At 38.4% G+C, this 72,089-nt stretch overlaps 2 protein-coding genes across 4 annotated transcripts in view; one reads left to right on the top strand and one right to left on the bottom strand.

Moving 5' to 3' along the window:
* Positions 1–11,852: 11,852 nt before the first annotated feature.
* On the bottom strand, positions 11,853–54,594 carry LRCH2 (leucine rich repeats and calponin homology domain containing 2; the record flags this gene model as incomplete). 2 transcript variants are annotated; one of them, XM_084294061.1, is made up of 22 exons in its annotated part: positions 11,853–19,031; positions 20,252–20,329; positions 20,622–20,759; positions 21,914–22,026; positions 23,755–23,812; positions 24,925–24,975; positions 25,418–25,462; positions 27,745–27,861; positions 28,425–28,473; positions 30,262–30,330; positions 32,853–32,930; positions 34,775–34,879; positions 35,079–35,146; positions 35,252–35,349; positions 35,659–35,770; positions 36,834–36,921; positions 38,395–38,528; positions 38,738–38,874; positions 38,964–39,069; positions 40,365–40,491; positions 41,326–41,470; positions 54,321–54,594. In XM_084294061.1, 22 exons carry the CDS (start codon positions 54,592–54,594, stop codon positions 18,912–18,914), a joined length of 2,310 nt encoding a protein of 769 aa, XP_084150187.1. In that variant the 3' UTR covers positions 11,853–18,911. The 2 variants fall into 2 exon arrangements, with proteins under 2 accessions (XP_084150187.1, XP_084150188.1); XM_084294062.1 differs by lacking the exon at positions 32,853–32,930.
* Positions 54,595–63,162: 8,568 nt separating this feature from the next.
* Positions 63,163–72,089, top strand: part of LOC311213706 (UAP56-interacting factor-like) — a 13,177-nt gene continuing 4,250 nt past the window's right edge. For both annotated transcript variants that reach the window (XM_084293898.1, XM_084293899.1), the window contains exons 1-4: positions 63,163–63,322; positions 66,216–66,359; positions 69,778–69,920; positions 71,953–72,080. In XM_084293898.1, the coding sequence (XP_084150024.1) occupies positions 63,235–63,322; positions 66,216–66,359; positions 69,778–69,920; positions 71,953–72,080 (503 nt within the window). In that variant the 5' untranslated portion in view covers positions 63,163–63,234. The remainder of the gene's footprint in view (positions 63,323–66,215; positions 66,360–69,777; positions 69,921–71,952; positions 72,081–72,089) is intronic.

Consider the following 72,089-nt stretch of genomic DNA (forward strand, 5'->3'; position numbering starts at 1 on the left):
TTATGTTGGAAGAAAAAAAAAAAAAAAAACAAAAAAAAAACATGCAGAATGGACCCCAGCCTAGTGTTAAAGAGTAGGCAGCTTCCTGATAGACATTTACAACTTTCTACCTGTGCAGCAGGATTGGCCAGCCTGGTTCCCAGTGTGAAGCTGGTGCCTTTCCATAAAATCCTCTCTCCACTTGCTCACTAGCCCTATGTGACAATCAGCAGCCAGGATTTCAATAGCTACTTCAGTGCCAAATACTAGGGAGAGGGAACATCCCGTCCTGCCCCAAACTTGGGCTCCCCTGCTAAGGATGGCTGAGCCCTGTGAGGGCCACGTTCCGCCTTTTGCCCATGAAAGCAGCTGGTCGGTCTCACCAAGCTCCCGCTCCTCTCCAGCCGCCTACCCGGCTTCCTGCCAATATTTCTTCCCAGCAGTGTTTACCCCCAAGAGTAGATGTGTGCTCTGCCTGTGTGCTTTAATCTTTCTAGTTTAAACCACCAGGTTTCACAGAACAACAGTAAGTAGTTCCAAGATCATTTTCAAGTTGCTCCAGAATTAAATAAACAAATTAAAAGTTGCTACGAAAGCAGACCTTTTCATGCTGAGTGCTCTCACAGAAACTGGGAAAGCAAGCCTGGCAGTGTGCAGACCACTGCAAATCAGCCCCACAAGCACTTCCCTGCAGCCTGCCCAGGGTACAGTGCATGGCTGAATCCAGTGCTGAGAGCCACAGGAGCCAGAGCTCCACCTCAGCTTTCAGACCACCTTAAAATAACAGTAACCTCAAGGCTTTTGCATCATTTTTTAAATTTGAATTTTCCTTCACAAGCCTCTGAGCCCTCGGGACAAGCAAAATAAGTTTCCCTTTCCTTCTTTAAACTCTATCCAATATCTTATACTGGAAAGTTTAGCAGAGATGTTGGCAGAGGTCCTTCTGGTGTGATCACTATGCAGTGGGAGCAGTAAGTGTAAAAGACGGATATTCTGTACAGTGTACTGCCCTAACCTTGGTGCCAGAGGATCTGGCAATTTCCACTCGCTTCATTTTTGCCTCCCCATGAGTAGGATCTGGCAACTGGAGTCAGCAGGATGAGCTGACATTGCATGAAGCCTCTGTGCCTGGCAGGCCAGCTGGCAAACACTGGAGAAAGGGCAAAGTCTCTAGATCATTATCACGGACCAGCCTTTGATCTCTGAGCTGCAATCCTGGATATGAAACAGTATTTACCCTTGGGGGAGATGGTTTTCCTACAGCATGGGGTGCCTTTGGAGTGGACAGCAATGCCGGCGCATGCTCCTGTGCCTTGCATGTCCCATACAGTGGCTCAGGATGACCAATGCAAAAAACCCCCACCCCAGCCTCTGTGTCTCTTACATAAAGATCTTACAGGTGTTGAAAGGTGCATTGCTGGATGCTTTTATCAATGGTACAATGTTTGGTCCAATGACAAACAAACCAAAAAGAAGTTCTTTAAGCTAAAAAATAAAAGTAAAAAAATGCTGAATTGATTTTTTCCTCTGCAAAAGGATTTTTTTCCTCTGCAAATAATTTGAATTTCACCTCCCTTCCCCCCACTAAAAGAGCAAGCATTATACCAGAGAAACGGCTTGGCCCAGAACACTTAGACTGCAACAATATCTACTGACATTTTTATTAATAAGTCCATGCTGATTTAAGACAAGCCTAGATACTGTTATATTAAAATCTATTTAAATATGTCCATAAAAGGAAAAATATGAGATTTTATACATTTACATTTATGTTAGAAGTGACTACAGAAAGAATTTCAAAACAGCTCGAATGTGGCTTGCAGGGTATGGAACAGGTATCAGTTGCACCAACAGCAAATATAAAAAAAAAAAAAAAAAAAGCACGTAATTATGTCTGTCTGTAAGTCTGTAAACTTGCAATTCAATCATCACCTTCAACTCTCTGAGCAGCCAAAGTTATTTCAAGAACACAAACACCATTACCCTTAAAAAAGAAAGAAATACTGATGGAAAACTATTTCAAATTCATATAGAAATGCTAGTAAGCACAAATCAATATTCTGTATTACACCTGTAAAGGTGTGCTGAGTTTCAAAAATACACAACAGAATATAATTACAATATAAAGCAGACAAATTCTCCCACTCCCATTTGTCTAAATGCAGCAGAGAATGAGCTGCTGGGATTTAATGCTGATCACATAGTTACAGCTTACCGTAACAGTTCTGGATTTTCCTTTGAGCCAGGTAATGTGCAAGATGAAAATATTCACTAGCTGTAAAAAAAATAAAATAAAAAACTGGAACAGCAAAAATGAATAAAAAGTCCTGCATATATTCCTGTTTCTAGAGAACAAGTTTCAAGCAGCTGCATCTGAACAGCCAGCCTGGAAGAGTTTAGTGTATAGGATACACATGAAGAAATAGGGAAGGGAAGACGACAACTGCTCACTGCCCACGGCAGAAGTCTGGCTCAATATCCCCTCCCAGACAGCAAAGTAAGCACATTGTGCACGTGGGATATAGTAAACAGTCCCACACCAGCATTTGAGGGATTTTCCTGTCACAAGATGTATTTTGATCAGAGAACCCTGATTTATGCAAACTGAAGTGTTTTGTGGAAATCCACTGGTTCCAGCTAACTTCTGGCGGACTCCTGCTTGGCTGCCAGCCAGTTTGCGGCGAGGCTGCTGGTAATGCAGTGATCCTGGCGTGGGGACAGCATCACAGGCAAATGCCACGGGCACCCTCATCCAAGGTCAGGGCTGGGGGCTCTCTGGGAAAAGCCTTGAAAATCCCAGCTGGTCTCAAAGGTTGCAGATCTGCCAACTCCCATAACCTGCAACGTGAGGACTGCTGGAGCTCCGCACTTCCTGAACTAGGACTCATCATCCCAGGAATGGGTGGGCAAGTCTCCACAGGCAGATGACAGCTGAACCACTTCATTTGTGGGAACGAGAAAGAAGGGAAAAAAAAAAAAAAAAAAGCATGAAATTATATGCTTTAACTTTTTATTCAATGGGAAATTTTGGATTTTGCTTCCCCTGGGACCTTTCAAACTGTGTGAGGCTCCTCCTCACCGAAGAATAACTTCTCTCCGTTGCTATTTCCCATAAAATATGTTTTGACTCAGGTCCTGATCAGATGGCTGCTGCTCTCATAAATGCAACAGAGGAAAAAAACTGCCCCAAGCAGTTACAGGCAGAAGTGACACTGGTGGGATGGAGCCGATGCACTATCTGAAAAGTCGGACTTCATGTCCTGAGAGAAGATGCTGGCAGTTCAGCTATAAATTACGGCTTTAAATGAGGAAATGCTAGTAGGACAGCTCCCCACTATGCTACAGGTACACCTGGTTGGTCTTCCCCAGCATGCACTGGCATTTTCAAGTTACTGGACATTGACATCAGGAAGAGTTAAATTTCAACAGTATTATTTGATTTAGGGATGTTCTTACATAGGTTGTTTCAGCAACAGGGAATTTGAATTGGGGAAAAGAGCAAACCAGCCTCTTGTGGAAGTTTTGAAATCCCTGTACATGCCCAGGAGCATGCAAGCATTAGATAACAGTGAAGCGAAAAGGAGAGGAGCAGTAACTGTTTCCTGCCACCCTGCTAGTGAGAGAGACTGATTCTAGCCAGAGGTGGCCATGGAATGTGGGAGACAAAAGTTTTTGACAGATCATTTAGCAATTATTTTTAATACTGACAAAGAAGTGGGTCTGTGTGACTGGACCTGAGGGTAACACTACTCAGAGATCTACTAAAGCACAGTGGCTTTACAAATCCACAGCTCCAGCTGGTCCCTTCCCACACAAGTGCCCTCATGATCCTTTCCAGTTGCATCTTGGCTAGATTTGCCCTTTGGAGAAGCTCACAGAACAGCATTTGCACTGACCACAGCCTTTTAGCTTGGGGTGAAAAGGTAAGATAGTAGTACATCATCTCTGACATAAATCAACACAGTTTGATTTGCCATGGATAAAGGCATGCTATGCTGCCAGAGCCAAAATCTGATGTCATGGAGAATGCACGGCTAGCAGTCCAGCACAAAGATGAATTGAAACACTACTGAAGAGCTATAAAACAGTGATTTATTGGTTTAGTCCTCACAGAGACATTACTGCAAAAGCCTAAAAGCAAAAGAAATGCCTGGTTTTCCATTCAGCATCTGCTGAGCAAGCAGGGCTCCTCACCCAACAACCTACCTCCTCCAAGGATTTCTGTAACTGAAAGTCAAGGCTGTCCCAGCATCCACATTTTCTTGAGTAAGAAAGAGTTCAATCCCTGCAATGGTTGGATGTAGATTTGGGTTCTGAAGCACACACTTGGCAGGTAACAGTGCCTGAAGTCCCTTGTGTGTAATGACAGGTTATGGGGAAGTTGCAAGCCAGAGTTTTGGAAAGCCCCACACTTCCAGCTCTCCACAGGAGACCAGAGCACAGCACCTCGCCGTAGGAGTTATTCTCAACTGGCCAGGCTGCACGACGAGTTCACAGTCTACTTCCAGTAAAACAGACTGTCACATTTCTGTGATAAAGGTTGTGCCCACATACAAAAAGCGTGGTTCTTATTAAAAATAAAAAAGAAGTTCTGCTCCAGCATTTCTCATGCTCAGTCACTGTTAAAAGGCAATGCTGCCTTCCAAACTAAACCCTTAGATAGCTTAATATCAGATCAATTATTATTAGGAGGCAACTAGCATTTGCCACAGTTTCACCTTACAGGTGGGGCTCAACTACTTTAAAGACTGTTTAGGCACATTGCACATAAAAATATTAGCTATTACCTTAGGTAACACCTAATATCTTAAGTCTAATGCTTGAGAAAGGCAGAAATCCTTGTGGGTGTGACGGATTAAGCCCAAAGATCATCGTGCTGTTTCCTGTTTGTTCCCTTTTCCAGCTTTCACTGGTGTTATGCTCTGTAATTGAGGCTTGCCCTGCATTATTAAGATATGACTTGGTACATTTGAGTAATACCTAAGTAATGCTATAATGAGGTGTAAAAAATAAATATTTCAAACAGACATTAAGAAATATATTAACAGTCTTTCATCAATATGTTAATCAATTGCCACTTGTAAGATGGATTTCAGCTGTGGGGAGAGGATTACTCTTAAAAGGAGGAAAAGTATTTATTTCAATGAAATAACCTTGCTAGTTTGTCTACTTTTGTAAAAGACATTCCTTAACCCTGCAAGTGCAGCAGTGTGTATTCTTCTAAAAATGAGTTATGGTCTTCTAAATTCCACTCAAATTGACCAAGCAGCAAATTTACAATGCACTTTTAATCCCATTATAACCATTAACTTTGACGAGTTGACTTCTGAAGCATCTCCCAGTCTTGCACCACCTGTCCCTGCAGAGCCCCTGGGGCCATGCCACAGGAGCACAGGCATGCTCTGATGCTTTCTTAATGAAGTCATAGTTCCCAGTAAGTCCCTCCAGTCATGCATTGGCTCAGCCTGAAACATTATATGATACAGTTAATTATAAATTTAAATAGGACTTGAAGAAAACCCATGTATTGTCAGGAACAGGATGCCCGACCTTCACTCGCACTCAGCAGCTCAGTAATACAAACATTCCCCTTACTGACCACTCCCACCACAGGAAAGAAAACAAAAATATTTTTCTTCTGCTCTACAAGAGCCTAGAAATATCAGTGAAGGTATTTCACATTGGTAACTTCTACAAAGGATAATAAAGGTACAATGCAGAAGTAGGAAAGATCCCCAGGGGCATTCAGCCACTGAAAAGGCCATGCCCTCACTTCTCCAGAACATTACAACTGCAGCACAGTGCCTATAACTGGAGGTAGCATTGGACAGAGGTTACTGCTGGCTCTGCTGGGCCAAGAGCTGCTGGCTCACCCCTGTGCCAGCAGCTCTTAGCTCAGGCTGGTCACGGGAAAGGCAAGAGCACTGGAGATACTAGAGGGGTTGTGGGAGTGCTGGGGGAAAGCAGAAGGGGCTGGAAGCAGGGGAAAGGGAACTGCCCAGAACAACGAGGAGCTTGCTGCAGAGAAGGTAAATGAGCTCACAAGGCAAGCTGCCTTGGCTGATCTTCCAGCCCAAATCATCTGTCTCTCTTTGGCTCAATTTTATACTTTGAGAATTTCAAGCCTAGAAAAAAACTTTCCCCTAGGAGTTGGACTTGATCCTTATGGGTGCCTTCCAACTCAGGATATTCTATGATTCTATACTTTTAGGTTTTTGTCTTTGTGAATGTCTGGAACAGAAAATATCCATCAGAGGTCAGGAATTCCTCCCAGCCAGGATGGACTGCTGAAAAGAATAATGAGTTAGCCACTGTCTTCTTCCTGCTGTGAAGGAGAAGAGGGAGGAGAGAGGAGAGACCTTCCCTACTCTTGTTAAATTACACTTTTTGTGGGTGCCTTCCAAAGGATCGTCTAGCATGAACTTCACACTCAAGACCATGAGCTAAACTGAACAGTGTAGTGCAGAGCAAGGCAAGAATGCCTTTAGACTCATTTGTTTCATCAAAATCACAGCGTACATGACAAATTAACTAGCAATAAATGACAAATTAACTAGCAATAAATGACAAATTAACTAGCAATAAATGTACATTTTCATATCAGTCCAGCTGTTTGTGTTGGAAATGTCAGAGCATGCTCACTTGTTGAAAAACATCCCACCCTCTGTTCTGCCAGCTGACAAGGAATGCATGGGTGCTCCCCATCCAATTCCCTAATAAATTAACTGGATTTGGCACAAGCCACCCTCCACAGCTGCCCAAAGTATGGTGGCTTCCCGAGGAAGCATCCTGAAGAGCCTACAGGGCAGGCAGACAGGCAGCGAAACTGCGGCTGTTGCAGAGCAGAAGGATGATCACAGCTGCAATGTGAGCAGGTGCCTACCAGCCCGACCAGAAAGCTGAGGCTGGAAGGGACCTGAGAAAGTCCAGGCAAAATAAGACAGAATTTAGCCCTAGACTTCATTGAGACAAGGGTTATAGAGGAGGCGGGTATGGAGCTCATCTACACTGGGGGTCAGGTGAAGGGATGTTGCAGCTGGAGTGACACCTGGAGACACTACTGACAGGTAATGGAGAACCAAAACCCCTTTAGGTGGCCCTGCCCCCTATTCGGATGCGTATTTTTAACTGCATTTTGTTTTCACCTCAACTGCTTGTTTTTCAAGTTTATACACTTGCAAGAGGTAATAACTTCGGTGTTGTCAGATACGGGTGTTTTGTATAGACATGCTGAAGCTGACAAAGAGCAGAATGCTCTGTACTCCTGGAGGTCAGAGTGCCGAAGCAGAACTTTACAACAAAAGCATGGGGCTCAATCTCTGTAAGAAGAACACATCCTGTACTCAGAAGTGATCAAAGCGAAATGCAAGTTACAATAGCCAAACACATAGACCATCAAAAAGTTAAAAATATCTGCATACTTTTACCAGTTTCTATGCTAAGAGCAACCAGTCGATTTAGACAAAAATCCAGTTAAGAGAAACTAAATTTAACTTTCTGGACATAATGCTTTCTTGGTTTATTTAAAAGTCCAAGTGAGAAAAGCAGCCTTGAGAAAGGTTTCTTTCTCCATCTGTACCTACGGGAACAGCTAGAAGTGATAAGATCTGTTGTGCTTGGCCTTCCAAAGAGACTGCAGCAGCTCTGAGTTTGGTTTTAGTTAAAGCAGAATTTCATGTTTTGTTCTCATTGTTATCTGAAAGGCCTAGTGTTCTAAACATATGAAATGGAACACTAGTTTCAGGGCATGTAAATGCTGAAAGAATCAAGTACTTTGCTCTAAATACAACAAGACTGGCCATTACTGTATCAAACGGAACTATCAAATTCACAATGAAGGAACATCAAACAAAATGTTAATGCAAGTAATACAAAAGAGCCCTTGTCAAACTGAGCCCATACATTAAAAGCTTTTTCTAAGTCACTAGCAAAAGCTAAAAATTGGTAGAGGGAGTTCTGAAGTCCCCAAATGCACAAGCAAGGCCTGATGATGCCACATACAGGCAATACTACAATAACGGGTATACAGGAAAGCACAAAGCATGGAAAGGCACACAGAACAGCAAGAATATTGAGTAACAAATGAGGCTTGAGTAATTGGGGGAGTTAGGGGGAGAAGAGGAGACAGGGAGGAATCCAAGAATAGTGATTTTACCTACTAAATCTCTTCTTTTGCAATCCTTAGTTTGCAAAGACAAAAGGAAGGAAATAGTTTGATAATTGCCCTGCCATTTCACCAGAAACAATATAATCATCATTTAACTGATATTCCCAGGAAACAGAAGTTTATGTTGCTCAAGCCAAAATCACAAAATTATCAGTGTTGGCTGAAGTATCTCAGTTTCATCATTGTATAAATGATGGACAAAACACAGAATGAACTTAACATTTCAGTACATAGCAGAACACGCAAGCTAGACATATCGCCCACCAATTAGTGAAGCAGAATAGCTTTAAAATAAATATTATTTGTGACTGAATTCAGTACCACTTACCCATTTCTAAATGATACTGCTACAACTTCTCAGACTTCATTCCTGTTTCTTTTGCTTGAATATCTTTGGGACTGGAGAATAAATGGAGCTTGGGATGGTATCCCTCAACAAATACTTTTCAGAAACTCATGCTCTTGAAAGTTTATAACATGAAGAATATTGCTTGCTGGTTTTTTTTTTGTTGTTGTTGTTTGTTTTTTTTCCTCTTCTCTTCTGATTAGAGAAGAAAAGTATCAAAAGCAGGAGGCTGAAAAGAACCATGTCTTCTCAGCTTATGAAGTCATACCCACCTGGAACATCAAAGTCTTAACATAAATTAATGTTTACATTTAAGATATCAGTTTCTCCTTTAAATAAGCTGCAAAAGAACTTTAAATAAACAATAACCTTGGAGCAAAAAGATGCCTGTAAGTGCCTTAGGAGTAAAACCAACAAACCTCTCTGAGACATTGAAGAGTGTGAAATGTAATATAGCTCTACCTAACAAACAGTTTATGGAAGATAAAAATGGCAGCATGTCATTTAATGAGACAACTTACCATTGATTTCCAATGAAAGGACAAAGGTAAGCGAGAAGAGGGTCCTCTGGAAGGTTTGCACCTTCAACTCAGCAAGCAGTGAGCCCTATGACAACCCCACCTGCAACTCACTTTCTCATAAACAGGGGGATGTGATACCACATGCAAGCAGGAAGGAAAGGTGTCAAAATGCAAAAAGGTGTTAAGAGTGCAAGAAGTGGTAGGCTCTGCAGTCCCTCTGCAGTCCCCTGCACGAGTGTAAGCTCTCAGTTGTATGCTAGGGTGGTGGCAACAATATATGGTTCCATATATATAATCCCACAGGTGCATTCTTAGTTACCAACCTAGGTATTTCTCTTCCTGTGTCTCTAGTAGGAGAGGTGATTCTTCATTGGCACACAACACATCAGAAATGGGTATATAACAAAGATCTTCCAGGACCAGCTAACACAAAACCTGTGTTAGTTTTACCTGGCAAAATCACTTGTCATTTCTCCAATTTGCAGTTATTGAGCCAAAGATCACATGGACACCCATTTTATTATTTTTTTTTATATACAAAAATTTTAACGAATTTTGATAATGAAATAAATTCAATACCCATAATTATGATACTCTAGGAAGATATTTATTAAGTTGCTGAAAAATACAAATATTAGAATAAGTTTGTCATATGCAAATATTAGCAAAAAAAAAAGCTACAGTTGTACACAATCTAGTTGTTCCATTTCCCCACTGTTATGAAAGCTATGGTAAGATGATACAAAGTCAAACCTTTAACAATCACTTGTGAATTTCGGAAAAGTTTAATTCTTCTTACCATTAGCTGTAAGCTATTGCACTGAGTTATGCATCCCGCAGTTCTGAAGGCAATGTGTTATAACTGAAAACCAGCTGGTTGTATTATAATCTACTCTTTGGCTATATAATTAGAACATTATTAAGTATGAGATCCCATTACTAATGAGGCATAACTAATTAAAAAGACAAACAATTATATACACATTTTGCAAATTGGTTTAATGTGCTAAAGTTATTGCAACATTAAACTTTATACTTTTGAAAAATATTCTTGGAAAGAATACAGCCATTTGAATGATGTTTGTAGTCAGAGTAACTGATTAATGTGTTTGAATACAGTCTCAAACAGTAAACTTCTGCAAACCCAGGGATGAGGAGTTGATTTATTTATTTTAAGCCCTCAAGTAGCTTCCACAGTCTAGGAGTACCAGCATAGCAATGCTGGCCTGGAGCACTGTAATTACATCCATCATGAGTGTAGACCTACCTTAATCAGACAGAAAAGTTAAAAGGCTACAGCTGTTAACAATGAGCCTTAAACAGCGCATAAGAGCAGCTCTAGAAATTGGAAAAAAAAAAAAAAAAAGGGTATATGAACAGGAATGCCATGAATACATTGCAGGTATCTGATAGATTACGGTAGGAAACACAGATTTCAACTGTGAAAAGATAAGTTGTGTTTCGCATTTTGCTTTAGGAAACAGAAGTGGAGTGTGGCCATGTGTGAAAGGAAAGTGCAGTCAGAATAGCCTGTAAGAAACCAAGAGCAACTACCTGGAGAATCACTGAGGGGTGAAAACACTGCGTTCTGTAAAATGTACTCATTTACTAGTTCTCAAACACTGTTTGAATGCATGCAGTCTGCCAGCAGCAGACACCTTTACCAAGGCAGCTAATAACCAAATTATGAAGCAACTTACTTGTTTGTGGCACCCTGATCAAATCTAACAAATTAAAATTAATTACACTGAAAGACTTCATGAATCTGCAATTCCTCTCAAGAAGTCTTGTGGAAATTGCCTTTATTTTTATTTTGCTTACAACACTTCCCTTCTTCAACAGTGACTTTCCTCATGCAGATGGCGAAGGACTAACTTGGTTCGTTGTTTCAGCCTCAAACAGAGGCATGTGCAGCCATTCCTCTTGTAGACTCAGAAAGTTTTTTTGGAAGAGTAAAGCTTTCTTTAGAGCTGGAAACTGAACAGACTTGGAACAAACACTCACAAACAGTTCAGCACTAACTGAAAAAAAAAAAAAAAAAGGTCCAACTGTCCAGATGCATTTGTTGAGGGATGCTCACTTCTAGTAATGCTGTTCCTCAATTTCTGCTTTTAAAAGTCCCAAATTGTGCTTCATCAACAAATGAAGAACAAGTGGGTGGTGCAGGTGGAGAACAAAAAGTCTCACAGGGAAAACACATCTCTCAAAGATCTTTCACTACCTAAATTCAGGTTGGCATTGTTTAAATATTTGAAGAATTTCACTAAGAAATTAGAAGTAACAATCAGTTTTGTTAAATGGTATATTTCAACCTACATAAAGTAACTATAGCCACTGGCAAAACCTGGCAGTTCTGTTTCCCTAGCACTGGAATTAATGACTGCAAAACAAGCAAAAGGTGGTCTGTACTATTACTACCTCTAGCCCAGGGTGTGGAAGGAAAGCAGATCCTACTTTAAAAACCCTATGTTGTGCCAAACGCATGTGCTATAAGAAGACATCAGGTAGCTTTCATGTTGTGTAAGACAGGAAAAGCTTGCAAATGAATAAATACGCTGATACAAGTGAATGTGTATTTGTCGTTGCTTATTCTCACCATTGATTTTTCTGTTGTTCAACCAGAAAATCTAACATACTTCACATGTAGAAGTATCATCTATTTCCATGGCATAGGAGTCAACATTTCTTTAGAGAGTTAAGTGACTTGCCTAATTGCATATCAAAATGGCAATATATACATTTGAAAGGACATACAAATTCTCATTATTTACCATGAATATGTACCAACTGAAGTATATGTAAAAACTGAGGTGAAATCAAATTGAATAAATTGACTACATGAGTTATGAAACAGTTTGTATTTTATACACATAGTATGTACACTGGTTTTGGAAATGCGGGTTTTATCCATGCAAATTTAATACAAAAACTATTTACAAAAAATAACAGTAGGAACATTTTTTCCAAAAAAAAAAAAAAAAAACATATACATGTTGGAAGCTCCAGCAATAATGGAAGTCCTGAAAAAAAAGACTTAATACAGTATTGTACAGGTAGACAAACTTCAGAAGTGTGGAAAATGCACTTTACAAGAACATGAAATGCAAAATGAATTGCACTATCAAATAGATGTTACAAGTATATACACAACTTAAGCATCTATTTTTAAATGATCACTCTCCAACTGTGCCTCAGAACTACTTCTGTCATGTTCTGCACACATTTATATACCGATCATTTGGCTATGTTGTATTTTCTGAGTTTTATAACCACAAATTATAAAAAAAAAATAACTGAATACCAAGTGGTAACTATAAAGCGATCACATTTTCCCTGTTCTACACATTACACAATAGTAAAAGAGTATTCACATTTCCAACATAATCCACTAACCAACCCTTTTGCAATGACTCCACAAGCCCCTCACAAGCATCAAAAATTTACCTGCTGGTACAACAGACATTAATTGTTGCAACTAGGAAATCCCAGAGTCGCAGCAATGCTTACCAAATCGCATCAACTCAGTAACCTCAAATGTGTTAACATTTTCATTTAAAAAGCATCATCTTGCACATGCTCTAGAAAGGGTTTTAATACTGAACAGTGGGAGTTCTCACGCCAGGAATGGCACAACCAAATCTAAATGAATACAGCAATTCTGGAAAGATTTCATCAGTTCACTTGTATTTAAAAACAAAAGAAAAAGTATCATTGTGGTTATTTCCAAATTGTAGCTATTTCACAATCTGCCCTTAGAACTGGGAAATAAGCGTCATGTTTGCCTTATTTCACACAATTTTGAATGAAGTGAGGAAATCCTTGTTAATGCCTCAAATTCATTTTAAATTACTGACTTCATGTTTTAACTCACTTCCAAAACTATTGAGGGAAGTTCTGATCTCACTGAAATCAACTGAAAGTCTCCCAAAACAATTTAATATGCTGTCACAGTTCAAGCCATTCTTTTCCATTAATGGAAAGGGACTAATTAAGGGACTAAGCACGTTGTTTAAAGACGTACTGAAGCTGGTTTGTCTGTTTCAAGATCAGGATTCTAAAATGTGTATGCATGAGGAAAAAAATTCAAAAGTCCTTAAAAACTGTAGTTGGCTATGAAATGTCTGATGTCATTTTTACAATAACTTCTATTCCTTCCACAGAAATTCATAATGTAGTTTATAGCAATCCCCTTTGCTTGCCATATTGGAAAAGTCAAAAACAGCAATGGAACAAATACAGCATAAAACTACAGTTTTACTGTACATAATGTCAGGATTGTAGGATGTGAAATACGTGAAGACAAATAAAGCAAAGCAGCAGTTTATTGTGTAAAAAACACAGGAGCCAGAGCCAGGAGCTCCTGTAGTGGCAAGATTAAACTGGAATTCAGCTCGTCACATTCTATTTTAACAAACAAGATCAGCAGAAGGTGCTTTCTTGATAGGAAGATAATTTTATGCTTTCATATTAGGTAACCTAAAAGATCTGACAAAATCACTGATTAAAAAGTTGGCTTTTCCCTCACGTTTAAATTACATATATCCCAGAGCGTGTTCTGCACGTTGAAGAGGAAACTGTATCATTTTTATTAATTCAAGAGGACAAGTGACCCTAACCTGCTAGAGTCATGGTGCAGTTTTCAGCAAGTGTAGTTGTCTGGTTTCTAGAACAAGCTTTCTCCATCTCACGTCTTTACTGGTAGAAGGTAAATATTATCAAACATCTATTTTTCTATTACTCTTAGATATTATCACTTTCCTTATGTTTTTTTTTTTGTTCAGATTGCAACCATCTATTTAAAAGAATGCCAGCTAGTGGGGAAGGAGGCGGCAGCACAAAGCAAGGAGATGATGACTTCAGAAGGCGCATCGCCCAGACAAGCCTTGACACCCATGCCCACTGTAGCTCCTCGCCTGATTAGAAGGCCAGAGGGAAGGCACGTGGCATCAGCGAGGTGCCTGTGCTTGGGGATGGATAGTGCTCTCTGCACAATTAACACAATGAATCCTGCAGAACCTGCATAGTTATCCAAAATCAAACAATCTTTCTGGGAAAACAAAGATGCCAATCTTCTCATTACTGTAACCTCTACAGAAAGGTCCAAGTTAAAGATGGACCAGTAACTGGTCAGACGCCAGTGTCCCTCAACATGAAGTAGTTTCAAAAACATTTCTTCCTCTGCTAATTCTTTCCAAAAAACCTTTTTCTTCTGAAGTAATTTAACATACACTCATGTTGCAACTCAGAGCAACCTCTCCTTGGACAGCTATATTGTTTCCAATTCCTGGCCATAGTGGCATTTTCTCTTTTAAAATAATTTAAAAGGGTTATCTGTAAGCTGGAAATATTTCATCAGCTCTTATGTTGTAAGGGTCACTGTTTAATCTGATGTACTTCTCAAAAGAAACAGACATTAGCCTGACTTTGTGAGGGAAAAAAAGAGAAATTTTGTTTACCGGTACAAAATCATTTCCAATCCACAGAAAGTGCAAAAACTCCTTCAAAAATTCACGCTTACTTTGCATTCCATTGAAATCCACTATCCTGACACTAATATATATTGATTTAACATTGAATAAGGTTTTGCTTACTACTTGACTAACATTTTGGTACATTATTAAAGTACCTGACTACAGCCCTATCCAGAGACAAACAGGGAGACTGCTGCATTACATACAAGAGTTACCTTTTATACTAAAATTTTTAAAATTAGCAGAAGGACATAATACCAAACTTGTCCTTCTCCTAATACTGAGGATACATGGGAATTTGCTTTCAGGGATAATAGGTATCTTTTCAATTTATTTTTTAATTTTTTAATTTGGCCAGATTTATATCTGAGAAGAGTGTCGTTAAATTATCAAATATTTTAAATAAGAAAGGTTTTAGCACAGTAAAGTAACTGATGGTACGTGTAATTTTTTGAGGTGACATACATTCCAGAGCATGAAAGCAGTGCTTAAGAGTTATTTTTCCTACCATCTTAATACTGTATGGCACATCAGAATATTTGTATTAAATATATAAATCAATGTGTAATATTAGCAGCTTCCCATTGCTAACCAGATATCACTATTTTTTGTCAAGAAATTGACACTAAAGCTTTGCTCACTTCAAACAAGTTTAAGTCATGTTTCACCACTGCCTCTACCTCAGGTGTTCCATAATCTAACAGTAAAATCTTTTACTGAAGTCAAGGGCAAAATTCACACTGACTCCATTATTGCTAGGATTTTACCTAGAAATTCCTATGACTCATGTCAGTTATTTATAGTTTCAAATGTACTCCTCTATTTTATGATAATGTTAATTTTTGGTTATGTATCTGAAGGCCTTCCATAACATGTGTGTAGACAGGTTTCTGGGGCTCCAGCGATACTCCAACTAGCACACTGGACTGGCAGTGTTATAGAATAGATGGGAAGCATTTCTGAGATACTGTGTCTGAAGTCACCACACTTTAATTATTTCAGTGCTACTGCTCTAAGATCTCACAATATCTGAGACATTATTGCTTAAAAAAAGATCATTCATGTGCCAGATGCTGCATCCAATAAGATAGAAAATAGAAAAAATACACAAGGGCAGAAACCCTGTCAGTAATTTACAATTCATATCACATTATTGCAGTAACTTTGTATAGCATCCACAATAACAAAAGCACCCTAGTTAACTTAAATTTATTAGGAGACTTATTTAGGAGACGTAATAGAGTTTCCTAAAGCTTTTCATGTTATCTTTTCTTCACATCAAAAGAAAAAACATGAGGGACTATGATAAGAATTAGGCCTCTGATTTTAACAACCCATTAGCTGCATCAAACATTAAGTAATGACATTGCATCGTCAACAAAATAGGGACAGAATATCTCTTATGTGTTAATTGTTGGAGCAGGGACTCTAGAATTACTAAAGACAGTTAAAAAGTCACTTTTAAAAAGTAAAGAGGGAGGATGAGGTCACATGCAGTAATGAATAACATGAAGTCACTAAATCAGTAAACAAAACAAAAAATAAGATGCTAGAAGTCAAATAAAAAGTGAGAAGATAGTAGGCAACTTCTTGTACAGGGAGGACAGCAACAATTCCCATATGCTTCTTTAAAATTAAAATTTTACCTTCAAATTATTTTTTTTATTATCTCTTCTGCAGTTGCTTCTAAAAATCACAAAGGTAACAGCTAATTATATCATTACTTTAGAGAATTATTTGTAGAAGCACCTAAAGAAAGATGAGAGAAGATTCATCCAGGCACAGCAGACCTTTTCTCAGACTACTCCTAAGGATACTGGAAGGCCTTAACCTTTGCAATGCTAAGAAGGGAATCCTCCAAGTACCATGAATATCCTTTCCCGTAAGCATTAAGAAGGCCATAATAATTTCCAAAGAGCAGCAAAGCCAGACTGGTCCTAGTAAACCTGTGGGGAAGAATTCTAGAGTAGTTAAAAAAAAAAATAAATGCTATTTCCATAGTTTTCAATTTCAGAGGTACAATTCAAAGTGAGTACATTAGTTCCATGTCCAGTTCTCATGCTACCTAGGAAATAATATGATAAGATTAAATAACTGATCTGGCATGCTACATCAAGGGAATTCTTAAATGTTTACACTGTGATATGGTAACTTCATAAATTTATTTCTGTTTGGATAAGAGCGTTACTTTAAGATAACATTTAAATGGCAATTAAATAGTAGTGTAGATTGGTTTACATTAGATAATTTAAAGTGGCAATTTACAGGTATCAATTCTATGGCTAGCATACTGAAGCAGAACTTCATTACTGTCATTGCCATCAAATACCATATAGCAAGGAATTGAAAGACAATGAAATACTCATTTTGAAAGTGTTCTTCAAATGTAGTACACAGTAACAAGAAGTCTGCTTAATATATTACTTTTTCATTTTAGTCTTAGCATGACTTCAGATATTGCCGTTTGTAAAAAATAATTTAAATTGTTAAAGTAAGTATTATGTAAATGATTTAAAACCCAATTAGAGATACAGTAAATACCATGTTTCAAAGGTCAAAGCAATATAGATTACTGAATCACACAGAATCACAGAATTATAGGGGTTGGAAGGGACCTCAAGAGGTCATCGGGTCCAACCCCCCCTGCCAAAGCAGGTTCCCTAGAGCATACATATTTTATTTAAAGAAACTAAGATTTAGATCTAGGACTTTGCAAATTAAGTTTTACACCCTTTAAACACAGTTTTAAGGCTTCTCAATGAGCTGTGAAGCCTTAAATGGCTTCTTGACGAATTGGAAAGAACAGAATCAAATCCTGTTACACACTAGGCAAATATACACCTTCATTAAAATTAACTTAGCCTAAAATAGGAAATCTGTGACAGTCAAAACTTTTTTTTTTAATTGAGCTACCCATTCATGAAGAACAAACTAATTCAAACAGTCTTACTACTGTTTTACTATAGTTTTACTACTGAAATTATTTGCAACTTGTTTGGAAAGGAACTCAACTGTGAGTTGGTTCAGAATGTTCTCAAAACACCAGGAATCTCTGTAGAAGTAAGCAAATACATAAACTCAAAAGTTTCAAAAAGAACACCGCAGTGGGAATTTCTTTTTTAAATTTGCCCAGAAAAGTAATGTTTCAGCACAGTGACATTCGTACAAACTAATCTGTGTGTGTTATGCCACACAATTCCGTAAATTACATAATAAATCCTGTAAACGCTATGAAGATAAACACTGATTTCTCAACTAAATTATGGATATACCTGTTGTAAAAATGTAAAGTGAAATCAGGAGCAATATTACATAAAATCCTGAAAGTCACAGCATAAACCTGAGATTTGGGCAGTTTTATCAAAATGTCCTAAATTATTCTGTATGTATAACCAGTCCTTACATCTTACTCACCATGTATATTTGTTTGCCTCAAACAAAGAAAAGTAGACAGTTTTGTTTATCCAACAATACATTAAACCAAAAAATGATTAGGTATTATCAAATTAAATATCATAAATAAAGTGTATTTACAGTATTTTCTAATTATTAGACAACAGAATTATCAATTGTGCAACAAACTTAAAACACCCAACATCAAAAATGTGAAGTATTACTTAAATCTTCACGTATTGATTTTACAAAAAACTATTAAAATATTTAAAAATTCCCATTTTATCTATTTTAAAACAAAGAAATTTCAAAAATGTTTAAGACTATTAAGAGTTATCAATTACACAGGCACTTCACATGTAAACAATCTACAGTACAACTGAAAAAAATATTTGGCACCAACCTAGAAGACTGGAAAAAAATCAATGTGTCCTTTTTCCCATTGTATACTGTTTTGTGTAATCACCATACACTCAGACTAAATACTGGCAATGTTGGAAGTGCGTTAAGTTACAATCAGGAGTGCAAAAAAAAAATAAAGAACACACATAAAGCTTTCTGAAAGAATGAAAGTGGATTACAATTATCAGTCACTGTATTTTTACCATCATACCATCGCTACATTTTTGTTTTACCTTTGAATCAAATGATTGACTTTAATCATTCAAGCAAGGGGGGATTGGGTTTTGTACTTCTAAACTAATTCAAACAACATTTTCCATGTAGAAAAGAAATCCAGCATTTAACTGTAACACTCTGAGATGATAAATGGCAGGTTTTAACTTAAATGAACTGGAAAGAGAACCTGATGCTACCAAAATCTCTTTGTGCATCCAAAAGACAAAAAATCATTATGGTCTTTCAATGTCAGCTGACTCCAAGGTTTTCATGTCCAACTTCAGAGTAAGGCGCTCTACAGCATCTGGACAGATATTAGTTTTTGATGGCTTGGATGTTCCCATGTAGGAAGCTGAACTGCTCCAGAGCAATCCAACAGATCAAATGGCAAGCTGCCTGGCTTCCAAGAAGTCATGTTACATGGAGGAAAGCTGAGATACTTTCAGTGTAGGCAATTCAAGCAGAGCTTGAACTGTGAGGCCAACTTTTACAAGGCCTCTTTCCTCCAGAATGTGATGAGGCAAGCAAAGTCTTTCCTGTAAAATAAAGTAGTGCATGTATTAAGCTTGATTCACTTTTTCCAAGCTAGGTAGCAAAAGCATTCTATCTGAAGTCACACATACATTACACATTTGCATAGAAAATGTCTTCGACTTTAAATTTTGCATGTTGTTCTCTACAGTAACAGAACACTCAGAAATTACATCTGAGATCTGACTGTTTAATTGTGAAAAAAAAATACTTAATTATGAATGCAGAAACTAGCAAAAAAAAGAACATTTACTTAAAATATTAAACTAAGACACATAAGTACTGTGCTAATTCCCTAAAACCAAAGACATTCTTTACAAAAGTAAAGCAAGAAAATCAGGTTGATGGGCACTGCTGGTCTGCTTCTTCTTTTCACTGTTTTGGAAGCATATTACTAATTTTCCCCTTGGGACCTCCCAGAAGTGCTGACAGACTTTGGCCCTCACTAATGAATCATTCTCCAAGGAAGTCATCTTTCAGTTTCAAAAGACTTTTGGAACAAAAGTTAAATACTCTTCCCCTCAGATAGATGGTGCTATATGGAACCCGGTATCCGGTGAATCTCTGCATTCCTAACTTATGAAAGTCCTGTGATTCCATGCAAGATGGAAGCTGTGGCAGAGCAGCAACCCAGGGTTTTAAATCCATTAATTACTCTTCTTGTTCCAGTGAAATGCTATGAGTTTTATGTGTCTCATAATATACAGGAAATGTTTTGGTCTTTCCGTTTTTCCTCTTGCACAGAGACGTGTGGCAAGGGGAAAAGTATGGAAGTTGGGCAAAAGGAGCATGAATAGTGAGCTACAACTACAGTTAGGTTATGTATTTCTTTAACTGCATTTAACTGATTTTTACTAGGCAGACACTGAAATTCACTCCAAAAATTCTAAAAAAAACTATTCTAAAAACTCTAAACAAAAGACTTAAATATTACAACATCATCCTCTCACATCAGTTCTTTTGTTTAGACGATATTTTATTTTAAAGGGAAGTCAGTATTTGTGCTATTGGGAAATAATTGTAAACCCAAAGTTTCCTCAAAGTTCACACCACAGGCCAGAAGACCAGGGAGACAAATTCTTTTTATACCTTTAAGTTCCCTGGTCAGTGTAATAATCACTATTGCTCCCTTTCTGCCCCCATGAAAAAAAAAAAAAAAAATCAACTGCAGTATTCACTGACATACTTTCTGTGAATATATTAGCCAATAAAACAATTAGCATACCTGTGGAACACCCAATTTTTTACAAGCATCAAGAAAGTTTTCAACATTTCTTCGGCACTTTGCCATACTGAGTTTAGGCTGTAAAGACAGGATATTAGATTTTCATCACATATTTGTGAAGGACTGTATAGGACTGTATATTTCTGCAAATTCAGTAACAGTTGCTTAAACAGAAACTAGAACAAGTTCAATGAAGATTCAAGTATAAGAAAATAGCTAAACTAAACTGAGCCTTGTTTAATGCTTCTTGAAAAAAAATTGAAGTGAGGAATGTAGCCAGTTAGTATAGCAAATATGATACATGATTTTTTACCACTGAACTTTGAAAACTTATTCTCACATAAGATGCAACAAAAGTAAAACAACTCACCACTGCTGGCGATGGTACATGAATGCTGGCAACAGAGCGTGGTCTTATGTGATTGGCTAAATGGCAAAGAACTACTCCATCCATCAATGCTGCTCCGATATCATCTGGCAAAATTACTTTTAACCTTGACTCAAGATTCTGTTAAAAAGCCCGTAAGTAAAGTTACTTTCAACATTACCTAATCATTAACTTTAAATCGACTGTATTTTAAAGCATGCAGTTTTAAAAAGGCGTTTTAATATTAACATGAAGTAAATGGAACCAATCCACACTTCACTGAGTACAACAGTACTGTTATCTGCATCATTGAGCTTATAATTCCCTTTGCTTTTTTTTTTTTTAAATGAAAAACCATATACGTTGACAGACATTCAGCCAGCAACTACCATGACAGAGCTCTCAAAGCCCTATGATGAACCCACTACTCACAAGAAAGCACAGAGTTTAAGAGCAAAATGTTAGGCTAAATCCCTCATCAACTGTTAGTGGGAGGAATTTGTGGGTTGAAATCATATATAAGTTTACTAGGAGGAGAGAACACAACCACTGATGAAGTCACAACCCCAAAGTAAAGCCATTCATGCAAGTAGCAGTTAAATAGCTAAGGAAAGGGTGTCCAAGAAGTACCCACACTTGTGTTGCAAGAGAAAGGAAGTAGGAAATGTTTTATCCCATTCCAGCAACAAGCTTTAATTGCTCAGGAAGCGGACCAGACAGGGCAGAAACAGCCTCCAAAGACACACTTGAAGTTAGTACTGCCCTTGAAAGCAGAGCTGCTATAACAGTATTTATCATTCATGGTAGATTTAGTGAACTACGGTTGTTAAGTATCTTAAGAACAGAACTATATAGGGCAGAAAAAAATTACCTTACCAGAATTCTGACACCTAGATTCTATTCAGTATTACGCAATTTGTAGCAACTATCTACTCTAAAAAGCATTTGACTATTCAGAAGACTATGACCAGCTCTTTCTTCAAATCTCAGGTCAAATAGCAGCATGCACAAGCAGACCTATGGTCTCCCTAAGAACTTCAAAAACCTAAAAAAAAAAAAGCCTTTAATTTTTCATTTCATTTTCCTAAACTAAAAACATTTAGTTCCTGGTTCCTGTTTTGCTTGGAGCAAAAAATAGTAACAATGGAGCCTGTTAGATAACATTACTTAGAAAGAAATGTCACTACAGAGACACCTTTGTATATCCGTAAGGATTTGCAGGTTTTTATTACAAAGGTTTGAGTTGTGGTACAAACTAAACACACTGCACCCACATCGTAAACAATTGTACATACATTGCGAAGTTGTCTTATTTGTTCCCTTTCTTCCCTTAAATGCTCCATTTTCCTTCTCATTGTAAATCCAGGATCCATTGCTCCATAGTCTTGGCGAGATGCACGGCTGAAAGCTATTGAACATTAGCAAAGTTAGTTTTCAGAATTCAGATTTATTTTTTTAAGTAATGGTGGGGAGGAGTAACTCCAGGGATAACAGTGGGTAAAAAAAGCTATGGCACTTTACAGAATAAATATATGTCAGTATTGCGATGTAAAAGACACTGTCTATGAAACTTGTTTTTTGAATAAAATGCACAAACTATCCTATTTAAGTGGAACTGGTTTACTAGAAAACAGAGGCATAATAGACTTCAGTATTCAAATATCTAAGGTATATGATTCCATTTGTACTTCTGCAAGTGTATCTTGCAAGCTAGCTTTGAAAGTGTTTTCATTATGTTTTACTTTTAATCAAGCATAAAGACTAAGGAAACTACAGAAAGGAACAGGACTTCCTGATCTAGCTTAAAATTGAATACTTTTTAAATATATGTACATATGTCCGTGTGATACACAGAGACAAAGTAATTGCTTATTAAAGCACTAACTGAAAAACATGGAATGTCTTATTCAAAAGTTTAGAGCTCTTATTAAAAAAGCATGTCTTAAATGCTCTAGCTACCATTCACTTTACTATTCATCATTCTTGGAAACCCTTCAAATAACAATTGTATTTTATAAAATCCTTGCAAACAAATTCCTCCATAGCAATACCGTTGTATCCTCAAGTATTTTACCCTATGCTTTTGAGAAAAAAAAAAAAGAAAAAAAAATCAGTACTTCCATCTTTAAAACACACTTTACTGTTTCTAACAGTATAAAACAACCAAAAAAAAAAAATCACAGAAATTTTAAAGACATTCTTGTGGAACCACTCCTCTAACCTTACATACAAGACTATGTAGTTTGCACACAGAAAAATACAATTGTATCTCACCTACAATGTCTTTGGAAGCATCTAAAAACGACAAGGATCTTGTGTTCTAACGAAGAAAAAAAAAATGCCTTTCAGCACTCTCTTAGAACTAAGGAAAATGGGTCCTGCTGTTTTAGTGCTGAGAGCTGGCAATGACTCCTACTGCACAAAGAAATGGGCTGAAATGTCCTGCAAGTCTGCTTGGTCCTCTCAATTCTACATCTTCCTGCAGCCCAGGATGTATGTAACTCAGAAACCTCTAGACGTGCACTGCTAGGTATGTCCTGGTATATACAACTAACCTATCTCTGGAACAGAAGTTTCATGCAACTGCTTACAAGTCACAAGTGACTTGAGGGCCCAGACGGTGCCATCTGCGTCATGTAGACAATCCAGTCTGATACAACTGTCTTCTGGGGCTATGGCAGTCTTATAGAACCACAGAATCACTGAGGCTGGAAAATACCTCCAACACAAAGCACTAATATATATGACTCCTTTCAAAGCTCTGATCCATGCATCCTTTTATAGGATCAATTAAAAAACCTACTTCTCATGAAGCTCTCTTGCCTCAGCCATGTTTCAAAAATAACTGAATGCTCTTTCCCTGTTCTTTGACAGTGACAAAACATGCAGAAAATAAGTTAGTGACATTTAAGAAAAAAATCACCGTGCAGCTTTGGGAACTTTCAATTATTAGACATATGCTTTGGCAAACCATGTATTTTCCAGTACTATGCTTACGTTAAGTTCACTGAGTGAAATGCTGTACTGTGATCTCCCTTCACATTCATTTCAATTCATGCATCTGTTGTCCTTATCTATTCCATCCTGGGGAATAAATATCTGTTCCCTCATGCTATTTTAGAGAAGAGCAGCTTACCTGACCTTGGTCTGAGACCAAATGGTCCATGAGCGTTACTATCTGTCCTTTCATAATCCTGTTAAAAGAGGCAAAGTCAATTTTCTTCCGTTTATTACAATAATTAACATTTGTTTTCATCAAAATAGCATTTAAATTATTCTTTCCTAAAATAAAGCTCTTCCGCTTAACTGTAAAACACTGCTTTGAAGGGAATACTATGAAGTAAATGGAATCAAAGTAAACTCACTAACTGCAGATAAAATTATCTTATCAAGGAAGACAAAGCAGCACCAGATTAACTAAAATCTATTCTAAGATTAACTAACATCTATTCTAAAACATTTCAAACAAAACATTCTGTGAACTGAATTCTAAGCCAGATGTAAGCAAATACAACAATTTTTCCCAATGCCTTGCACTGAATTTCCTAAGAAATGTTTACTTTCAATTATGAAAATCATGTTTTCCTTATGTCACCATCTACAAAGGGAAGATGCACTCAGTAATCTGGTATGTACATGAGTTATCCCTAGTTCAACTACTTCCGTTGTTTCTATGAGATGTTCCACTCACTCCACTCTCTTAGGTTCCCTTCTGACATCTGGCAGAAACATTAATCTTTAGCATGCCTTATTTATAGCTTACTAGAGTACTGCAATCACAGTGAGACTGAATGGAAATTCCTTAAAAAGGAAAGCAACTGATGAATGAAACTGTAAAGCTGTATCACAAAGGCGACAGACAATCATAAAGGATGAAACCACTCAAGCAGTGTCAGTACATGAGGGTTCCTTATGATGAGGTACAGAACACTGAAAGACAAGTTTTACTTGAAATCCTTTAAGCAGCTATCATATAGGGACAACTAGAAAATACACCGATTTTCATTTATCTTGGTCATTTTCATTAAAAAAAATAATGGAAATAAAACAATGCATCTTTCTTCACAACAGTCAAAAAAAAAAAAAAAAAGAAGAAATCCAGGAGAGATCAGATAATTGCAAAGGTAAAAATAAGCTATGATACACATCTCTGATTCTACTTTTGCCTTTTTAGTATGATGAAATATTCATAACTCCAGTTTCAAAGGAAACTACCAGCTTTATATCTGCATGGGAAACCTGGTGACACAAGTAATGTGCACAAAGAAATGTTTCTTGAATGAAAAATGAAACCACAAACTTGTACCTCAGACGACACAGGAGACTGTGGGGACACATTAGTATTATCACTGTCTTGCTAAAAAGAAACCAAAGAGATGGAATTATAAAAGGAAAATAATGATTTAACAAGAAAATGTAAAATTATGAAAAACATCATACATGAGACATCCAACATTTATCAAATATGGCACAAACTTGTAGCAACTGAATTTAAAAATATGTAAAGCAAGGAAACTGCTCACTGCTTATATAGAATATTACTTTTATATTACCTTTGCTTGATAGCTCAATTAATTTTGTTATTACTGAAGCAAGTAACTACCCTACTCTTCCCCAGTATACTGTCTTGGTGGCTTTTTTCAAATAGGCTATAATATTTATTGTGCTATATTTTTATTATGACTTTGGAATGCAAAGTCTGTTCGCACAGACCTGTTCCATGACTGTGGCTCAAAAGTGTTCATAGAAGATAAATAAAACAATTTTCTTACATATTCTATGCAATTACCATTTCTTACCTCATCATTTTCATTTCCACTTGAACTCTTTCTGGAAGACTTATACTGCAAAACACATACAATTATTACTTTAAAATGGAAGTATGTTTTTCATTTAAACTAAATGGCCTGATATCACTCAGATGTTACTTATTACTGGTGAAGCTGCTGAGTAAAAAAAAAAAACTTTACAGAAATCAAAGAAGCACAAAAACAGAAGAGGAACATCTAGTTCTTAGGTTACTCAAGAACTACAATGCTGAGAGAATAAGAACATTTCAAAAATACATTTATAATGTGAACTGACTACATATGAGACTTGATCCAAGCGGAAAGACCTGAATAACTGTTCCTCTCATGCATTTTTTGTTAGGAAAAAAAAACGTGTAACCCATGAAAGTTACATACTGTAAAAGCAGCTCTTAAGGTTGCTTATACTTGGCTAGATTGACCTGACAAAGTAAAAATGAAAAAAAAAAAGAAAAAAAAAGTTAAAAATGGCAAGATTGCCTTTACAACTGCAAAGCCTGATCACATCCTTTTATCTAAGACCACTGCTTTTTCAGAAGAGGTCTGCCTGATTTTTTGCACATTGCTTCTGCCCCACATCCTGATTACCTGAGAAATACAGTCAGTAGGAATGAAGGAGAGATCAAAATAAGAAATATATAAAAGCAGTATTTAGGTAAATAAATGTATTTCATTGTCTCCAGAGGTTAAAAAAAATGCACATAGAAAGAGTTATACCTCCACAACACTGTAAGTGCATTATGCACTTACATAATGCATTACCTGTTTTTATTATATACTTAGAACACAGGATATATTAAAAGAATAACTTTGGAACTGTAAGGATAGCTTTCCTTCAAAGATTTTTAGGGATGCATACAGATTCTTGTTAGAAGATAGAAGAATTTCTCAGAAAGAAAAAGCTGACTCGCAACTGCATTCTTTAATAAATATGGAACTTTACATAATTCTGTTATATGAAAATCATATGTATTAGTTAGACATAGAAGATGACTGTCTCCTTCAAAGTTACAACTCTGAGCACTCTGAACAGCTTTAAATTTTGAACTACATGTTGAATAATGCATATGTGTCAGTGTACAGTAAAAAGTGTTTCTTTTGAAAATCAAAGTCTAGGACAGACATAACCTTTGTTAGGAATCCTACTGCCATTCATTTTCATTACAAATTAAGTGTCTTTTCGAGAGTTACTGACTGATGTCTTTTTTTTGTTAAAAAAGGAACAATGAACAGAATGCACAGTCCTGGAGTCATGTAGTGACATGTTATACACATCCATGACCGCGTATTGTGCTTCTGGGATATATTTCCTGTGTATTTGAAATTAATTATTTCCTATGTATTTACAAGGAAACATACTGATTTGGTAACTCATAAGCCAAATATTAATTTTCTGTGCCTTTATACAGGCCTTTGACAGTTCGGTGTTCAGATTTCTCCACCATAATTAACCATACCAAAGCTAGCACATAGTAACTTCTTTTCATTCGTGGATGTGCTATCCAGAATTTCAGCTTAGATGGAACTAGGATCCAAAGCAACTACAAACTCCTCCAGCAAAAATGCGTTTTGGTTGATAAAATTGTCTTAGATGGTTAAGGTTTTTTGTTTGTTTGTTAACGTATTTAGCACGATAAAAATTTGAGTTTAATTTTAATTTTTTTGAATTTAATTTTAATTTTTTTGAATTTAATTTTAACTCAACCTAGCACCGGTCAGAATTATTCTATTCTACAAAAATTTATTTGATGCTGCTGCATTAACTTCCTATCTGTTCTACAACAAGCAGACACTGACATCTGGTGACCAATGATACACACTGCAAACAGCAAAATCAATATAGAGAAAATAACCTCTTATATGCAAACTGATGCAGAGAACCAAAATGCGTAAATCATTCTTTTAACCATGCTGACTTAGGCTACAAAAAAATCCCTCAAACTGGATCCAAACTGAGAAAGAACCAATTACTGAAGATTAGTTTCTAGCTTTGAAAGACGAAAACTGCAAATTACTTTCTTATAATTAATAAACAGTCTTCAGTGGACTCCTTTCTCCTTCTTTTCCTGTGCTTTCACATTACCCTATTATTATACATTCATACATAATACATTACACGTATTATTTGACTCAAAAGATTCAAATAAAGTTACAGCTTAACTATAAAAATTACAAGCAGTACAACCTATGACATTTCCTTGCTTCGACTTAGTTACATAATTCCTTGCATTCTCAAAAATTTGCATTACTTGTAAAGGAGAAAGAGCCCGAAGCACCCAGGACAAAAAAGTCACCACCATTACCCTACCCTGCATTACCTTGAAATACTCTTTTCTAATTTGTTTACTTCTCCTCCTTTCTTCATTCTGCCAAATCACTGGCTGTATTTCTGGCCAATGCTGCTCATCCATTGAATCCTTCTGATTTTCCAGTGGCTAGAAAAGTTCAGAAGCACTTTTACGTTAGAGGTAAATACACCTTGCATACATTATTGCAAACTATTATAAACTACAGTTATAAATTCTTGGCCTCTCCCATTTCACTTTATGACACAGAAGTGTTACCTTAATGGTGATTCTGCTAGAAATCTCTTAGCTCCTTTCTTCTGAAATATATTTCATACAGGAAAAACAAACTGTGAAATAATTCTTAAGAAAATAACGTCCTTTTCTGCACTGAGCCTAACATTCATAGGTACGTTAGGAAGCCATCTAATGCTACTATAAATAATTTCAAAGAGCCAATCAGAAGCCAATAGCACATCTAATTTCTCAATCTGAATATTCACTTACAGCTAGTACTACATCTTCTTAAAAAGGCTTGCATTACATAACACTGGTCAAATTATGTTGAAGTGTATGAATTTCTTTTTATTTTCCACCACAATTATACACATACAATAACTATGTGTGCAAGCAAATTAGCACAGAAGTTTTCCGCAAGAAACAACCACTTACAGCAAATAAAACTATCACCACTTTTACGTTTAGATACTTACCTGCCAGCTGTATGGAGACACTGGAGAATTGACTTCATCTGTTGAGACACTAAAAATTAAAATGAAAGACATTATGAAATTCTATTACTACATTGTTGTGTACTTCAAGATCAAAGTCACTTTAAAATAGTAATAAAGTGATCACTTAACATGCAGCTTATCTGCGACATTTCTTTTGGCTAGCTGTAAATCATGTCCACGATGTGACTAAAAAGTGTGAGCTATGCAAGTAAAACCTCAAATTGTTCTTCAGTCTCCTTTACAGTACGCTGACATGTCATCCACATTATTTTATTCAATACTTTATTCAGATATAGCCCTTTCTTAACAATGTGGATTGATCTTCAGAAATGCACCTCCACTGTTTGTTTCTCAAAGCAACCATCCAAACATTTGTTCAAAGCTGACAAAATGCCTGTTCTTCAGTGTTTAGAAGACTCAACCTTCTAACTCACTGTTAGCTCTCTATAGCAAAGTAGAGGCTTGTACTAACAATGGAAAGGAGAAACATTTTAACATGGGAAAATGAAATGGCAAAATCTCACAGACTCTCTAGAACAAGAACAGTGCCTGAGCTTATTTAAAGTTCTCAGGAAAACAGAAAAGTCTATATTTGGTGTCACTTCAAAACTTACTAAATCCTTCCGTGAAATTCACTTCTATCAAGGTACCAACAACCATTTCATTCACATTCTGACACCTAAGGTAGAAAACAGGCTTAGAAGCTATACACCAAGACTAACAGCTGGGGATTTAATGTAATGACACAGCACTGTGTGCAATTATGATAAATCCTAGAAATTCAGAAAGCAGCTAGGCACAGAAATTGAAGCTTCTTTTCTTAGCTTCTGCTACTTTGTATTCTTTTTCCTTTGTTCTTCATTGTTTGCCTCAAAACAATAGATCTATTTTTTAAAGCCGTTAGGCATAGGAAGTTTGTCTAATCATGTCCATTAGCTTGATATGCTATTCAACTGAGAAATGTAGGAACTGCTACAATAAATAATTTAGTTCTGCTCTTGATATGTATGTATCTATTAGCTCTGACCTGGTCTATAAATATAAATTCTTCAGGGATATGGCAGCCTTTATATTCTCTTTATATGTTACTTACACAGTAAGGGACTGAAATTCCCATATATCAGCATAATAAAAACAAGAAAAAAATTGCAACTTTTATCTTATCTTGCGTACAAGCTCATAATTGGTTTGTTATTGTTGCTTATTTTCCAAGAAAAAAAGTCTCAGAACTATTTATTTCATGAAGGATACAGCAAAAGGTAAATACAACCCTTCCTGGATTATTCTGGAATATGAAGCTTTACAGTGCTGTGCACTACAACAGGTGACAGAATCCCAAAAACCAGGAACAATATTGTAAGTGAGGACTGTCAAGCTCCAAATATAGTAGTTGCTGTACTGTTCATATAACCATAGAACACATAAACAACAAACCCCTTAATACTGCAGCTAACGCAGCTACCACAGGGAGAAAAGAGAGCCAAAATAGGATGCATCACTCTGGAAGATTTACACAGTATCCCTTCTCTATTTCAATGAAAGTTTATCTGATCTGTACCCGAACAGCAGAGAACTGTAGACAGGTAGACAGCAGCTACCACTCCAGTACTCTCTGGCAACACCAACAGCAATTATGGCTTTTGTCTACCTGATGCACAGCCAAATTGAGTTTGGAACAGATAATTTGTATAACTTGAAATTCATCTTAAAAACTTAACTCATCTTATTAACTCATCTTATTAAAACATTAGGAGAAAAGATGATATCAGAACTAATTTAATAAAATACTGAAAGCCGTGATGAAGTAGATAAATACCATTTTTCAGATTCCATTGGCTGCTTTGGCCTGTTCCTTGCGCTTACTGAAGCTGAATGATTAAGAAGCCTATAAAGAAAAAAATATTTATTCAACAGCTCTGTAGTTAAATCTTTTTCTTTGAATATATATTACTTTCACAGTATAACTTCTCCTGTAGAAAAAAGTTTGAAGATTAAGGTGGCATTTTCTATAAAGATGGAATACATACGCATGTATATACATATGTGAAATCCAAGCCCAATCCTGCTTCCATTCAAATCAGCAACATAGCTTTCAGCTCTTGTATTATTTCAAGTTCTGATTTTTAAGTAAAACTTGATCACATAATCCAAACCAAAATGAAGTCTCCTCTTCTCTCATTATGTGTTTTTAATTTTTAATATTTTCTTATTAAATATATACCAACAGGCCTCACTGTTCACTAAAATTAGAAGAGACAAGATGGTCAAACTAAAGCAGACAGGAAACAATAGATTCAGCACAAGAAATCAGTCTTACGAAAAGGTAAGAGGGTAGCTGAGTAAGAAAGACTGGCAGTGCAAAGGAAAGTCAGGGGAAAAAAGGAGAGTTGGAAAATGGAGAAAAAGAGTAGGAAAATGCAAGCTAAGAACTAAGTGAAGTCTAATGAACCAGTGTAAATTCCATTCTCCTTAACTCCAAATAAGTTAAAAAAAAAGCCTAAACTTAAATATAGATTCAAATTTGTATTTTTTTTTAATCTGTAAAAAACACCATGTACGTGCACACACAGGAAGGTGATATGAGGTGTTTATTATGAATGGTTAAAATGTTGAAAATACCACACCAATCATGAACACATTTTCAATTAAGAATCATGTTAAACAGCAACTGGAATGATTAATGGTGAATTATTGGGAGTATCAACGTTACATTTCAACACTGAATTCACAGTGTGCAGGACTGAGATCAAAGTATGTTTACACTGAATTATATAGAGAAATTATTAGGAATCAGGAAGAACAAGAAGCAAACCAGCAATTCAATGGAAGACAGTAAAATACAGTAGGTACCTTTTAATATTTCATTATCATAAGATATGACAGTAAAACAATGAACTTTATATGAGGTATTAATTTTCAGACTTCTGAATATTGTCATAACTTTGAGCTCTGTTATCTCACTTGCAGTTTAAATCTGATCGTGTGAACCTCAATAGCATTAAGACAAGTTAAGCTTGTAAAACAACTACATAACTTGGACAGCAGCATATGCTCCCTATATTGTCTTCATAAACAAATTTAAAATGTACTTTCCAGAATTACACTATTGCCAGAAATAAGTCTCACAAAAAATTAATATTCAGAGCATATGATGTATCAAACATCATAAAACAGCCAGTTTAGAGTCATTTTTACAGTGAATTTCAACCTATCCTTACCTCCTTAGCTGAAGACAATGAGAAATTCAGACAAACTGTAGTAATATATGGCCATTAAGATAAAATGTGCTTAAAAGAACTAGAAATTTGAGTCACCCAAGCACTTTAATACAACGCTTTCACCAAAATGACGTTAATGTAAGTTCACTTATTCTATGCAACAAAGGCTATTTGGCTTTCATGATCATTAAACGAAGTGTTATTAAAACCTATCCAAAGTAATGCCAAACATATATGTTCTTCAGCCAAACTTCTTCTATTAAATATTTATATAATTTATGTTTGAGATCATAATAAACTAAGTTTTCTTATGATTTTAAATACATTTTAATACTTTGTAAAACAAGAAAACAAATACAAACAATCATTTTTGACTCTTCCCATTTCAAAACTGAAGTATAATGATGGGAAAGTCAGTACCTGTCAGATTAGCAGTTATTAGTCCAATCAGAAAATCTGAGTTTCCTATGGAACAAGGAACTTAAGGTTTTTAGTTGAAGAAAAAGTAAATCAAATTAATCTGAATTTAGAAAGTTATAGACTAGGGAATTTCTGGCAAAATAATTTGTTTAGCTGAGAAAAAATAAGCACAGTTGTGAAGCTCTCTCTCTCTTCCAGGAAATACAGTACAAAATTGAGTAGGCAGGATGAAAGTTCAAGTAGCTTAAATTATGAAATTATGCTCCCTTCAATGTGGTGCTAATGGTGCAAAGAGGCCAGACATTGTGTTCATTCACACACTATCAAATCCAATTAAAAAAACATTTGGACAGATTATCAGTCAAATGACATACTGATGGACGTACTAAGTCCCCTGAATAAGAACTTGCATGACTTTAAAACCCAGAAGTTTTAAAAGAAAAAAGTTTATCTGTATTTGAGCTATTACACATTTAAAAACAAAACAAAAAGAATGAAGATAAAGCATGCCAAAGGGACAGGAAAATAATCTTCTAGTTTGGAGTCATTTAAATGTGCTTTGAACAGCTGTCTAATTAAGAATTTTCCTGTAACAGTATTTAATTTCAAATAAAAGTGCATTGCAATTATTTTTTGTACCTAAATCTTAGGCTGAGACAATCCCTTTTTTCTGCTTTCGTTCAAAAAAAAAAAAAAAAAAAAGGCCTAAACTGTTTCTTTTGTCCACATTTTATCTTAGGAAATCTGAAGCTCTACAAACACTTTATACCTTGATGCACGTCCTGCTGCCCTTGTCCTCTGGAAGAGTTTTTCACTGAATGAAGTTCTATAGCTTAATGGCCTTCGTCTGCATTCATATTTCATGTACATCAAAGCCACAGACGGAAGAAGGAAGCAGGACAGGTTGATGGGAAAGGACAGGGAAGTCATTAGCATAGCAAGCAAAAAGAAAAGAAACACTGCATAATATTAAAAGAAAACACACTGAATGAACAGAAATATGATTAGTAAGAGATTATTTAATGATGCTCACTTTGAGAATTCTGTTTACTCAGGCTGTACATATTTTGCACAAATTCAGAAATGGCACAATTGGTACAATTCAGAATTACTCCTGGCAAGGAATTATAAACCCACACGCTATGGATTCAAAATCAGGATTAAATTATATTTTACTAATTGAAAATAACTACAGTTTTATCTCAGAGGTGATTTTGTCCCCATATATTTAAAGATACGTAAGAAAGCTTTAAACTAAGAAGTAAAATTTGACTAACAAGATTGCTCTTTATATACATAAAGTAAAACCTTTAAGAAGATTGCTGTGTTGAGATAGAACAAAGTATAACAAAAATAAAATTTAAGTTGCAGTACTTCAGAAGAGGAGTGGCTTGGTATTTCAAATGATTAGATACCCAAGAAATATTAAAACTAACCAGACAAAACCCACACACAATATAAATAGCTATCAGAATTAAGAAAAATATTTTTATCTTTTAATAAGAATTCAGAAGTCTTCCTCATTTTTTAATAGCTTTGTTAATAAAAAAACATGTTAGCATTATGATTTCATTCTTTTTTTTTTCCTTCCCGCCAAATTCTTAAGTACACTATACGGAGTTACAGGGAAGACATCCATCTTTCCCCCTAAGACATTTCTACTGTTCTATTGAAGTATTATACAACACTGTTGAATTTGTAAAGCTCTGCATTTCACAGTATCAATTTCTTTAAAGGCTTTGTGCGTATTGCAGTTATCTTAAAAACAGCAGCATAGAATCTCAATCTCTGCATAGAAATCCAAGAGTACAAAAAGAGTACTTATGCTAGTATGAAGCTGAAGCCATGACTGTGGGAGAATGAACCACTGTAATGATCTACTATAGTTAATGGGCTATTTACTACCACTTTCATCTTTCAGCAGAGAGCTTACTGTCTCTGATGTACCTCACTGGTATTGTGCCTGCTTGGTAAAGGAACCAGAGACAACAGAGTTCCTACCCTTTCCTTCTCGCTTCCTATGTAACTCCAGGTTACATACTCCTCCTTCTCTTCCTAAGACAGTTGCTAGCTTTTTCTGTTGCATTACTTTAGTAGTCTTCTTTTTTTACTTATCATTTTCAAGAATTGTTCTGCTGAAATGCCAACATGAAGTTATGAAAGTCAGGCAGCTCATAAGGATGCATTTGCACTATTCAAATTATATATTTATTTATTTATACACACACACACACTGTCATTTGACAGAATTACATTTGAACAAGTTTCCCCTTCGGTTAATAGGAAACATATCTCATATGTGGCTGAACAGAGGAAGCATCACCTAAATTACCTTGTGTTTAAGACAAATAAACAGTAGCACAAACTGTTTGAAGGTTCTCTAAAACCACACAAACTAAGACAAAGTCATTTTAATGTCAACGATAGTCTACTTATATAAGCACTGACCACGCTTAAGGTACTTAATTAAAAAAAATAATAATAATAGAATTTCACATTCATCTCTTCCTCTCTATAAAAGGCACATCACAGCTTCTCTACATAGCAATTTTATTAAAAGAAACACAGAATAGGTCTATTGCTTCATCTCATCAACCGGACAAAAATGTTCTTCAAATGAGGAGCTTTTGGGTATAAGACAGGCTAAAGAACACATTAATTATGACACAAGTTAACTATTATTTTTAATACCTGTGTTTTTGTTCTTGCTGCAGTAACTGAGCTGCTATTTTTCTCAAGTCAGTCACTTCCTTGATTTCATCATCTTCTTCAGCCAGCGGCTGTTCCTTCTGAAGTCTGAAAAATTAAACATTAGTGACTTGCCTGACTTCAGCAAAGCAAGACACAGAAACTTGCTTGGACAAGAAGTAAGAAGCTCTTCCAATATGCTGATTTTTTCATCCAAGAAGGAGAAATCTGCTCAACAAGAGACTTCTTTCCTTGATGGTGTTTAAAAGCAAAACCACCCTTCCCAAAAAAGACTGAAAAGATTTACCGTTTTTCATCTCCCCAGTCCTCATTCTGTTCTATCTTTTGGGATTTCTCAGGATGTTTTCCCCGTTCCTTACACAGGATGAAAAATAAAATTAGACTTGAGATGAGGAAAAAAAAGCCTGCTGAATTAGTGTGTGTTTTTTGTTTGTTCGTTTTTTAATCAATCTATGCTACCTTGATATAGGACAGCAATGGTCCGATCTGCACATCTCCTTGCTCAGGAACAGCTCCCTCTTCTGCATTTGGATCAATGTAATCATACACCTCCTGGTCTAGTGAGGATTGATAAGGAAGAGAAAAGATAATATTAACAGCTCTATCAACCAAACATTACTCAGAGTCAGAAGTACGTATGAAAAATGACAGATAAAGACAATACAATTAAATCATGTCTCCTTTCTTCATCTAGAGAAATGTTTTTCTTCCTTTCTCTATTTATTATTTTATTACATTGCTTTCTGAAATGATAAAAACAAAATTCCAGTATGCCACGATATAGTTTTGTGCAGTTTTCTTAAATTAGATTACCTTTGAAAAAGCAATTCTGTTACCTAAAAGGACAGATGCACAACAGATATTACCTTTCTGAGGATCAAGTTTACTTCCCATTACATGATTGTCATTCCTCAACGTCTGTTCTCTTGTTGATTCTGATACCTGGGAGTGAAGGCTGATTGTATCATCATCAGATGGCTGCAAAGACAGTCATATTTAATACAGAACTTGCATATATATCACATTATTATATGATTTGCTAATGAATCACAAATACAACAGACCCTATCATGAGGAATGGTTCCCAAGGCAGAAAAAAATCAACTGTTTTTGTTTTTTAAAGTAATTGTTTCAGTTTCCTTTGAAACACGGTATTTTGTTCAAAGAGCTCCAGTCCAATTCTGGTCAGTGGGCTAATAAATCTGTACTTAAGTGCTTCCCTATCTAAAGCTTCCAAGTAGTAAGACTACTGAAAAAGAATCACAGCTTCACTTCCCATCATTTAGAATTCACTTAAACACTTGTAATATTCCTTGTTGTACAGTTCAATCATTCTGCATTTGCAATGATTCTTTCTAAAAGTAAAATATATATATATATGCTGCACTCACTATTCAGTATTGACACCATTTATTTACAGCTGCTTAATCTACATTTCTACAAATAGATAATTTGTGAGAATTTTTATGACTTTAGACCTAGCAGATCATCCAGAAGTTCTTATTAAAATTTAAACAAGATAACAGATTATTAACATATACAAAACTCAGATTTAATCACAGTTTCCTTAATTACTAAGTTTAGATAAAATATATTTTAATTTTCCTAACTACATTCTTTTTACTAATAACAAAAGCAAACATTAAGTTTTGTCATGTGGACAACACAATTACACACATTATACACACATTACACATGAAAAGATTCAAAAAATTATTTAGATAAGAATTCAGTTTTGGAAATGTGTAAGATTTGGACAGGAATGAAATTTAAGCAGAAAAGTCAAAACAATACATAAATTATATGTCTGATATTGTCAGCCTTTTTTTTGGAGAATTTAGCTATTGCTGTTAAAAGCAATTCTTTTAATTCTAATGGCAGGCATGGATTATATTAGTAGCAATGGTTTAAACTCATCTGTACGAATTTCAAAGGATGTTAACTGCAACTTAGTTAAACATTTCTTAAATTAGATGAAATAGAAAAGGAAAAAAAATCTATAAAACAAGCTAGACAAAATCAGCAGTAAAAAAATACTTACTTCTGTTGTGGACAATCTTTTGTCCCCATTATCACTTCCAATGCCAGAGTCTGGTCCGTGATTTTTATTGGGATAAAAGTCCTCTATGCTGCTTAATAAAATAAAAATTAAAAAATAAAAAAAAAAAAAGGAATGAAAGAAACCAGCTTAACTTTGCTATAGGAAAATAAACATCCATTAAAATATATAGATTCTATATATCCATCTACAGTTGCCAATACAGAATTTTTGCACAACACCAAATGTGTAAAGAACAAATTTTTAACCTGCAAGAGTTTAAGAAAGAAAGAGTCTCAAAAAAAGTTAAAGGAGGAAAGAACAAATATCATACTTTCCACATCTATGCAATTTTAGAATTGTTTTATTTAATTCAGAAGTATTTTTTGGAGAATTTAGCTATTGCTGTTAAAAGCAATTCTTTTAATCCTAATGGCAGGCATGGATTATATTAGTAGCAAATATATTCCCTATTAGACAGTCATACAGGTTTTAACCTGCACTAACAGCTACGTAACATTCTGTCCAAATGTATGCCCTCTAAAGACAGAAAGCCATCATCACGAGCAGGGTGTGTTTTTCTAACTGCACACTGAAGCCTGGCTTTTAATCAAGATCATCTGTAAAGTTTAATTAAACAATTCTCACTGCTACAAAGGTGATGAACAGTAATAATACTCTTGATCTTTTTCATTTTGCAATACATTTTAGTAGTAGGTCTTAAGCAGCACAGGCTTTCAGGTAGCAGTTGCGGACCACGGTTTCTACAGGCATTTAGAAGCATTCCATGGACACTGTGGACTGATTCCGTAGTGGCACGGTTGCCTGAGACCATGGACTGAATCTGATAGTTCAACGTGTTCTGTGTAAGCTTTACTAATAATTTTAATCTCTCCTTTGGCCTTGAGCCCAATGAGTGCCACAAGTAGCACGCAACATTTTAGGCAAATAGACAAAAAGAATATTGTTTCATACAGTCATTAATGGCAAGTCAACCGAACACAGAAAATACAAGAGCTCTCCCATTTATAAATTACTCAAGAGGTATACAGTACATATGTCCAAACAAGTATACTGTACTTTTTGACCTCAAGAGCAATCCAATCAAAAAATCCTCAGGATTTCACTGATATTTAAGTTACAGCTTCCCTAAATACATATTCAGGAGGCAGACTTTCCATCCAACAGACTATATTCAGAATATTTATGAGAACATAAGTTAATTGTTTTGACATATCTGTTTGGGAAATAAAAATAAATAAATAAATAAAAAGTATTCCAATAAATAAATTTAAAACATACCCTTGCCCTGATTTCCAAATCTTAACTGAGTAAAATCAAAATTTTTCACAGCTACTTGGATGAGCCAATTTAGACTCCAGTAAAATGACCTTAAAAAGCAAATACTGTAACTTCTAAAGAATAAGCAAACCATTGAAGTTACATCTATTAAACTGTAATAAAGACATTCTTTCTTACAACCCAAGGATCGCTTCATAATAAATGGTAAGAAAAATAATTTTAAAATACCATTGAACAACAACAACAAAAATCCGTTACTCACCTGTCTGTGAGTGGCTGGGAAGGGATTCGTTTACCCAGCGACGGAAGATCCAAGGAATCTGGTTTTTTATCTATTCTGAGGCATGCCTGAATGCTGAGGAATTTAAATATATGTACTTTACCCTTTAAGCATATCTGGAAACAAAAAATATTTAATTACATAGCATGTCTCTTGAAAATGCACCCCAAAAAATACTTCATACACTGATTAGCTTGTGCCTACAATTTCCCACTAGCAGAAATACAGCTAGAAAATGAAAACCTGGTTGGTATTAACTTAGAACAGCTTCCTCTTTCTTAAGATCCTAATGCAAATTACTGAAGCAGAATGTTTTCATACTAACCTGTGCTGGTGGTATCTGCATTGGATTGTTATCCAAAACTATTACTTGTAAGTGACGTAACTTTCTGTAACAAATTGGAATTTCTGTGATTTTATTACAAGAAAAATCCAGCTTTACCAAGGGAAGGTCTCCTAACTCTGTATTGGGAAAAAAAAAAAATAAGGTATCTAATTAACACTTTACCTAATTTATCTACATCAAAAAAAAATTATGATGAACAGCTTACCATCTGGCAACATATGGAGATTATTTCTTCTTATGTTTAATTCTCTGAGTGACTGCAGTTTTCCTATTTGCTGAGGAAGAACCTGAAGTTCATTACAGCTGACATCCTAGGTAAAATATAATGAAAAAATTAACTGAACATTTTAAATGAAGTTAAACCAAGGAAAACTGCTATCAGAGCTGCTATAAAACAAACTATTTTTAAAAAATAAAAAATCCTTTGCTTTCTCCACAAAGGGAAATACCACCACAGCAGATCTCACTGTTTCTTCATTAGCGATTCACGTTTCATGAACTCATTTCAAAAGGTTAAAGCAACAAATAACAGAAGACTGGTTTTGAGATTTAAACTGTACCCCAGGAAAAAGAAGATCTGGGTGTATTTCCCATGTCAGCTACAAACTTCTTGTGTTACTGCAGGTAAATGATTTACATTTTGCTTCTTTCATAAAAATTCTCCTTCCTTAAAACCCTTGAACCAATGCAACTAAAAATTTGCTAAGTGTAATAGCAAGCTCACCAACTTTTTTGGACTCAAGCACTAGAGGGTGACAATGCTACATTAAATGAGCACAGACTACAGCTACTTCTGCCAGTAGTTGAGTTTTGGTCCATACGGAATCAACAATCACATCGATATAAATAAAAACCAGTATCTAACATTTTCTATTTCTGACTCAATAAAGAGGTGGAATGCCTTTCTTAAAACCATCTTTCTAGCATGTGGCTTGGTTGTCAATTTTTTAAAAATTTATATAAACCTCTTGTTCTGTGTTCTAAAGAGGTATGATACAGGTAATAGAATGAAATTCTCTGGCATGTCCAGAATCTGTCAACAAGCATGCTGTTCTTGGTGTGACAATTATGAAAAAACAAGCCAAAAACACCATATCCATAATTCTGAAAAATATTTGCTTTCTGTAAACAACAGCAGTGCATCCCACCTTGAAGTCCCATAACACTGAAGCAAGCATACAGAATTTCTCAAAGAGAAGAGTATAAGACACTAGAAGTACAGAACAGGACAACATGGAATGGTGTAACTTTTACTAAGAGTATGGAGTAAATAGAGTTGAACTCTCCAGCTAAAATATTCCAAAAGATACAAGAAAAATAAATAAAACCATGATTACTGTAAAGAAAAAAAAATTATCAGGGATTAAAATGAAGTAATCTGAAAAGCAATTTTATTTATGAACAACTTAAGATTAAAGTTAACCTAACATGCTGATTTGTGTTTATTCCCATATATTTTTTCTGTAATTGCATATCACTGAATGAAAGACTGAATTAATTTTGAATTCCTGTATTTAAAAATTAGTTATTAGTATATTTCTCACACTGTAAATAAACTCCTTATAGTTCAAGTTTACTTAATATAATAGTTCATAGTTATACTTACCAGCTCCATTAGATCTCTCAACTTCCCTATTTCTTCTGGAATGGAGACCAGCTTATTATTACTGACAACCAGAACTTTAAGTGGAAGATCAAACAGGTATTTTGGCAACGTTGATAAAAGATTTCGACTTGAAAAAAAGAAAAATGAACAAGCAAGGCTAAATTATAATACTCTCTTTAAGCCTGATGGTAAGTCTCAGATGCACATCGTACAACTTTTGTCCTATTCCAGGAGATATTCTCTACCTTTTTCCCACAATTTCACCTAAATTTAAGCTATAAACTCCATCATAAATTTCTTACCAGACACAGCCTCCATCACACACGTAGAGTTTAGGTCCTCATTTCATTTGAATAAACGAGAATGTACTATAACTGAACTTTCTAATGCTAAAACGTACAGAGAAATATGTTAGAAGAAATAATAACTACCACTGGCAAATGCAACCATAAACAAAAACAAGTATTACAGGAAGTTCTAACTCACAATCTCAAAGCTCTGTGCACTGACACCCCTATTTTGATGGAGAGGTACTGCTCATCTTGCACCTTGTCACAACTACTGTGGCTCAAGTTACTAATGACGGACCTGTGTCTGTTTAACTGTTAAAAACAGTACGATGTTATGCTGACAGACTGACTTTACTAACATTTACTGTTAAAAACAGTAAAAAAAAGTCTGTCAGCATAACATTAAAAACAAAGAAAACTTCCTAAACTCTCCTTAATGTCAGCTACTGAAGTATATTGACTGAAATTTTGTAATGTAGTAGGTTCCTTTCCATAAAGGAAGCAACAAGAACTGCTGGCTCTAAAATACCAAGCATATGGCAAACAGAACAATTTGTAACTACCAGAGCACAAATTTGGACAAAAGGGCACTTTATATCATAAAGAAGGAGGATGCCACCTTTCCAATGAGGCGAATTATATAAAGATGAAAAATGAAAAGCATTACTCACCTAATGTTAAGGTAGGTAAGCATTTGTAGATTTTTTATAGATTCTGGAATGGATTTGATGCAGTTATGATACAAATTTAAAGTTTCCAGTGGTGCAAACAGCCAGACATCAGGAGGAATTTCAGTAAATCTATTCTTCGAAAGATCTAGAATCAAAAGGAAAAAAAAATCCTTTAAGTCAAAAATTTCGTGCAATAAGATTAAAATACCCACTGTTATTGTTGTCATGGTCCTAAAAATTAAGGTGTAAAGTAAGCGTAAAGTAATTCAGTTTTACCGGATGCTACAGTGTATAATTAATTTACCAAAAAGACTTAAAATACTAAAATAGTGTTATTTGATATGCACTTAAACAGAAAACAGAAAAATGACAGGAAATTAAAGATATATTACCAATAATTAAGAACACCTAAAAGGAAACAAAATACTGTTTGTCCCTCTTCCATTAGCCTAAAAAATTTCAAGTGGAATATGACCTTGAATCCTGGAAATTATCAATTAACCATCAAACCTGTGTCATTAAAGTTCATGTAACTATCTTCTTGAAAGCAAGAGATTTACTTTAGAAAGAACATCTACTTTTTCTGAATGTAGGTCTAGTTCCCAAGTTAGGATAGTTCCAAAGGATGTGGTTTCTCAAAAATGCTGAACAGAGTCTTTTAACAAAGCAGCAATGCAGATCTCTTGCTATTTCAGGCTTTAGTTCTTAGTTTTTAAGAACTTGCAAAAAGTAACTGTTTTTGCTTAGCTTCCATCATATCATCAGCAGAACAGTTTCTTTTGTTCTACTAAACCAAAGAAGTGGATTTGAAAGTGCCTGGAAGAGTGGCTAAAAGTCACTGTCAGGTTCAAAGAATAGAGCTTAACAGCTTGAAACCAGCAAACCAACTAACTACCAGTGGCATTTCTCAGGGGTCAACATTCGATTTGGTACTGTTTAGATTGTTTGGAAAGCAAGATGGAATCTGCTCTAAGCACATGAACACCCCCAAGACAGAGGGATAGAAGGGGCAACTCACATACTGGATGGTTGGGAGGCCAACCAGAGTGACCTCAGCTGGCACACACCTCATCTGGTTTAGTAAAGGCAAATGCAAAGATGTGCACCTGTGGCAGAGCAACTCCACACACTAGCGCAGGCTAGTGGATGAAAGGGTAGATTGCCTAAATTAAAACTGAAGCAGCTTGCTGGCACTTTAAACAAGAATGGTTTTACATGGGTTAATAGACTGAAGAAGCAAGGAAAGCTGCTAAGTATAGAATTGCACACAATTTAAGGTGACAACCCCTCTAGAAGTGAGAAAAAGGAATTCTTTGCTTAACTGATTTAGATGGGAAAACATTCAATTGAGGGGTGTTATGTGAAAACCAAAATAAAGACGCTATCAATGATCGCTTATGAATCACAGGGTATTTTGATTCGCTATCTCTACAGAAACAGAAGTGAGAAGTACAACATTACAAAGGTTACATTTGAAAGGGGAACTACAAAAACATGAAGAAGTTAACTCTGTTTAAAAAGAAACAAAGCAGCAGCTAAGTCTTTACTGACTGTACAAAGACCATTTAAAATCAGTATATTAGAAGTTCAGAACAGAAGAGTTTGAGAAAAAAGCTAGTTTGGAGAGGAAGCCATTAGATGTAAGAATGTATCTCACAAGTTTAAATCATGATCAGAAGGAAAAAAAATGCTACTTTTAGATTACATTTAAACTGCAGTAGGGCCACCAAACAGAATTAACATCATGTTTGCCTTGTTCTTGCACTTCTCTCTAAGCATTCAATATCAGTTACCACCAGAGGCATGCTGCTAGAACAGATGGGACTTTTATTTGATCCAGTGCAATCATATTTATGTTCAAACTTTGTATTTCAAATTCAGCATGCATCTTGTGCAAAGATTAGCTGAGAAATTTACACTTGAACAACTTCACCTCAGTATTTTCATTTAAAATGATGATTCATGTTGTTTTGTTTGCTGTGTCTTTTTCCCCTTCTCAGAGATCCAAAATCGTATTTAGAAGTGAAATCACAAAGGTAAACACGAAGGTAAAAGAAAAAAATGTGACAAGAGATCTGTTCTACTAACCAGCAATATGTAAAATATTTCCTATTTTTTTTGGTAATGCTTTAGTATGGTCTAAGAAAAAAAAAAAAAAAAACATACCTCACCCACAAACTACAAAGCACAACACACAACAGAAACTTTAAGTAATTAGTCAATGTAAAAGTCAGAAGTCAATGTATAAAATTAAAATCATACATGCAAGCCCTGATTCTAGAGATATACTTTTAGTTGATCTAAACATGGCTTGGAGATCAACAACACATGGAACATGGGTACAATTTATTAGTGATCTGTCAGATGCAATATGATTCTGGAAGGGAAAAAAAACACTGCAGAAACACCTGCGTATGGTGATTCCCAGAGATCAAAATTTTTTCCACAAAGCTGTCATCTTTCAATCTAAATACTGTCATGCTAGCATTTACATCAATAACAATGCATGTTACATGATTTCACTACCACCTCAGAAAAAAAGTTAGAAAGAAAAAACATGCTGACAGAAAACAAATTTTAAATGAGTGTTTGTAATGAAATAATAGCATGCAAATCAAGACTAGTAGATATTTAAGGCTTCTAAACCAACTCAAAATAGGCGTACCCTAGTCCACTGGCTAGGGAGAAATCTCCCTGTACTCAACAGTTCTGTTTGTGCTACTGAAACTCTAGTTCCTGAATCCTCAATACCACCACTCAGCTTCTAACCTATGACAGAATTACAATTTGTGTAATTGTTTCAAAACATGTAGAGCTCCCCCTCCCCCCCAATTCCAAGTTCAAGACCTCTTAGTATATACACTACTCCAATGCTGTAAATTAGCTTATCACCATGAGATTTGGTTGAGTTTAAATCACCAATAATCTGTCATCCTGTCATTCCCATCACAACTGTGTATTTGTGCTGAATAGGACTTATGACACAGTTTATTCAATAACCTTAGTCCATATCCCTGTTTTCACATGTCTCTTTTGAGATATGAGAGATGTGAAAACATTCCAAGTCTGTGCCTCTCCTGTTCAGGTACGTTTGTAATACCACAAAAGCCATATTTCCACATTATCTTTAGTCTTGCCATCTTCTTTGCTGGGAATAATTAAATGCAGATGCTCAGAAATGTTATTAAAAAGAACCACTGATGAGCTAACATTAAACTCAAATTATCTGCATCTGAAAATATCATCCTTCATTTTAATACTCTGCCAGCACCAAGCTGACAAGACCTCAAAGCCCTAAGAGCTTACAAGCATTAGAAGAAAACAGTCTAGAACACCAACACACTTGTAATACATATTTTTACTTGCTCATTTTAGTGATCCTGTTTTGAGAAGTGAAAAGATAACAAAACTCATGGAAATAGTACATATACTGGTTGTTTACTAGCAAACCAGAGCTGTCAGTTTTTGTTGTGACATTCCAGTACTAAATAACTACATCTAAGTATACATGTAATCATTTGTCTTCAACGTTATCACTAAGAATACTCATTTTCTATCTTGCTTTAATCCTCCAGGATTAGGGAAAAATGGATTAATGAGTCAGCAGATATTCAAAGGTAAAATTTGAATTTACTGACCTTAAACCAAAGTCTTTTTAGCCCATTAGTGAAGTCACAAATAAAAAAAGTCACATACACACACAAAAAAAAAAAAGGAAGAAAAATATATGTTTCACTCTCTAGTAGAACCTCAAGACTCCTTGTCAAGTTTGGTGAGAAACTAAGAAAATAAAAGATCTGATTTTTACTACTAACCAAAGAAATGGCACTTAGCAGGAACAAACCAATTTAACCAAGTAAGAATGTTTTCTTCAGCTGGACTGAAATAAACATAGGCTTCCAGGATAATCCAGAAAACACATTTCACAAAGACAGAAATATCGCCAGAGATGCTCAAAACTCAACTGGACAAGACCCTGAGCAACCTGACCTAACTGGACTTGTTCTAAGCACGTGACTCTTCTTGATGACCATGAAAAGCTCTTTAAAGATATTTAAATATCGGATTTAAAATTGTTGATTGTTTGTATTATACAACTGTAACAATCAGCACCGTTTGGGTATTTAAAATGTCAGTTTTCCTCTTTACTATCATAACGAAACAAAGATGCATCTAAAAAAACATGCCTAAATACAGATCTGCCTCCTATAGAGGAACCTAATAATTGTACCAATCAAGAATTTTGATGGCAGCATTAATTTAAAAACAGTCTTTACTTGGAGCTTTCAAAAACGGCGCTAAACGGTGGGGGCGGGTGTTAAGTCTGCCTTAAAAAATTAGTATCATGTGTCCTGTTTGACAAAATTAAAGTGAACACTCCTCTAACTGTGTTTTAAGCACTGTGCTCCTATGCCATTAGCTAGTACAGGCATGATGGAAAACAAAAGAAAAAATAGTCAGAAACTGAAAGCTAGATCTGGTGGGAGAAAGAGAAGAGAGACTACTAAAGAGTATTTTTCTCAGGGATTCTGATGAGAAGTCCTTTGCATAAGCTACCTAGCACTTTCCAATTAAATGTAAACAATGTACAAAACAAGGTTTCTGAAAGTACTGATTCCTCCTTATTTTCAGGAACCTTAAAAGAAATGAGCTCTTAATCTTGCCAAACTTAGACCAAAAGGCAGGCTCTCTAGCATTCTCCTCAAACACTATACAGCACACTCGCAAGTTGAGAGTTCTTAACACTACGGCACAACTACAGTTGTTACACATAGAAACGTTTTATAATTTCCACTTGAAAAGTCAAAAAAACAGAACCCTGGATATTTACATAACTAAGATCAGAACTCTCAACTCAGGTTGCAAAATTAATGGCAGAACAATTAAATATGCCAGAATTTAGAATGACTGCATATAAACAACTACTTCAGCTGCAAAACAATTTTATTTTTTTAAAATAATTTACTGGCAAAAAATGCTCAAGAATTACAGGAAAATCATTTTTGCACATAACTTTATGCATTTCGTATCCAAATGAAACATTTGCTCTCATAAATTAAGAGCTATTGTAAAGGACTATACTTAAACTGAACATCTATCAACTCTTATGCACAATAAAGAAACTCTGACATACCTGCTAGATACTTTATCTCTTGGGAAATTAAACTTATCAGCATACTTTCCCTGCCACAAGCAAATTTAAATACATTTAGAATCTACTGTTAAAAGTGTATGTAATATCATTTAAATTGATTTTTTCCAGGTGTGTATACTCTGAAGTCAAATAGAAGCATAGCCTGTCTTCATCTAATCTTTGTAGTTGCTACATATTTTAACTGACATACTAAAATGATAAAGATTAGACAAAAAAATCAGAAGTGGCTCAATCCCAGCGAGCATTTTGTATGAAGTCACAAACACCAGTAGTCACACTCTGCAGCACGATCTTCCCACAAATGGGAAGCAGTGGCACAATTGTTGTGTTTTTTTTTAAAGCAGCCGACACACGGGTACCAGTCATTATGAAGTCAAGCCTGAGTATTTAACTTTGAGGTTGACTTTTTTATTTTCAAAAAAAATAGGCTCTTGAAGATTATTTTATATATATGTATATGTTTAATATCATCTAAACGATCTGCCAAATGATTTTTAATATGACATCACCATAATTGAAGTTTAATTCCAAAACACCTGCAATATTAACTTTAAAACCTGTATATAGAAAAGCTCCCTCATAACCAATTAAACTTTAAAGGCCGTTCTAGCTTTCCAATGCAAGCCTTTCTAATCTCAGCATGGAATGAATATGCAGGAATAGCAAATCACTTTGTTTCTATAGGAGCAGAAAATCATTTAAAGAAATAAAGTTTTTTAAGTACCTGCTCAGAAGGATCTACTTTACAAATCATATATTTGGAAATTTCATACTTAAATAAACTTACATTACCTGCCACTTCATTTTCACTTCGTGATTAATATTGCAGTAGCTTCACACACACTGCTTTTTCAGCTGAATTACTTATACAGCTAGTTCTGCTTCTCTGTGTCCAGTCTTGTTTCTATTTGTCTTAGGCATGATTTTGTTATGATTTCACTTTCATGTCCTTCTCTAGCTTCAATATGTTGAATTACATCTAGTCAATCAAAGGAAACCAGTTGATGTGATCTTTTTGGATTTCAGTAAAGCTTTCGACACCGTTTCCCATAGGATCCTACTGGACAAAGTGTCCAGCACACAGCAAGACAAAAACATTATACAATGGGTGAGCAATGGGCTGACGGGCAGGGCTTAAAGGGTTGTGGCAAATGGGGCCACATCAGGCTGGTAGCCAGTCACCAGTGGGGTGCCCCAGTGCTCCACTTTAGGGCCAGTCCTCTTCAATGTTTTTTATAAATGATTTGGATGTAGGACTGGAAGATGTTCTCAGCAAATTTGCTGACGATACTAAACTTAGAGGAATTGTTGACTCTGTTGAGGGTGGAAAGGCCTTGCAGAGAGATGTGGACAGATTGGAGAGCTGGGCAATCACCAACTCCATGAAGTTTAACAAGAGCAACTGCCAGGTCCTGCATATGGGATGAGGTAACCCTGGCTATACATACAGACTAGGCAACAAGACGCTGGACAGCAGCCCTGCAGAGAGGGATCTTGGGGTTGTGGTTGATAGAAAGCTGAACACGAGCCAGCAGTGTGCCCTGGCAGCCAGGAGGGCCAACTGTATCCTGGGGTGCATCAAGCACGGCATTGGTAGTTGATCAAGGAAAGGATTGTCCCGCCCTATGCTGGTGTGGCCTCACCTTGAATACTGTGTGCAGTTCTGGACACCACAGTACAAAGAGGATGTGAAACTGTTGGAAAGTGTCCAGAGGAGGACTACTAAAATGGTGAAGGGCCTAGAGGGGAAGACATATGAGGAACAACTGAGGTCACTTGGCCTGTTCAGCCTGGAAAAGAGGAGGCTAAGAGGAAACCTCACCGGGGTCTACAGCTTCCTCACGAGGGGGAGTGGAGGGGTAGGTGCTGATCTATTCTCTTTAGTGACAAGCAATAGGACCCGAGGTAATGGTGTCAAGCTGCAGCAGGGGAGGTTCAGGCTAGTTATCAGGAAGAGGTTCTCCACTGAGAGGGTTGTTGTGCACTGGAACAGGCTTCCCAGGGACACAGTCACAGCACCAAGCCTGTCAGTGTTTAAGAAAGATTTGGACTGTGCTCTTAGTCATACGGTCTGAATTTCTGGGTAGACCTGTGTGGTGCCAGCAGCTGGACTCGATGATCCTCGTGGGTCCCTTCAAACTCAAGATATTCTATGATTCTAACTTATAAGTGAATATGCTGAAGTTGTAAAGCTGACAATTTTTTAAATGATAACTCAAGCCGAAGGCACAAAACAATGCTAAAAGCAGAGAATGGAGTTTTCCTTCCAAACACTTATCTTGACTGCATGCAGTTCCTGGCTTATCTCAAAAAATATAGGGTACAACAAAGGATGTAGGTACACGTGTGAGAATTTTTCAGTATAAGAGGAGATTATACAGAGTAGATTTCATCAGCCTGGAATAGAAAACTGAGGTCACAAAATCCATTTGCATCATTTTCAAGAGAAACATTGGGCTGCAAATAAAGTTACCAATTAACAGGTTAAAAAATATTATTTCAATGAAGAATACTGGAGTAGATAGACCTTTGGTATACATACAGTTCAATTTATATAGTAGAAAAATGTTTTTCCTATATAGAACAGTTAAGGATCACAGACTGCACATAAATTGAGATCAGTACCTATTTTTAAGTACCTACTAGGTCAAAGATTAGAAAAGAGAAAGAGAACCCTTCACAATTCAAACAACAATAGTTTGACAGTAAGGAGAATAATAGGCAGAAGATTTTGAAACTGAAAGGAGAAAGAGTACGTTTTAGCCTTTACACAGTCACAAAATTGCAACATGCATAGGTGAGAGACTTAGGACTTCTGAGCACATTCAGAGAAGTACAAGAGGAAGCCACCAATATGTCCACTATTAGCAGCTAGACACAAATGAAAAAAGTAATTACCATGGCCAGTTTAACAGCTCTGGTACACATTCAATCATTTAATCCTTTTTCTAACACATGCACCGTCTCTTGATATACTATTAAGCAAAGCACAAGGTACTGGACTGTGGTAACGTGACCATGTTTCTCCTGACAAAACACTACCAAAAATTTTAGCTCAGGGCTGCTCCATGTTAGGTAGGAGCTAGCAACCTTGTCACGTTGCTTCTCTATTTTACATTCCTCCGCTTCTGCTTCTTCTTTGAGCTGTTTAAAAGAAAGAAAAACACTCCCAAAACGATGGGTTGCTATAAGCAGCTTATTTTTTTTTTTTTGCATTGGATGATTGGCAGTGTGCAGAATAGCTTTTAATTTTGTGAAAAAGACAGTAAAAAAAGATAGGAAGTAATGTTTGGGTTCTACATCCAACAATTCAAGAGCTAGAAAATATCTGCTCTATGGTTATCCACATCACTAATTTTAGTTACACAGCCTGTGCAGTGAAAGCAACACAGGAAGAAACCGCACGTGACCGCATAATTAAAGATACTCAAAAAGCACAGAGGAAAGGCTGTTCAGGCAACGAGAAACCGTACTTTACAGATTCATCATTCCTGGCTTGTCAAACAGCACTACTAAAGAATATCCTAATATCCTTTTTAAAATATATATATTCTTATTACATTAGGGCCTTAACCAAAAGGGCATCCCCTCAGATTGAACCACAGCTCTTCCATGTGAAATACATTTTTCTGTATCCGGAACAGATCAATGGTTTTCTATCACAGCTGACTTCTGCTGGGGAGGAGGAATTGAGATCCAGTACATTGGCTTTGAAATCAAAGTAGCCTTCCAGCCTTTAATATAAGTTCTTGTCCACTACATATTGGCAACACCTGCTGAAACAAAATGATAAAGTGACAAACTTAAGTAGATGCTTGTTTTAACAAACAGATGGACAGGGATTTGCTCATTGTGTAAGTTACATCTGCTGGCTAGCAAGCTATGAACAGGCCTGTGATGCAGAGTTCCTTTAAGCCATGTACTACTCATCTTTGTTGAGAAGTTATACATTGGCCCACCAGTCAAACAGAACCCTTCAAACACTTGGGAACATATCAGAAATAATCATGTCTGCCCAAGCGATAAAGGCCTTAGTTCTGTAATAAAAAAAATCCCAGGTCCATTCGAAGAATGGCAAAAGCCGTTGGACAAGACCATGGACAGCCACAGAAAACCAGGAATTTGGAAGCCTCTCCACATTGTCAAGGAGAACCTTTACAACAAATAAAAAATACTGACTAACTCTGTATTTTCTGTGAAATTTTAGCCTTCAGACAGTCCTTGTTTTTGTTTTTTGCTTTTTTTTTTTTTTTTTTTTTTTTACTAAAGACATATTCTAGCATTAAGTGTCAGCCTTGCCAGGAGAATTAGTATACACTTTTGAGTCAGCTCCAAGAAATCTTCACAAGTCAGATGAGAAGACACTTTTCACAAACAACAACAAAAAATCTAAGAAAATCTAAGAAAAATCTAAGAAATCTAAGAAAAAGCGACTGCTGTGTCACTTTTAGCTTTTGCATCTTCTGAGCATGAACACCACTCCAGAAAGTCTCCTATAACCTGTTTGTTTCCATTCAAACATGAAGAAGTCATTACTGAAGAACTACATGTCTCAAGATGTTTGAGTTCTACAATGTAATCTAGACTTACGATATACATCATATGTGTTTCTTCAATTGAAAATTGAATTTGCTGTTCCTATTCAATCACTTGCTGTCTCCTGAGTCAAGGTTGGTACCACCAACAAAAATAACTTTATTCTTTCAGGCAGCAGCGGAGTAGTACAAATAACATTTTCATGTAATTCACATTGAACGTTAAGCTATAAATGTTATTGCTTTTAAACTTGTAATTGCACTATTCACTATATACATCATATTTTTGGCCCTTGTAAGGTAAAAAAAACAGTCATGCCCTTAGTATACGCAATGGCATCATAAAGAAGCATGATTCCCCTTACACCATACCCCCAGCACACCCATGGAGGAATCACTATGTGGGAACTTGGCCCGTGGTAGTGAAATTGTTATTAACCATGACAGGAGGGCTCATTCTCAAGTCAGACTTGGAATATACTGGTGTTACTCCTCAGCTACATGAAAAGGCAGCAGGTGGTAACAAAGAAGAAATTTCAGGTTAATGTAACAGGCAATCACTCGACTACTCATAATTGCTTGGAGGTTCCCTTAAAATTAAAAACAGGGACTCAAGTTTCTTGTGACAAAGCCACGAGTAAGCCTGATGGCACCAGTATATTCACACAGAGCAATTTTTTTTTTTTTCTGTCAGTCCAATACCTTGTACTGTTAACTGCTCACAAAAAAAGTAAGGAAATTTCCGAAGGCATTGGTTGACTTGAGTCAGGATGGCCATATAGCACAGGAACCTAACTACAAGAAGAAACAGAACAGAAAACACATCTCTTCAGCTAAGCAGACAGTGATTACATTGATGTGATTACTCAATTACTTAACTGCCAGGGGCTTAATGTTGTTCACACAGCAAGAAGCAAAATTACGCACGTTAATAAAGTGATTGGAATATTCATACACCTCTTGATATCTTGCAACTGATTTTTTTCTCCCCCAAGAAGTTCATTTAACAGCTGCACAAGACTTGTTTGAACAGCCAGATGAAAAATTCTAGCAAACCAGAAAATAAAAGTATTTTTGCCAAAGAGCTGCAATGCAAATTCACAGTTAACAAAAGATATGACAAACATAAGGCCAGAGCTAACCCGACAGATACTGTTCATATGCTTTTAGTTCAGCAGTAAGCTTTGTCACATAAATTACGATGCCAAAAATGTATTATATTATTTGCCAATTATGTACTGGTAAACCATTACATAAGTTAGATATAAAATATGGCCAAGCCTAAAAAAAAAGAAAAAAACCACCTCCAATCCAAGGGTATTTTTGATGATAACAGCAGTTGTGCTTTAAGAAGCATGCGTGTGTGTATACATATAAAACTGTAGTGTTTTTACTTCAGCAACAGGAAGTTATTTCTAGGGTTGATTTTACTGATGCTAAAGCAGAATATTCTGGATTTACAGTGACACTGCAGAACCTACTGCATTCAGGCTTGTGATATGGAAAAGAAACTGTATCTAGGTTTGTATGTGAGAGATATATACTTTTATTTTTTTTTAGTGTTTGCTTCAAGTATCACAGAACTGAATTTCAGAGAGTCACCAATTTAGAACTGAAAGTGAAACACAGCAAATCTTTTTGACCCAAGGTCCCTATCCCCCCTTGTTTCAGCATATATCCATAACCTTATTCATGGGTATATTGTGGCACGAAACAGCAATAACTGTGAAAAATGCCAGTAAACAAATGCCTACAAGATAGTAGTTGATCCTACATCAAAAGTTCTATGCCATACTGACACTGTAAAGGATGCCATAGATTCACCAGCAGAATACCATTTACTCACTCACCAAAAAAAAAAAAAAAAAGTCCACAGATAAGGTCAAAATAAGGACTACAAATCTTTTGTTTACAAGCAAGTTTTTGCAAGGCCTCTAAAATTCATATTCCATTTAATTAATTCATAAGTACTATAATAAATCATCATTATGAGAAGGTTTTTGCATAGACACACATCAAGTATTTAAATAAGTGCTTACAGAACAACATGCACTATGGCTATTTTTGTCAGAGGCTGCCTTTAAACATTTTCACACAACATCTTTCATGATGAAGGTCAAATCCTGATGGTGGTGACTGGGCTCTACTACATTTGAAAAGATAAAGATAATAGCACTGCAGACAGCTTTTACTCAAATGTGATGGAATTCAAAACAAAGCTAAAAATTAAACACAGTTACAATTTGAATTAATAAGAAGCAAACAAAATATGGATCCTCGATGCACCTGCTTCAGGTTACATAAAAATTCCTTTTAATAATATTCCCTATATGCAACATCTGATTTTAAAGCTTTAACTATTGAATATTTATACAGTGAATCGGTCTACTACGGTGCTGCATAATTTTTATGCTATTACATGGAAACAGGTTCCATGAAATAACAATTGTTTTTAATTTAATGTGGTGCTTCCATTATGACATAACACACTTTTACCTATCCCTATTCTGCACTGCACGTAGGGATGCATCACATGTGCCAGAGGGGAAAAAAAAAAAAAAAAAAAGAGAGAGAATAAAACACTAATATCCTACAAGCCATTAGCAGGCTTGGTACAGGATACAGGAATTGGATTTTGTAAATCAGTCCTTTACAAATTCTACACCCTACGCAACCAAATATATCGCAGGAGAACAAGTACATCGCTATTTAACTCTGCACAAACTGCAGCCCACAACAAAGACCAACAGAACGAGTATTTGGTAGAGCAGGAGCGCAGCACTGTCAGAGATGGATAAGGTGCCACAATAGGCAGTCTCGTATCCAAAACAATAACCCGGCTATTCGTAATCTATGGGGAAAGAAAACCCACAAACCAAACAAAATCACGCAAGGCATTGATTCGCCTCGACAACGCTCGGGAAAGCCACCGCTCCTCCTGAACAAAAGATGCCAGACCTCTCATTAACATTTTGCTCTAGCACGTTAACTCAGAACGCTGCCTTTCCAGCAGCGCATAAACCCAGCCAAAACCTGACAACAAAACCTCTGCGAAAAAAAAATAAAATAAAAAAAATAAAATAAAAAAGCAAGATCTGCTTCTCCAGCGGCTCGCAGGGAAACCTCTCCGAGCTCATCTCCCCTCAGAGCCCTGCCTGCAGGCCGGGCACGGGGCTCCCAGCGCGGATCGCAGCCCCCCCCCCCCCACCGCCGCCCCCACCCCTCGCAGGCCGCTCCCCGCCGCCGCCACCACGGGGCCGCCCCGCGGCAGGAGCCGGCCCCACCGCCCCCCCCCAGCCCCACACCTGCTTGCGTGGTGTCGCTGAGGTCGTAGCCGCTGCCGGGGAAGTCGCGGAGCTTCCTCCCGCTGAGGCAGAGGATGCCCGAGCTGCCCGCCTCCTCCAGGGCCCGGTCCAGGCTGCGCACCGTGTGCGGCTGCGGCAGGGTGGCCGCGCCCCAGTGCGGCCCGGCCGAGAAGGAGAGCGTGAGGTGAGCGGGGATCCCCAGCCCCCCCGGACCGTTGCCGTTGCCGTTCCCGTTGCCGTTGCCGCCGCCGCCGCCCCCCTGCCCGGCCGCCATCTTCGCGCGGCGCAGCCCAGCCCCACAATAACAACAGCGGGGCCGCCCGCCGCCGCCACGCCACTGCGCAGGCGCCAACGGGCCCGCAGGGGGTAGAAGGAAAGGAGCGGAGGGGGGGGGGGCCGCGGGAGAGGGAGATGGGAGGGGGCGGTGGGAGGGGGGGCGTGGCCTCGTCGCGCTCCTCGTCCGTCTTCGCCAATCCGCGACGGCGAGGAGGGGAGGGGCGTGGCTCCCCGAGGCGGTGCTCGCCAATGAGGGGGCGAGGGGGCGGGGCGAGTGGCGGCGGCGGCGGCGGCAGCACGCGGGGTGTGGGGGGCGCTCCGGGGGCCGCCGCCCGCGGGGCTGCGGCGGGGCCGGGTTGGGGGGGGCCCAGGGTCTCCGAATGGGCCACGGGGTGGGGGCTGCGCCGTGTCCTGGGTCAGGCCGGCTGCTTTTGGTACCGGGAACCCTTTCGGGGAAGCCTTTCGGTACCGGGAGCCGTTTGGCGCCGGTCGTGGCTGTGGCACCGGCGGTCACCGATGGCGCCCTCCGGTTAAAGGGGCGTCCCGGCCGGGCCGAGCATCTGCGGAGGAAGCCAGCAAGGAGGCACGGCTGGCCGTGACCGCACGTCCGCCGGAGTGGCGTGGAAAAGAAATGCAGAAAAAATAAAATAAATAAAATAAAATAAAGCAAAATAAAACAAAATAAAACAAAATAAAGCAAAATAAAACAAAAATGAGTGAGGAATTGGCGTGGCAGAACAAAGGGGAGCGGGTTGTGGCCCCCGCAGGGGTTAGGGAGCGCTTCTGCGAGCCTCACGCGCCTGCCTCAAAATGGGGAAGCCGAGCAGAGAGCATTTAGGCTTCCCTAAATGAGCTGGCCGCCGTGTCCTGGGCCCTGCTACGTTAATGAGGGGCTGCCTGACTGCTGGAACACTCTGGGAGATTAATTAGCTGTGTTACCATGTGATCTGCGCTCGTTACGTGCTGCATATTTATCTGTCAGAAATTACTCTAGAGTCATCATTAAGAAACGGTAAAGAAAGGCTCAGAGAGACGCATTTTAATGCATTTGCTATGGGCTTGATAAGCAGAATCAGCTTTTATGCTTTGATCCTCCTGCCGGTCCTTAAATAGATTTTTTTTCGTGCATGCATGCATCATGACTAATTTGGGGATCTAAGGGAAATTCCTCTTATAAGCAGGATGGAAGAGACTATAGCCTTCAGTCAGCAATATGTCAATGAGAGACAGCTGAACCATTATTAGTCAAAGGAGGAACAGCCCTGTAATATTCCGTGGGCGATATCTGGCCAAAATTCAAATGAACTGAATTAGCCAGGATCAGGGAGAAGGTACTGAAGAGTGAAGGATTTAATTCTTTGGTGCAGGATTTTATGGACTCTGGGATCCCTGTGTCACTGCAAATAGATTGGTTTTCCAGCAAAAGAGGCCACTGTGCAAAATTAATGTGTGGCGGGGGAAGGGTTCCCATTGTCACCTGTAAATATTGTGGCTGGCTGCTTCCTTCAGCTTTTGTGGAGCATGTGGATGCTTTTGTGGAGCGTGGGATTAAATCTTACAGCTGAGTATCTACCTATGAGTCTGCCTGCGATGAGCCTCTGCTCTTGTCCTGAAAAAGCAAATCATTCCCTGGGTTCACAGCAGGAAAGTTAGACAAACTTGTAGAAAAACTGTGGACTGCTGCATTCAGCCGGGTTGCCAACCGGAGAGGGTGGAGGTTGACAAACCCTGTGGCTGATGGTGGGCCAAGTGTGTTTGATGGTTTTGCCTGCAGACGTGGAGCAGGAGGTGCAGTGGCTCTGCTCTGCAGTTGGCAGGAGTGAATCGGAGCATCAGCCAGGAGCCAGCCCCAGCAACTAAACGTTAGAAATAGCTGCTCTGAGTTTGCAAAGCTGATGGTTTGGCACAGGGCCAGCTCAGATTTGCCATTCTGCTGTCCTCCCTTTTAGCCACATCACACAGCTGCCTGCTATTTAAAGCCGAACTGATCTCTGCAACGTCAGGAAGAGGAAAGGGGATGTTTCATTTTGAAGAAATGGGTCTGACAAATCGTCAGAGAACTCGAGTCACCATTTAGTTATGCTGGAGTTCTCGCTTATGAGGGACCTTTTTATCTTTAACACAGTATTCACTGTGTCTGCAGGTGTTCCTACTCAGAAGCACACCAAACTCACTGAGCTTCTTCAGGCACTTGCTCACTCCTTTAAATGCATTGAAGTGTCCAATAAAACAGGCCAGAAACCACAACTGAAACTTTTTCCTAGCAGCTAACAAAATTTTTTTATTTTTTTTTTTTAAATTTGCAAATTCTATCTTGAGCAAATTACTACTTATTCAGGCAGAAACTTGGAAAATGATTGCATGCTCCTATGATATGGATATGTGCAGATTTACTTTTATGACCATTTATCACCTCAAGTAGCCACACAATCAGAAGAGATGTCTGGAATGCTGCAGTGTAATAATTTGAATTGTCTTTTATAGTCTTTCAACAGTTCTTCTACCTGCTCACCCTGCTGCCCTTTCTTTTTTCATTAAGAACCAGTAATAAGAAAAACCAGAGTCACTAGTTTAGTGGCAGAAGGCTCCCAAAGCCAAACTTCTTGTCATAATGAGTAGTAAGTCATAGCTGTGCCAGTTTCTTCTATAAAACAGAGATGATAGCATTTTCTTGTTTAATAAGGCAGCTAAAATGAAAACAGGAAGAGGTAGATGTTGTAGTGAGACTGCACTAGACAAACCTATTTTCTCACTACTGTACTACAGACAGCGTCTGTGTTTCAGAAGACTGAAAACCACCGAAAATCCCCCACTTCCATGTATAGCTTCCACTTTGAAAGTCTTCGTGGTTACCCACATCCGCTCTAGATGAGATAAAAACTCATAAACTCATAAAGATATGATATCGACTAACATTGAGAGGTACTGTTAGTGCCCTAGAGGAATGAGATCTAGATAAGGCTTTGATCTACCTAACTTTCAACATGTATTGCAAGATGTGGTTATTCAAAAGTCTTGCAGTAATCTTGTTCTGGGTATGACTAAGCCAAGCCATGCTCTGAAGAAGTGCAAGAGCGGTATGGCCAGCCTGCTATGCTGTACTCACACCTCTTCTGACCACTGCTCAGCATCATTGCTCACAGCTCCACATTTACCTTGAGCACTGCCTTCTGGAGAAAGCTAGACAGGGTCATCTAGATTGGAAATGCTGGTACAAAACTGATTATGAAAGAAGCGTCGGGAAAGCAAGAGTGGAGTCCCTTATCTCTCATGTACCTTCATAACATCCCCTTCTGTCCTGCAGGCTGTGTCCCAGGTCAGGTCAGTGGCCTGGGCAACTGCGCATGACAAGAGCATCAAAACACTGCAACAGTGACACTGCTCAGGGGTGTAATGAGGTGTAATGCTCCCCAGAACTTCCCCTGGATTTGCAGACCTCTGCTGCCTGGCACAAGCTCTGGGCACCTCAAGCCAAGCAGCAGCTGCAGGGTCTGACTTGAGTAGACATCCCCAAAGATCTCAGCGTTCCTGAAATAAATACTTGAGCTGAATACAAAGCAGATCTTTGTCAGTCTGGATTGCCTTTTGCAGTGAGAAACAAAGTCCTCCTAAGATGTCAGCTTTGACCTTTCTTTGCAGTCTTTAAAGACTTCCTTGCTTTAAGCAATTAAACACCAGAGCTTCCATAATGTTCTTACTATGTTTCCTTATGAGTAGCCTCAGTCCTCCTACATGTGAGGTACTGAGATAACACATTCACAGTTATTTCAGCACTCACATGATCCTTCTGCCATCTCCGTGATTACTCTTCAATTCCTTCTCACTTTGCATACCAGTGTACAGTCTGTTCCTAATTGATACTGCTTTTCTTCTTCAAGACCTGCAAATGTCTACAACCTCACACAGAGAGTTTAAATAATCTCCAAATAACCAGATTCAAGACTCATACTAAAATGGTATCATTTGTCCCACTTTGAAAGAAAAGCAAGCAAACCAAATAGGTCAAGAGGCAAACAGCACGCTGTCAGTGCTAAAGGGTGGTGATTTATCTGAAACACCATTTTGAAAGAGCTAGAGATAACTCAAAATACTACAGTATCTGATGCTTCAATAGAAAAGCGAGCGGGATTCCATCTGCTTGCTTTGGTGAGCAATATCTATTCTTAAAAATCTTTTGTACAGACCACAATAAAACAGCAGATCCGTTAATGAGAAGGTTCCTAGTACCCTTTCCATTGGGAGCATCTGATTATTTGTACAGCTAGCAATGCTTCATTGAGCACCAGAAAATACATTCTTGAAGGCAGCAGGGAGGGCAGCTCCTACCCTCAAAGATGTAATTCCAACTACCACTTATTCCAATTACACACACTGGAAATACCTCCTCATGGTGCCACAGAGGTCTTTTGTCTTTTTTATCCTTAACTGGTCATTCTAGTGTGATTTCTAGAAGTATTTTTTAGTTGTTATTATATTTTATTTATTTTGAATAATGTGTTTGCCATGCAATAGCATACTTTCCTTGTTTGTTTATTGGCAAAATTTGAAATACATACCTTTTATTGGAGGTTTACTCTAAATCAAGAGCCTCTGAGAAGCAACATGAACTATAACTGCTCTTACACAACCAGCAACAAAGCAACCAGCAAAAAAGCTGCATGCTCTATCAGTGAATCTCCCTCTGCTGGGATGTAAGTAGGTTGGATACAGATTGCACTGGAGCTACCAAGTCCCCTGTCATCCTGTACATGTGTGGGTTGAGTCCAAGCTCATGCTATTGCAGTTATCTTTAATCAAGTATGCCATGCATTTCACAACTCACATCTCTATCACACAAAAGACTGTCTAAGATAGGAAGTAACTGTTGTGACCTTGTCCTAGATAACTGGACACGAGATGATCAACTGTAGTGTGCTTTAATACAATCATTTTGGTGTGACATCATCCTGTAGGCCTCCAGCTCTAAACATACTTTTCATGGGATGACTTTAAGGATGTTCTGCATATTCCAGAGGTATAGCTAATGGGTTTAGTAAGAGTAGTTCTGCATATACCAGGCTGAGATCTCATTTCTACTCCACATACATACAGAGAAAAAAAAAAAAAAAATCCTTCTCTAAATCCCTTGCAGTCTTACAGTACCCAGACTGCAACTGCTAAATGCATTAAGCAAATCATGGAGCTCTTCATTAACTGTTAACGAGAAGTGGATGACCTGTCAGTGAACAGTTGTTATCACTGAGCAGAACTTGATGATATGCACCTCAACCACCTTATTACATCCACTCATAAGTTTTGCATAAAAGCTGAAGTACTATCATCAAAGTAGCACACATTCTAGGAATGGTTAATGAAGGGAAAAATCAGCAAGATCAGGAGGCTTGTATTCTCAGTAAGCCTGTAGAACAGTTTTGTTCTCTTCCATCTTCTCCAGATGATTATCAAGTAGCAGCACATGGTTAAAAGGCCATGTTCAGCATCTAACAATAAAACATAAGCTCTTTGATGATGGTGCACCGATTTCGGAGCAAGCTAATGAAGCTATACGGATACCAGTACTCATTAACTGCTGAATTACTCTCCTAGAGCTCCAACCAATTAAAAAGCCTCAACACTCCCCCTTGTGGGCAAAATACGAAATATCACGAAAATACCTGAGAGGAATTCTGGCCCATTGAGATAAGCAGCTATTTATGCTTTGAGCAATTCTGATATACGGTGGAGTGCTTCCATACCAGCAGATACAAAGGTATGTATGCAGATGCTAAACGCTTCCTTAACATGTGTTCCTACAACCATCCTGACCTACTTCTCAAGAAAAACCCTTCATTTATTTCCTAATGCATCATGTAGTTTTGCGTCTGTTTCACTGAAAGTGAACAGTCATATTTCTGTTATTAAGTAACTGCAAGTTGAGACACCCCTAAGAATAACGGACAAAGTGGTCAGGATTAATTTTAAATACATACTTTTATATCAAGGCATAAGATTTATGACAACAACAAATCATCACAAGTTCTTTAGCATGCAGAAGATTCACTAAATCTACCAAGAGACTGAGAAAATATTTCAGATAATACAAGTCTTTGGATGCTGGCATGTGTTCTCTTCTCCCACTGACTTCTATTTTTATTTGTTTTAGCTAAAAGCCTTCTAGGGTTCCTTAGGGTTTGGCTATGTGACAAAAGGAGCATTTGATAAATTGAAATGCTCATTGCCCTGAAATAACACTTTTTTTTCTTTTTTTTCTTTTTTTGTGAAAAAGTTCATTATGCATATGCCTTCAGTGAGGGGAGTACCTGGCACCTTTGGCAGAAATCTCTGCCCCAGTTTGCTCCAAGGGCTTAGCTTGACAGCTGGTTGCTACAGTGTGATTTAGTCAATGCAAAACAGTTCTAGAGGGAAATGTAGAAAAGTGTTTTTTTTTTTTTGCTTTGTTTTGTTTTAATAACACTACTTTAACCTTCAAAAAGCCACATTCCTGAAATTCCTTTCTTAGGATGCAGGGTCGATTTTGTCTGCTAGATACTTGCAGTGTTCTGCAGGGCAGGGGGATTTTGCTTCTCAAGAGGTTCTGGCTCTTAGGGCCTTTTCAGCAAGTCCAGCATGTAACACCTACATTGCTAATGTGAGAAATTACACAGAACTGAGTTGACGGCAGTGCTTAGACATACAAAGCAAATGGGACACTTGCCAAGACATTAAGAGGGCACAGACTGGCAGCTGAGAGAACAGAGTGTGTATCAGCTCATACTTCCCAGATGCAGAAATATGGCTCGTAAAGATTTTATCACTGCATTAAATCCTATGTGGCTTAGAGAAAAATAGGTAATAAAATCTCTCATCTAGTGAAGGAGAAATTGCTTTATTGTAATTCAATTAAAAAAAAAAAACTATCATTTGAAAATGCCTCCTATTTACTAAGTTGCTTTCAATATTTCTAAAACTCTGCTTTTGTCTTGTTTTGTCTCTTATTTATTTCACTAAAAATGATAAAATGGAGACACTATTGGAAATCTCTCAGCTGTTGATTTTAGATACTCTGACAATATAATTAAACATGATTTTGTAGAAGGTAACAATGCTTTTCATTACACTGGCCTCACTGTGGACCAACTCCAGCTTCCTACCAGTGCAGAAACCTGGGCCATACAATCCACATCTCACCTGTACTCAGTGGAGACTCCAGCCCGCTCCTACACTCCTTCTCTTGCAGCTCCTTGGAAATTCCTGCTTCACAGCGGGCTCCAGGACACCTCCCAGGGCCCTTCTCCAACACGCTTGTTGGGTACCAAAAGCTGACACTGCTGTAGACCACCTCTCCAAGCCCATTGCTAAAGACCAGGTTTATGTGTATACTTCCAGTCCTACCCCAGCAGTTGCAGCTTCCCTGACTTCTCTAAATTGCTGGGAAATTGCTAATGGGTCCCTTTGAAGGGAAAGCTCCTGGACTAGAGGGCATTAGAGCCAGGGATCCCCAAAGAGCAGCAGCAGTACCCGCAGGAAACCTTGTACATCACAGAATCACAGGGTATCACAACCTTAGCCTCCTAACATTTTGCATTAAAATACTTTAATGGTCATCCTGCAGTGTCATTGCAAAAAATAGCTAAGGTTATTTGTTGGTGTCTTTGCTCTTTTCTTTTACAAAAGGACAGTTCCCTAAACGAACACTTTCACAAGTACTCCATCTTGCTAAGAGCTACACACATACCAGAAGGCAATCTTTGCCCTGATTTGTTTGCATGTAGAAATTTCTCTCCCTATTTGAAGTGCAAGCTATTGTGGAAAACATGTCTTGAAAACACGGAATGTGCAGACTTAGTTCTGAGACTTATGTGGCCTTTATTATGTATGCAGTGTGGAAGGTTATCTCAGAGCACTTGTAAAGACACTTTAGAAAAATACGATCTTTGTGTACAGTACTGCTAACCTGTGGGAGAGGAGGGATTGTTCTCCCCCTTCTACCACTTTGGTTTAGTTTTATCCAACTAAAAGTAGAGGAAGACAGTTTAGGTGGTTTTCAAGGTGCAGGACAGCATCAGTGCCACAACCGATGTGCCCTAGAGACTGAAAGATCCCCCGAAGAATCAGAATTCTGTGAGTGGTCCAGGGGCGCTCAGGGCCCAGTCCCAAATGATGCTTGCTCCCCGAGCTCACGAATACAGACAGCAAGCTCCATTCTTGAATACAAGCCAAGAGTGCCTCCCCTCCTCAAGTTACCACGTCTTTCTAGCTTTCAAAATGAAGCAAAGCCATTCCTCCTTCTCCATCACTCAGAAATGCCTTTCCGAAGCTCTTCCTCTTGCCCTAAACCCCAGAGGAGAAGGGCTCGGGAGGAGAAGACCGCCAGCACAGAGGCTGGGGCACGGTGCCCGGCGGCGCTGCACAAAAACCTCCCGGGACCGAGCGGGGATGCCCCGAGGATGACTGCAGGGGGGTCGGAGCGGGCAGAGCGCCAGGGCAGGGCCGGGAGCAGCGGGCGGGCCGGGAGAGAGGGCGGCTGGCGGAGGGCCGAGGCGACCCGGGCAGGGTGCCGGGGCCGCCGCAGGGTGCCGCCGGCGGGTGCCGGCACATTCCGGGCAGGCGCACTGCGAGAGGAGCGGGGAGGCGGCGGCACACAGCGCCCTGCGAGCCCATGGAGGCGGCGGGGCCGCAGCCGGGCCCCAGCCCCAGCCCCGCCGCGGGGCCGCAGCCGGGAGCCGAGGAGATTGACATGTCCCTGGGTAGGTCCGGAGCAGGGCTGGGGGTGCTGCTTGGAGCTGGGTTGCTGGGGGGGGGGGGGGAGCCGGGGACGGGCGCGGGGCGCTGCCAGCCCCGGCTGCGCTGGGGGGAAGCCGGCCGGGGAGGCGCAGCCGAGGGAGGAATCGGGGGCTCGAAGCCGTCGCGGTGCTTTCCGGGCAGCGCCCCGAAACTTTAGGGGGGGAGGTCGAGCGGCACGGGCCGGGAGAGGCTCACGACTGAAAGACGGAGATGAGACATTGAGACATAGCCCGGGGTGTGCGGGTTATTTATAGCTGCTTGCTCGTGATGCTCGTCATTCCTCTGGCAGCGGATATGGGAGCTGTGCATAAACAACTGCCCTTGTATTAACTCCGAAGACTGGGGCGGCGGGGTTTGGGCTATCGATCTTGGTGGATTATCCCGGTGACATCGCCGCTGTGGAAGGAAAGTCCACCAGCACCTTTTAAGACTGGGTTAGCTTCCTGACAGAAGCCCTGTGTCATTTCCCAGTAGTGAGCCACTTGTCAGGAATAGCAGAACATTTTCCACAGCCAGCTCAAGCTGGTACTTGATACTGATGCACATGCCTTTTAATGGTGGTATGAGGATTTAGAGCAATAATTGGTTTGGTCCCTAACTTCATTTGTTTGTTTGTTTGTTTGTTTGTTTTTCCCCATGGTGTTGCTTGTGCACCTGTCTTCTGTTTGTTGGTACGTGATACTCCCCTTTCTTCTGTTCTCCCTTAACACTTCTCTCAGTCAGACCTTCTGCTTACACCTCCACGTTCAGTCCAGAATATGCTTTACTCAGAGGAGAAGAGAACCGCAAAATGAGAGCCATGGTTATGAACTGATACTTTTACCACCACGTGCATATATATGTTGGTTCTTATTTGAGTTAACAGTCACAGGTAACTGCAGGAGTTATGCTAAGGCGGCCCTTGTGGGTCTAATTCTGTCTTGGAGGCACAGAAGTACCTTAAATGACCCCTCACCTTAGTATTCCATTACGTTGCCCTGTTAACCCCATCGTATTTATGGGAAAAGAAGAAAAGGTAAGAACTGATACCCAAAACACTGATAGACCAGGCAGCCAAGCATTCATCTCCTCTCTGCTCCTAGTGAGCTTTTCCTCTCAGTGTGGAGAACCCACCCTGGGACGCCTGTGATGACCTCCCTGCCGAGCAGGCAGGGCTGCTGTCCATATGCTTCAAAGCAGTCTGTGCCCCAAATAGCACATATCCCAAAGGCACACTTAGCTGACAACATTAGCGCATTCATACCAAGAGCATTGCACAGCCTCTCCCAATGTGCTCTCTTCCTAGCAAACTTGATAGAGAAATCACAAAAGCAGTCACGCAGACTATTCTTACATCTGCTCTTGTTCACTTTCTCTGGGCCTTGTATTAATTTGGACACAGGATTTTCTTGATAGAAAATGACAGGTGACAAGTGCTGGAGGTATGATTTGCTGTTTGTGATAATCACCCTTTGAGAGCTAATGGCACTTTGTGCTTCCACTCCAGTGATTCATTAAGGAGCTAGAGTAGTCTCTGCCTGGGAAAAGCCTGATTTGAACACTTCTTGCCTCACTAATTTGGCAAAAGTTAAAGCATTCTGCTTGGAGCATACTAGATGCAGTGTTATTAGTTGATAAATGTTTTCTGGAAGCTTTGAGGTTAAAAGAGGAAATTGTTGGAAAATATGAATTAATGAGGAAGATGTCCCTTTGCCATTCCTCTTCATTGGAACAGCTTGAATTAAAAAGACCCCCTTGATTTCAAACCAGCTCAGTGAGAAATGGGCTGCTTTGAGCTGTTTTGGGATGATTTCATGATAGAGCTTTGTGTCTAAGAGTAGTTTGTGCATGGTCCAGCACTGTCTTTTAAGAGTTAAGAACACTTCAGGATGATCGTGAGCTTTCAAAACCCTGCAGAAGCATGAAGAATGCTCTGAATACTGTAGGTGGGATTGCACCTTCCTCTGTGTCCCTCGTGCTCTCTGTCAGGAAGTAAATAGCACTTCTGTGCAGTTCAGGGGCTGTGCGATGGCGGTGCCAGAGGAATTTAGCTACCTAGATTGCTACTGAGTGGTGAAGCTGCAACACCAGCTCTAGATAGTCAGAAAATCAAGAGTCAGGTCCTGAAGACTGTGGCACTTAAAATACAAAGTACTACTGCTATTTGTTGCACATGTTGCATTTATTTGTTTACTGTTTTTTTTTGAGCCACAGAGGCTTATGGCTTCAGGCTTCATTTCATACCACCAAGGGCTAGAAACTTGCCTTGTTTTTTTTAAGGCAGTGAGGGAAGTCATGCACAGAGCTGTGTTGACTTCAGAAGATGGAAAAGGAAAGGAAAACATCATACAGCTGTCTGGTGTCCCCTACACGGTGCAGTTTCTGTGTCCCATGGGTGGCAGGGAGAGCATTGGAGTGGCCCTCACGGCATGGATGCTTCTGCCAGTTCTCCTCACTTTGACCACATCGACCACAGCCTCCCAAGTCAGACCTCCTCCGTAAATGTTCTCTGCCCAGCATTGAGCTCTCAGTCAGTGCCCCTGAAAAAGTCTCTTCCCTGATGTTTGTGCAAAGTCTCCAGGAGTGGATCCCTCAGTGGGACGTGGGTCTGAAATCTCTGTCCTGCACATGGTAGATATGTGCCGGATGGTAACACATTTTTACATAATTCACTGTGCCTTAATCTCTAGCCTGCAGGAGCTGAGTAAATTGATCCTATGCTTCCTAGCTAAGCTTAATCTTTCATTGTCTGCCACCACAGCTCACAGAACCACAGGCCCCATTTTTACTGTGGACAATCTCAACTACCAAAAGTGGAAATTGATGTTGGTAGAAATTGTAGCTTTTATGGGTTTCCCCTTTGCCATTTTGATCTAGATGACATCATAAAACGCCACAGGAAAGAACAAACAGATGCCAAAGCTGCAGGGGACAGGCGAAGGCAGCAGATCAAGAACAGGAACTCGGCGTACGGGTTCGGGCGGCCCCGTTTCCGTGCCTGGATGCAGAGAAACTTGCAAGGTACGTGAGTGCCCTGGGCCAGCAAAGCTGCGTTGCCTCCCTGGAAAACACGTTTCTGTGACAAAATACAGCTCCTAAATCTGTCTCCTATCGAATTCCTGTATGCATATAATATGTACTTGGGCACTGAACAGCTTTTCTCTCAGCAACAATGGAATATCAGGGCCCTTTTAGAGGATAAATTCATCCATTTCTATCCCACCCTCTCATGAATTACTAATTCAAAGTGACTTAATATCTATTCTCTATTCCCTTTTGGCTTTGCATATTTTAATTATGCCTCTTCCTAATCCTCTTTTTCCCAGAACACACTTAAATTACCCCTTCAGTAATGGTCTTTGATAGCTCAGTTATTGGAGCTAATTTGTCACTTTTGCCAATCGTGCTATTTTTATGATGAGTTTTTTTATAATACCATGTGATCACTGTAATCTCTGTTTGGTTCCACTAGCTTTCATCTTCAAAACTAAAGCAACGCTAAATACTGCAATGCTGCATGAAATGCCATTCGATAAATAAATTTATCAAAGATTTGCTTTTTTTTTTTTTTTAATTACTGCTAAATCATTTAACTGAAGATTGTAGTGACATTTTGCAGCAATGTCTTTGCATTCATCCCCTTGAGTGCAAGTGACACATTAGGATGGTGGCATCACTGGGAGCAGTCCTGGTCGTCTCAGATTTGCCTCCCACTCTTTCATTCTCACTCTCCGCTACATATTGCCTTACTGAGAATCGTTCTGGTTCAAAATAGTGCTGATAATTTTCCTTGATTTTTCTGTCAAAAAAAGAAACACAGTATTTGATATTCTTCCACGCTTCCACATAGAGACTACTGCAAGCAGATCAAATGAATCAAACAATTACTTTTTTTTTTTTTTTTTTTGTAGCTAAGCTTGGAAAAGAGAACTTTTTCTGTTCATTTGTAGGATGACTTTTTGCTAGTCTTAGTATCTTACAGGTTTTACTGAGTCTGAATTCAGCCCTGCCAAGGACAGAGATCCACCATGCTGTGTGGAGCTGATGTCAGTAGCAATTTTAGGAAGCTCAGCAGGGCCAGGAATTAAGCCCATAATTCTTCAGGGGCTCATTCCACTTTAGTCCCTGCTGAAATGCAGCCCCTTGTGGGCTGAGATGTGATAACCGTTATCAAAATGATAATCAGTACAGCACAGTACTGTAATGACTGAGCATGGAGAAGGGTATTTTGCTGATTGAAACAGCAAGAGAATTCATGCAAGCGAAGTGCTGTTATCTCTCCTGGAATTTGGCTTGAACCATCTCCTCAGTGGTGGGGGAATGATGATTTTTAGTGACAAGAAGTTTGAATTTCAAATCTCCTCCAAAAAGAGTGTCTCAGACATCAGGGCCTTTCCCCAGACTGGGCTTGCTGGGCAGAGGCAGCTCTTGGCCAGTATGGGTGCGCTTAATGCCAGGCTCAGAGCGGGCACCCAGACAAAGGTGGGGGTCCTCCTCAGCTGCTGAAGCTGTGAGCTTTTATTCAAACTTTATTTTATCAACAAACATCTTCCAGACTTTTTGGAGAGATGAAGCCTCCCGTGTGCCACATTTCAGCTTACACGTGACAGACGGAGGCCCTGGTCCCCAGCTGGCATACACGGGGTGCCCCTCAGAGCTGATGGCTCCGCAGTTAGTTATTTACATTGGCTGCGATGCGCCTGAGTGCACTGCTGAGCAGAGGCTCTCTAATAGGAACCGACTGACAGGAGCGTGACTTTCTAGTCGGGGTTGCCTTTTGCATCTGTCCCTCCCTTTGCACTGGTGAAATACCCTGGAAAAGCAGCTGAGCTCAGTCTCTCTTGCTGGAAAGAAGTTGCCCTGTCCAGTGTACAGGCGAGCTGCAATGCAAGGCTTGGGGGCCTATGGGAGAGGGGTCTGGTTAACAAGCGAGAGAGAAGGGAAAGCACACAGTAGCTGTCAAAGGGAACAAGAAAGGGAAAAAAACAACTGTGGAGAAAGATGTGAGAGGGAACAACAAAGTGCTGGTAAATACAGCAAGACCACATCCGGTCAAAGAAGACACCGAGTACTAAAATCTGGGTGTTTGTCAGACAGAGTTTTGCACACCTGCATGTCTTCTGCAGCAAGGGCATCTTTTCCAAGACATAACTACTGGTCCCACAAAACTTGTGAACAGCACTGCATTTTGTGCATGTCACCAACCAATATTTTCTGCCCTTGGGAGCCAAGCACCATGACTGCTGGCTGTGAGGTACCTGCCACAGGCATGCCTTGGTGCTTCTCATTGTTCAGAGCCAGAGCAGCTCAAATGATCGTCAGTTTCTTGCCTTGTAACCAGTGCCACCAGCCTGTGGATGAGCCCCTTGTTATGCCCTGGGGCTGGAGCCTTCATTAATCACTGCGGTGCTGTTCCCTTGACAGCAATGTCACCACTTCCTCAGAGCGCTTCATTTCTAATAGCTCTAAGTCATTATAAATTGCTGTGATGTAGGAATCAATGGTATGGAATCAATACACATGCCTAACCACTCCCTAGTTTGTGTCACTGAGGTTGTCTTCTCTGGTGTGGGGTTTTAACCACGTGGTTAACTGCCCGCTGCAATTCACTGCTTTATGTCTGATTTATACACCCTGGTGAGGATGTACGCACATTTCACTGATAATAGCAGCTTGGAAAATGCCTATTTAATTATGACTACAGAAGTTTGTCATATGGAGTAATTAAGCTTTAATGCATTGTGCTGCTGTCTGACAGACTGAGTGCTTTCCTCTCACCCAACACTTCAGCACACTCAAAAATTATAAACAGGCTTAGGGGAAAAAGTTAAATGCAAGGTGTGTGGTTTCAGTGTATGTATTGTACAGTAACATAAAACAGCAGTAGAAGGTGCCCCCTTCAATATATGCAGTAAGTAAGGATATGTCAAGCTAAAATAAAATAAATAATTGTAGGCCAGTCGTCACTTACCAAGTGAGATAGTGTGGGCACTCAGATCTATTCCAGACTGCTGCAAGTTTGGCTTCCAGATGCCTGGGTCACTTGCGTATCTGTATCAAAAGGCTTTTCCATTTCACAGTTAATTCATAGTAGTGTGAGCTCTGACAACAGATTGACAGGTTTCCTGATGTGAGTGTTCCTGCCTTTATTAGGAAGCAGAACTGTGGAAGGCTTTTCTCTTCTGTATTCTTTCAAATCAAAGGATATGTTTGTCAGTCATATATATCATGAAAATGTCGGAGTGAGACATCGGTATGATAAATTATTTTATATTCTGCAAAATTAATTTACTTTTCTGGAATACAGTTATGAATTTCTTGTCTCACTACTTATATAGCTACTCCTATATCATATTAAGTTAACCTTGTAATACATTTGAAAAACTGTAATCCTAAATTGAGTTTTGAAGGTTGCTAAAATAACTGTTAATTTTCTTAGGACCTAACCGTTTTAGAAGGGGGTTTGGACAACAACAATACAATCGAAGACAATTCAGGAATACTGGGCCAGGTCCTCGGAGAAGAGCAGCTGCTGCATTAAATGGAGTGAGCCCTTTAAATCGCCAGGCATCAGCTCAAGAGGTAGGGGAGTACAGAACGTACAGCTATTCCCAAATGTCATGTAGTAATCAGCTAGATTTTCTGATTATGGATCACCCAAGAACAATCTACATAAAAAATGCACAGGCACAGTCTTTTGTATGCCTATGCACAGCATTTGTATGCATAGGTGTGTACAGACATACGCATATAAAACAGCAATTTTCCTGTTGGCTTTATAAGCTTTAGACTTGACATTTTTTTTTTACTGAATATGATTCCATGGTTTTTTTTTTTTTAAAAAAAAAAACAAAACACTGTTTTTAAAATATTTTAAAATATTTGTAAATATTTCCATAAAAACAAATTTTATGTCTTCTCGTCTTCCTGTCATTACTTAGAGATGACATGGAATTATCATTTAGATAATAGGAAGATGAGAAGACATTGAATTTGGAAATCTTATGGAAATACTTTAAAATCTTTCTCAATGAGTTCTTGCCACCCAGAGCATTTTCCAAGGCCCAGTGAAGTCAAAGGACAGAATGTTTGTGACTTTAGGTGCCTTTGCTTCTGGGATGTACTTTGTACTAGCAAGTGTGCAGCCTTCCCCAGGGACACTGATTACCAGTGCTATGACAACCACAGGTCAGATTGCCCAAGTGCTTCAATGTAAAATGCATTTTTTGTCGTTCATAGCTTTCCTTCTCTCAAGTTTAAATATTTAAATTTTGTCTCAGTTCAAAAACTTTTAAAAATAGTGAAATATTTTCATTCAATTTTTCAGTTATTTTTAAGACTCAAGAGATGAGAAGAAAAATATGCATTCACCATTAACTTAATTCTAAGAGCTTTCTTCTGAGTATCACTAAAATTAAACTGGCTTGGTGTAGAAGGTGGGAATTGAACAAGTAGACAGTCCTTTGTCATAAGAGGCCATTTTTTCCTTCATTGGTAGAAATTCACTCAATTAGGAGGTCTCATATGCTCAGTAAGCTTTTAAAAATAGCAAACTGGTGAACATGATGGCACCTTTAATGGCTTTGTCCTGGAAATGTAAGTTAGGGAAACCTAAACTAAGCATGCATGTGCATAAAGTGTGGTTATTCTTGAAAATAACAACTGCAGTGACTCAGGTATATATTAAGTATGGCTGGATATTAACAAAGCAATAAGCAGTTGCTGGGAGGCATAATTCTACGGCAGCTTTTGTGTGTGTGTGTGTAAATAAACCTAGTGAGGAGAATGTGGAAACATTTCAGTTATTGGGTAGTAACAGTAATGGTAGTTGTCCCACATAAATTAACTGAAAGGAGTACATGGCTGTATGTATGAGTAATTGCGGGAGGACCTGTGCTAATGTCTTTTGATGTGCTTCATGCTTTGGGGTTCAACTGGGCTATTTATGTGTCTGAACAAGAAAGAGTCAGTGACTGAAAAGAAACCGGAGCAAGACTATAATGCTTGACTTATGTAAGATTTGCGCTCTACAGACTATTATTTTTTTTGGTATTTCTGTACAATTAGGATGAAGCATTCTCCCTAGTACTTGTAATTTCATGCCCAGAAATTGCGGCACGCATACCGATTGTTGACAATGGTGTGCAATAAATCCAAACACTAAGAGTACAGCAATGTGCTTGGTAGAAATATTCTTGCTATACAAGCCAAATGGAAGAGGCCAGGTTTCAATAGGTTTGGTGAGGAAACAGTTTCCAATTAGGAAAACAACAAAGGCTCTGCTGCAAGACTGCGGAAGTTGCAAAGAAAAAGCTGTTGCGAATGGAAATATGTGAATGCAGAACACACAGGACAGGGCTGAAACCCCCTCGATACAACCACCAGTGACACCAAATGTGTTGGTGAGTGCTGCAGGCACCTCAGTACTGAATGTTCTCAAGCCTGCACTCACTAGACAGAGCTGAAGAAAATGCCAAATGAAGGCGCTCAGGTTTTCAGGCAGTGGCAGTCATCAGGGGAGGACGATTGCACGCTGTCGCTCCTGGTCGCTCCTTCTTTGCCTGGCATGGCAGCGGTGCAGGTGCCAACCACTGAACTCTTACTGCTCTTTCAGGGCAACAAGACCGAAGATGCTTTCGCCAAAAGCAGCAGCAGTGGGCAGCTGGAGGCACAGCGACGGCCACCCCTGGGTCCCAAGCGATTCAGAGCAGCTGCTGCCAGCACCCATGCCCCAGGGAGAAGGTAAAAACT

Source organism: Netta rufina (assembly GCF_964035555.1).
Source record: "Netta rufina genome assembly, chromosome: 12".
NCBI classification, from domain to species: domain Eukaryota; kingdom Metazoa; phylum Chordata; class Aves; order Anseriformes; family Anatidae; genus Netta; species Netta rufina.